The sequence below is a fragment of the Echiichthys vipera genome (assembly GCF_963691815.1).
Source record: "Echiichthys vipera genome assembly, chromosome: 18".
Lineage (NCBI taxonomy): Eukaryota > Metazoa > Chordata > Actinopteri > Perciformes > Trachinidae > Echiichthys > Echiichthys vipera.
The window spans coordinates 26412650-26472909 of NC_139843.1; the positions used below are offsets into that span (position 1 = coordinate 26412650).

The following is a 60260-nucleotide window of genomic DNA, read 5'->3' on the forward strand; positions in this document are numbered from 1 at the left end:
TATTAACTAGTGAGCTTAAGAGCTGTTGGTAGCCCGTAAAGTAAGGTATATCCTGTAGCTCCCACCTATCAACATACAGTCTATGCTCCACAAAAAAAGTGTTACTTGCGTGTCCCACGGAACACATAACCCTGCATTTCATTAGATATGTCAATGCACACACATATTTTACCGCTGGCCACCCAGTGCATTGACAAGTGGCGGGTCAATGCACTGGGGGTCCTGACAAAACAGACTTATGTGACAAGTAAGAATGAGGAGGGGTTGGTTTTTCATTACAAGCAGATATCTCTCACTCGCTATGATAGGCAGGAAACTAAAAATCAGCTACAATGAGTCACCTACAAATACTTCCGATTTCTTCCCATGAAGCTGAGATCTAAACAGGAGCCTACCTATGTTCTCCGGATCCTAAGTTCCCCTGTCACATACAAAGCGGGTAACATCAACCATTTTTTAAGAAAAGGGTCCGATGTTCCCTCCTTTTCACAGAAAGGATACTATGTTCCCTGGTCCATTATTTTTTCAGTGCCGAATTCCATGACAAATAATTCACTTCAATTCAATTAAATTTTATTTACAGTGCCAAATCATAACAAAAGTTATCTCAGGACACTTTACAGAGCAGGAATAGACCACACTCTATAACTTATTTATGATTTACATAGACCCAACAATTCCCCCGTAGAGTACGGTGGCAACAAAAACCTCCCTTATTACAGGCAGGAACGTCAGACAGACCCAGCTCTATGGAGGACGGACATCTGTCTTGACCGGTTGGGGAGGAAGAAAAGGAGAGAGAAAGAGAGAAAAGACGGAAAGGATGGACAGAGAGAGACAAAGAAGGACACAAAGACAGAGACAGACAAACTTCCAGTAACTATAATAATATCTATAGTAATGTGAATATGACTTATATGTTATGGCGGTTAATACAGCAGATTAGTAGAAACAAGCACAGCTAAGGTTATAAATTATAATAGTAGCAGGAAGCGTCATGCAGGACCATGGCAGCAGGCTACCACCACGATCAGCAGAGACCTGCGAGACAACAAAGCACATACAACTCCGGGGAAGAAGTGAATTAGTAACATGTAAATAGGCCTATGTAGACCCTAACACTACCCCCTGACCCTCACCCTCACCATATCAAATGCTGAATTAAATCAGTGAAGGCAGAGTTTATGCAACTGGGGAACATAGGACCCTGGTAACATAGGGATGACCCCGATCAAAACTATTTTTGGTTTGGTAGTTTGGTAAAATGTAGTCAGTGTATTTCTGATGACAGAGCGGTTACACACTTTATACTGTTAAAACACTTCAACAGTATACATTTACTCATGTTTGCAGTACTGTGCTGGTTGGCAAGTGTGTATTTAGACTTTGCTTTCAGGCTTTATGTTAAGCTAAGCTAATAGTCTCCTGGCTCCAGCTCCATATTTTAGGCACATACATGAAAGGGATATTGATCTTGTCATGTAACTCTGGGAAATACAGTTAGCTTCAAGGAACAGCTCAATCCTCTCCCGATTAGTGTGAAAGGTTATGCTTGATCATTGGAAAAGTAGTTTGACAAAATAATCTTAATAAATGACTTTTGCCATAGCTTTTAACACACTTTTATTGCCTTCATTGACAAATTCAAGTGGGCTTGAACTTTGTGTCTCATCTTTGAGCATATATTGGGACATATTAATATTTATTTATTAATACACATGAATTAAATTTTGTAGATAAGTTATTGTCATGTAAAGAAATATTTAATCTGAGAAAACTAAAGTCTATTCTGTGCTATTATCCACAAAACTGCAAAAATAAGAACCTCTCTAGCTCACTTGTATTCATTTGCCTACATTGGTCACTCTCACAGCAGACACACAAATCTATTGAGCTCATTTATCTTTGTATGCTCAAATTAAATTATTATTTGTGTGATGATAACTCCATTAGCAAAAATAGTTTTGATAGATGCTAGATCATGCTGGACGTGTCAGTGTCGACACGGGCATACGTGCAAGCGTCAACACTAATACACCATTCAACCGCTAGACTGTTACGATATAGTATACTGAGTTTACTGTTAAAAAAATGTGATCTGAAATTAGCTACTTCAACAACAGACATTACTACAGTGTTTACATTTTATACATACAGTAGACTGTTACTGTTCGGATCACATTCCTGCATGAACATGTGCGGTGGTGTAGTTTTAGGTGCCTTTATTGGAGAGTGTTTCCTTCAGAAAGTGCAGCTATATTCTGTTAACCAGTCTAACTGTCTGGTTATTGGTGTTAAAGCCTAAGTGTTGATGCCTACACAATATTTCTCTGTTGGCTTCGACACGTCCAGTGGTCCATCTACCAATATTTTTTCTTTGCTCCAAATGGTTCATCATGAATTCAGAAACAGTGACACAAATGTAATGCCACAGAGACACAGCTCCAGAGACAGAGTGAGAGAGAGAGAGAGAGAGTGAGAGAGAGAGAGAGAGAGAGAGAGAGAGAGAGAGAGAGAGAGAGAGAGAGAGAGAGAGAGAGAGAGACTAGGATTTTCACAGTAAGCCCTGCTTTTCTCAGCTCCTTTATGAAATGCCTCTCTGGTGTCTCTTATGGTATTTATCTGCACATTTGGAACAAGTGAAAGTGCAAGTCTTGTGAATTTCACTCATCCTTACATTTAATTCTACTTTTAGGCCATATTCAGGCTTTCATACTGGAACTAGTGTTGATTTAAAGAGGGATAAGTCATATGCCACTGTTATTTATTGTAGGTCAAACACAGATGTTCACTTATATTTCCCAGTGTGATGTAGGTGTAGGTGTCATCATCAAATGATGAAAAAATGATGACTGTGCACATGTGATGTTTCATCGTATCCCAGTGTTGCCACAGCTTTAAGCATCTTCTCACTAAGTGTTGAAATGGCACTGAAGGATGCTGTCCAAACATGAAACCATATTAGTGGCATTTTTTATTTTTCACTTCTATTGTGGATTTTATCAACAGTGTAAAGAAACAAAGTGACAAGACAGAGTGCCAATATGAGCACTGTGTATTGTCTGCACTAGAATAAAGAGTTACTCTGATACACTGCATGAGTCATTGTTCTCTTTCTGTTGGTCTCCAGTTCAGTGCTGAACAGGGCAAGGATCTGTCTCTGCACACAGTGTCTCGTCGTTTTAGACTTTTTGGAGTGAAAGCCCACTCTGCAGTGACCAAACCTCTCATCAGCAGAAAGAATAAAAAGGCTAAACTTGCCTTTGCTGAGGAGCATGTTTTATGGACAGAGGAGAACTGGTCCAGAGTGACTTCAGTGATGAGAGGACGTTCAGTATATTTGGGTCTGATGGAAACATCATGTTGGGCGTAGGACTGGGGAAAGACTGAACCCAAAGTGTGTGAAGAAGTCAGTTCCATTTGGAGGAGGAAGTGTCATGGTTTGGGGGATGTATTCTGCAGCATGAGTTGGGCCTCTTGTACAGCTACATGTCAGGGTGAATGCAAATGTTTATGTGAACCTCCTTCAGCAACATGCAATACCTCCACTGCAACTGTCTCCATCAGCTGCAAATTTCATACAAGACAATGTCCCCTGTCACACTGTAGAACAGGCTAAGCAGTTCCATAAAGCTCAGAATATTGAAACAATGTAATGTCCAGAGTCCAGATCTAAACCCCACAGAGAATCTCTGGAAAATCCTTAGTAACAAAGTAATGTCTAAGAAACCCACTACAGTTAGTGAACTGTGGAAGAGACTGAAGAAGAATGGACGCAGATCAAATAAGAGCATTGTGAGAAACTAGTGATGTGCTGTGGGTGAAGATGTATGTAAAAATAACAATATTTCAAAATGAATCAAGAATTAATACTTTGTGCTCTAATTTTGATCTGCAGTGTATATACATCACAAAACACATAGGCCCATACTGTGACTAATTATATCCACAGTTTACTCAATTAAAAATGTACATTAAATACCGGTATGTCAATAATTGCATTATAAAATGACATCCTAAAAATATGAATATATTCCTGAATGCATTTAGGTATCTCGGATCTGGTGTAGCATTTTGCTACTGATTTTATAATTGTACAATGCATCTCAATGCAATGCAACGCTATAACCCTGAATAGTTAGGAAACACTCAAATGTTCAGAGGGAGCCATTTATTGGTATTTTATTTCCTTATTGTTAATATTTATGATTGGTAACGTACTATTGTTTTATTGATTCAGCATTATGGTATTAGTTCATGAAGTTTAATGTGAAGCGTCACAAAGTGAGGTCAGCTGAGATGCAAATTACTTATTCAATTACTTATTATATTGTAATTGAAAAACAATGCATAAGTCACAATATCTATGAATGGAGTTCATACTGAAAGGGTGTTCAGAACTATATTTGGTTGTAATAATGTCTACAAGCCTGGAAACATTGCGTAGCTTATACGACAAACATGTCCATACATTTTGTAATTTTGTACCAAGTGAAGTGCATGTTGAAGTACGAGGTACTTCTAATTTTATACCTATTGTACCTTATTTTAGTGACTGTGTGGAATCAAGGTGGTCATTATTGAGTATGCATCACGCATAATATAACTGAATGCATTGTTAATTATGACATTTGAATGAAAACTGACACAGGTTTTTGGTATTATGGTCAGGTGTATGGAGCTAAAACAGTGTCAGTAAACTGAGGTATTGAAAATAGACATTTAATTAACATTTTTGGAAATGAAGAAATGTTCAACTGCAAAGTAAAACAATTCAATTACGTTTTATTTACAATGCTAAATCATAACAAAAGTTATCTCAGGACACTTTACATATAGAGTGCGCCGAGACCACACTCTATGACTTATTTATGATTTACAAAAGACCAAACAATTCCCCCATGAGCAGCAACAGCATTCTTGTGAACACAGTGGCAACGAAAACCTTCCCTTTAACAGGCAGGAACGAACAGATCCAGCTCTATGGAGGACGGACATCTTTCTGCACCGGTTGGGGAGGAAGAAAAGGAGAGAGAAAGAGAGAAAAAACAGACAGATGGACAGAGAGAGACAAGGACAGACACAAAGACAGACAGGTGGACAGAGAGACAGTCCCAGAGATGCAAACAACCACTAAAGTAACAGAAACTATAATAATATCTATAGTAATGTGAATATGACTTATGTGTTAATACAGCAGAATAGTAGAAACAAACACAGCTAAGGTGATAGAATATGACAATGATAATAATTATGGTGGTAAATATGATCAATGCTGCGTCGTGGTAATAACAGCTGTGATACATTGAGATATATTACTGATGATGTTTTTATGTTATAATTTCTAAACTAATAATAATATATATGAGTAATAGTGATAATAGCAGGAAGCGACAAAGCACAAACAACTCCGGGGAAGAAGTTGAATTAGTAACATGCATTGATGAGACATGAATGATACAAATAGAGAGGAGAGAAGCTCAGAGTATCAGGAACAGGATTGTCCCCCGGCAGAGTAGGTCTATACCAGCAGATTTAAGCAGAGCAAAATCAGCAAACAACTTTAAAAATCATGTTATGTTTTTTTATTTTGATATTTATATGCATCATGATGGGTTTTTCACTTGCAATCTTTACATTTTTTCCTGATGTCTGTCTTTTTCCTATGTCAGTTTTTATTTTTTACGATGTCAGTATTTTTACAATGTCACTGGTTTTCAGTTTCAACTTTCTGTCACTTTTTTGGTGTGGAGAGGAGGGACAAGGATGGCGCCTTTTATGGAGAACTAGCATATCATTTGCATACTGGAGAGAGAAGACCACATTCCTCTCAGATAACTAAGTAACATTAACTCAAGGACTGTACTGTACAATTGTGAGGTACTTGTACTTTACTTGAGTAATTTGATTTTATGCTACTTTATACTTCAACTCCACTACATTTATTTGGTCACTTCAGTTACTAGTTACTTTACTGATTTAGATTATTAATACAAAATATTATCAACTTTGTACTTTAAGTACATTTTGATGGTAATACTTTTACTTGTAACAGATTATTTCTACACTGTGGTATTACTACTTTTACTGAAGTAAAAGGCTGAGTACTTCCACTACTGCCTGAATGACTGGCTGGTTTCAACAAAACTAACCATTAATTTGGAAATCTGTCTGTTTGTGTGTGTGAGAGTATCATCCAATCGATTTCACACTTGGCAGGTATATTGCTGAGGACCCAGAGAAATACAGTGTTGAGTGTGGAATCGATCAGAATGAGCAGATCTCGAGAACTACACAAACAGTAATACTGGGAGCCAACCTGTTCAGAACAGGCAGTGCAGTACTCTAAAGTGTAAACTTAATGTCTAGAAGACAGTTTTTTCAGATTTTCAGGTAGGCAGATGAGCCGCCATGCAGGCATATTAACACAGTCACACGGTTGCCACTGTCCTATAGATTGGTTGCCAAATGTCTTATCTGAGTCTGTCAAAGAGCTTATGATTGTTTCTCATTAGACTTGTTTAAATTGTTTTGGGAGGGCTTAGTTTAAGCCCTTCAGCTTCCATTCCATATGTATTGATGCTCTATTATTTTAGGTTTTCTTCCATGATGTTTTCATTATGTGAACAAATAGACTGAAGGCCTGAAGACAGATGGAGGACTGAAACATTAACACAAGAAAGTAAGTGTGTTGTTGATAGTGAGAATGTCCTTTTGTTGAGGTTCTTGTGGACAATGAATGTTAACCTTCATCCCTGAAGTGTCTGTGTCTATTTGTTAACTAAAAGGCTGAATATGTAGAATCTTTATTAAAAGCTATATATGTTTTTTTTTAAATAATACACCCACGGGGCGTTTTGGGGGGTACAGAAGAAAATTATTGCTTTTCCATAAAAAATATATTTAGTCTGAAATAATATTTTAAAGTTTTGAGGGGTTTGACAATGCCTTTCTGTCCCATTCTGTTTCCATTGTAGAAGCCAATAGAAATAAAATTGGGTGTTGCTAGTTGCCAGGGTTGTCTGTTGTTGGGTGCAGCTACTGCAGGCTGGCACTGGGTGAAATGGAGTTTCAGTGAGAATGCAACGCCACAGGTCATAGTCACCCAGTGACACAGCATTACGTGACATTTTCAGGAGACTTTCATATTCAACCCAAGGCCTGGTATAACTTTATTCCATCAATGTAGCTGATAAAGAAATCAGATGAGAGTCTTCAGTCAGCTCCTGTGTTTGTGTCTCAGCACTCTGACGATGATAATGCTTCATGCAGAGGTCTCCTCTATTCATCCCAACCCCCACACAGTGCTTTCCTCCACAGCCACGGGCCACTGGCCTGAACCACTTCAGCAGCAGAGAAGTCAGAAAATTGATGCTGACGTCCCTGATGTGAACATGACCTATTTAGAAACCCTACAGAAGCCTGCAGACCTGGCAGTCTTCCTGCTACGTTGGCCCATTGCCTGCACCTGCCTACATGACATGCTTTATACACATAGTTAAAGATTTATGCTTTTCTTTTAGTTTTACATAACAATATTTATATACCTAATTTTTGCAAATTTACTTCACGAATGTCCAGTCTTTCTGCTGCACTGCTTTCCCTCTGGACGCAGTTTCTCTACACATCTGTGATTGTTTTACATTACATATTTATGCATTACTGCTAATGACTTTAATTGATTTTAGTGCTGAAATTATTAGTTTAGTGATCGATCAATCAGATGAGGAATCATTTTGTTTTACCGAAATGACAAGACTTATGGCGCATTTTAATTCAGTCACATACTGTATTTGTAATGTTTTTCCTCATTACACTGTAGCTTCTATTCATATACGGTGCACTGTATACTGCCACTTAGGACAGATACACAAAAATAGATTCAATTATTTATAAAACAAATACCAGTATATCACATCACACAATATATGAATCAGTTATAGTGTAAATCTGGCGTAAGATCACTCCGTGGTCTTTTCTATACTCGAACACATCAAAGAAGCCATCAAGACAGCTTTTTTCGTGTAAAAACTTTTAACGGCAAATTCCGGGAGAGTCGCTAACAGCCGGACGTGGCTAACACTGAGTAGCTTGGGGCAGTACAGAGAACGCCTTAAAACAGCTTTTTTAACTACTAATATTGCTCAAAATAACACCAAACCTCTGCAGTAGCATGAGAAGAGTCCTTACATGGTCCCAGCTCCTCTTGTAGTAAAGTCCATTCAAGTGGATTACCAAAGTCAATCCAAAAGGAAAGAGCCTATTGACGATTTATTCCATCAAAACATGTAAACTTTGTGGTTTGTGGCAGTTTGGTGAAATGTAAGTTCATAGATGTGAAGGGAAGGTTCTACAGGTAGAGGGTAGCATCCGACATAGCATCAGTCTCGGTGTGAGGGCATTTTTTGGTGTCCCTGTGGGTACTGTGAGCCCATGGGCACCGAAGAAGAATATTTATGCTGCCAACAGAGTGACATTTTTCACTGTGGCCTGGAATCATTAAATACTGCAACACTGTGTGGATGCTATGGAGGATTCCCCATCCCTCATCAACCTCAAGATACTAGACACTTTTTTACACAACCCCAGAATAAATTGGAAGAGGCGACAGATTCCTAAATAAATCATCAATGGGCTCCTTCCTTTGGGATTGACTTTGGTAATCCACTTGAATGGACTTTACTATGAGAGGAGCTGGTACAGGGGCCAGTAGCAGGAGCGGAGTGGGACACAAAAATCCACCGACCCACAACAGGCCCAACCCATCCCCTCCACCAGGACAGTGGGGTGTCTCTCTGTATGTGTGTGTGTGCGTTTGTGTGTGTGTGTAAAACTTGCGGTGCAGACTGTGATATGACGACACCGCCCCACTGAGGAGGAACTATGAAGAACTCAGCTAAAATGTTTTGCTAATTCACAACAATGTCAAAGCATGAGCTAACCGTTTTCCTGTCAACTCACCTGCATCACTAGTTGACACCTGGTTGTTTCAGAATAAATCCGTGATTTTTTACCATTTTGATGCACTCTCCTCCAGCATGTGCTTCTTCTTCATTCTGGCCTTTTCAGCCCCTCCTTTCTCCTTTCTCTTCTTGCCCTCCATCAGGTGTTTGAGCAAATCAAACATGCAAATTCGATTCCTTTTCCACTGTAAGAAAATCCACTACTCCAACCTTGCCCTCTTTCTTTCTGTCTGACAGCTGCTCATTCATCCCTATTCGTTCATTGGATAAACGCGGAGCGATCATTGGAGCGATACGCAGTTCCCATTTCCCATGAAGCTTTGCTCTGACCATTCTACATTAATTTATGAACAAAAAAACAAATTCAATCGTTGGCCATTTTATATTTGTGGTCATGAAAGTTATGTAACGTCTGAATAAAAATAATTAGATCAAGATAGGAGGCTAAACAAAAATCAGTAGGCTGGATTAATGAGAGTGAGTGCGACCCTGTAGCAACCATGAGTGAGATGTAGAGACACAATAAGTGTTATATATAGTGTTTGGACTCTCTACATCTATGATTTATAGAGATTTCTGAGTTTTTCACGGAAACGTGCTTGATTCTGTAGAGTTTTAACTCAATGGGCTGGTTATGAACATCACACGGCCACGAAGGGCAGTCTGCTGGCCGGTTCACTTGAGCTTATTGGCCAACGGCCGATTTGAAACAGTGGATCACAAGATATAACAAGACCATCTGTAAGACTGTGTGGGATTTTCTGGCACAGGATTAAAATGGTTTGAATCCTACTGACAGGGACTACTTTTTGTCTATAAGCAATTACACATCTGAGCGGGCAAAAATTACTTGTGGAGTTCCCCAAGGCTCCATTCTGGGGTCTCTTCTGGTTAATATCTACATGCTTCCACTGGCTCAGATCATAAAAAACAACAACATACACTCACCGGCCACTTTATTAGGCACACCGGTACTTAATAAAGTGTCAGTGTGGTCTTCTGCTGTTGTTACCTATCTGCTATAAGGTAGGTGGTGTTGTGTGTTCACAGATGCTCTCCTGCATTCCTCTGTTGGAACCAGTGCATATTTGAGTTACTGTTGCCTTTCTGTCAGCTCCAACCAGTCTGGTCATTCTCCTCTGACCTCTGGCATCAACAAGGCATTTGCGCCCACAGAACTGCCGCACACTGGATCTTTTCTCTTTTTGGGAGCATTCTCTGTAAACCCTAGAGATGGTTGTGCATGAAAACCCCAGTAGATCAGCAGTTTCTGAAATACTCAGAATATCCCGTCCGGCACCAACAACCATGCCACGTTTAAAGTCACTTAAATCACCTTTCTTCCCCATTCTGATGCTCGGTTTGAACTGCAGCACATCATCTTTACCATGTCTACATGCCTAAATGCATGTGGTTACTGCCATGTGATTGGCTGATTAGAAATTTGTGTTAACGAGCACTTGGACAAGTGCACCTAATAAAGTGGCCGGTGAGTGTATGTTACCACAGCTATGCAGACGACTCACAAATCTACATAACAATATCCCCAGGCACTGTGTCCCCAGAGTCAGACTAAACATGGGACAGGTAAGCTCTCTGTCCCCAGAGTCAGGACTAAACATTGGACAGGTCTGCTCTGTGTCCCCAGAGTTAGGACTAAACATGGGACAGGTCTGCTCTGTGTCTCCAGAGTCAGGACTAAACATGGGACAGGTCTGCTCTGTGTCCCCAGAGTCAGGACTAAACATGGGACTGGTCTGCTCCGTGTCCCCAGAGTCAGGACTAAACATGGAGAGGCAGCGTTCAGTTTTTATTCTCCACAAATCTGGGACAAACTTCTAGAAAACTGCAGGTCTGCTGCAACTCTCAGTTCTTTTAAATCAAGACTGAAGACTTTTCTATTTGCTGCTGCTTTTCAGTAAACTGCACTGTAACTTTTGTAACTGTAACAATCTTTTATGTTTTAAATGACCTTTTATGCAATTAAAATCTTTTATATGTTTTAAATTACCTTTTATGTGTTTTAAATGTATATGTTTTATGTGTTATCTCTCCCAATGCTTTAATGTTTTATGTGAAGCACTTTGAATTACCCTATACAAATAAACTTGCCTCGCTGCTATAACACCTGAGTGCAGTAACTACAAAATAAAAAATAAGTTCTGCACAGCTTGGGGCGTGAAAGTACGGATGATCGGATTGATTTGAAATCAAATCCTGCCTTAAATGTTTGATTCATTTTTTAGGAAATCATACTAATGTGTCGCTTCCAGTTCAACTTATTCATTGCCTCAAGGACACCAGCTGAGTTCAGAATTATTTACTGTATGCCAACAGTAATACTTTTAGTTTCTGATTTAGGCTCACATAAAATGCTTGAAGTTATGGCACAGTGATTATTCAGCTGAATAAAACTAAGGAGATCCTGTAACATTCTGTCTTTTGCTGCCCTCATGTGGATCATCTTTTCAACATCATCACCGTGAGATATACAGCAACTCTGCTGTATAAGGCATACACATATTAAACTGTTACAACAAAACCCAACACAACGTTTCCATAAAGTATGTACATTTATTAGAGGAAGTTGAAACACTAAGCCTAACAAAATAATACAGTTCACATTGTCAACCTGCCAAAAGACTTTAGAGGCACTTTGCATGAGGAAAGATCCAGTAAAGGTTTGAACATCCTGCTGGACAGGAATAGTTAACTGTACATGATGAGTTTAGCTCACAACTTAAGGGGAGCAGCAGGAGACTGACCTCTAGAAGGTGTCTTTATGTATAAACTCAAATGGACTTCAATAATTGCTCACTTTTCATTTTAGGCTCACAAATAAGCTGATATAGTAGTGTATCCCCATATAATCAGTGGTTTGTAATTATCACAGTGCAGAAATCATTTGTACAGTCTGAAATCCCATCAACCAAACTTTTTAAAATGACATGATGAAAACAAATAGTTCTTTGGCCTGAGAGCAGTTCAGAATAAGCAGACAAGACAGAGGAAACGGCAGGGCTTATCTTATCAAACCATGCATTTCCATCATATCTATGAACGCTGTCAAAAACAAGCAGAAGCCCTTCTGAAACTAACTGAAAAAAGTTCATTTGGTGTTTGGATCCATTTGGCTGTGATCATTTCAAGCTGTTTATATGAGGGGGTGAGCTACAAAATCAACAAGTGAGCTGACAAAGTAATAAAAACTATTTGTTACTGTTAAAATATTGATATTAAATATGGACGGATCACTCAATTGTGTCAAACCTATCCTTAGGCCATAAATCACATCCCAAAACATGAGAAACATAAGTTAAATCCCAGTTCAAGTAAAACTATAAAGAATCATTATTTTAACTTTAAGTACAGTATATTCAAGCAAAAGGGTTTGCAACACTACACTGGAATTTTTTAACAACTCGTTATGTCAGTAGATACGCTGGATGTATGTGTGTGATGGAAGCAGCTCGTCAAGCATCATGTAAACGAACAGAGCTGTAAACTCATTTTTCAGTCTATGATACAAACCTGCTCTCAGGAGGACGGTCAAAGGTTGCACTGATGACTCATGTTCATTTCATCCTAAATCCCAAATAAATTGATGAAATTCTGATTGTGTTAAAGTGTAGTTTTGTTATTAATAGTTCTGTGTCTTGATTGTGAGCTGTAATAGCCCACAGTTCATTTATTTCACGAGAGAGTAACCGTAGTAACACTAGTCAGCTGGTGAGGAACAGTTGATGGTAACTGCAGTTAGCTCTCAGGCTACCGTTTCCACCTCTTCTGCTGCTTCTTCTCCTTCGGTGAATAGTGAAATTAACCATGGCGAGTTCGAACACCACTACAAAATGGCGTACACACTATAGAATGCACTACATCTGTGATAGGGAACGCTTTCGAACACAGCTAATGGGTGTTGACTTCTTTCTTTTTTTTGTAAACTTTGACACACATTCACTTCTCTACTTCCGGTCCGTGCCTATATGTTACCCTCTTAAATCTTCCCCAATCCTTGCTAAGCTAACCTGAACAGGGCTCCAGCTCTGTTCTCAAGACAGACATGGCAATCTTCTCATTTTACTCGAGTAAGCGTATTTTCCAAAATGTTGAATAATTTATTTTGGAAGAGAACACCACCTGATGCATGAGAGCGTTGAATGCTTGTTTGGCTTCACTAGTAAGTCACAAACATGAGTGGAATGTGGCTACTTCAAGGAAATGATTTCAGGGAAGTCACCTAATGTAGAGTGAAGTGCCCTGTTTGAGTGGTTGAAAACAATGAACATTTAACAAATGCTGGTGAAAAGCAGGACCTGCCGAGGGTCAAAACTTTGAGTAACTGGCTGGCTGTTCAGAACCATTTTGAAAGTATAAAAAAATATTAGCATGGCTTGTTTAGTCACTTGCATATTGAACGGAATAAAACATTAATTCCACACTTTAATCATCATAAAATACAATCATTAAAACCTTTGAAGAAAAACATCCATGCCCTGTGGCCATGAAGTGTCAAAAGTAACATTAAATATGTACAACATAATGGCCTTGATGGAGCCAGTGAGCAGATTTATAGTACATTAATGCAATAATGGGTGAACATTGATGTCCAAACATGGGTTATGTTCAGGGCTCCTACTACACTTAAAATATCTACAGAGCATAAGAAAGAAACGTGATAGTTTCTATCAAAACACTTCTGAAAGTATTTGATATTAACAAGAAACTTTATTTTACCAATAAAGGTATGGAAATGTCTTTTAATGTGTTTTTATCTGGGGTCTCTGGGTGCACTTTTGCTATAGCAAGTTGATGTCAATAGATGCTGTTTCTAGTTTTACATAAACCCTCATCCACTCCTGTAAAGCCTAAAATCTTAAATCTGCCGTCGGATTTTGTACTTCTGGGTTGATCCAGCCAACCCTTCCTATCATAAAGACTACCTTTGTCCTTGTTCTAATCAGCACTATCGGCAGCGACACAGGTTCAATGTTTCTATTTTCTTAAGTGTTGTGGTAGTGGTCCCATGTAAAAAAAAAAATAGTTGTGTAGTTGGTGGCATAGTTACAGAGTTCAAAATTATTGGCTGCCTAGCGAGCCTTCCAGCAGCTTAAAGGGCATACTGCCTTTCTTTTCTGACAGGCTTATTGTGAAATATCTGAGGAAAGTGTTGTTAAGCTATCTTCAGTCAAACATCTAAAAAAAAGAAAAAAAGTTCAACAAAAATTAGTTACATGATTGTTTGAGACCTGGCCCTTAGTTTAATACCTGGTTTTACACTAATATGATTGAGCTAGGAAGCATTTTGACAATCAATTAATCGTCAAAACTCTGCCTCTTCCAGCTTCTAATTTGAGATGCTTTGTTGCTTTTCATTGCATTACTTGATAATAATAATAATGTGAATATCTTTGGGTTTTGGACAAATGCCAAATCTTACTCTCCAGCCCTGTGACAACACTTGACTGTAACATTTCTATGTTTGGGACATATTTTCATAGTAAGTCTCTCTTGATGTTACCATCCTGCACCAACAAAAATCTCAAAGAACGTTCATGGGACCTTTAGGATCTTGTAAACTTGAACATCCAAATGTGGATTCACAACAGGAGCACAGGTCTGAACATCTAACAACAAAAATACTGTTGCATGGAAACTGCATAGGGTGTAAAATGGGCTGATCTCCATTTCTCAAGTACTGACAGAAAGCCCTGTTGTCAATTTGCAACAATTGGCAGGTTTGTTGACAAGCACATGGTACAGGTTATATCCCTTCAATTAAAACATACAAAATGGAATAATTTGGACTAGAATTTTTTTCATCACAAGCGCGAAACAAAAAGTAATTTGTCTACAAGCTTAGTTAATCACAAGAGTTAATTTATACAAATAGTTTCCTGTCCTCGTGCAGAATAAAATAATTTACAAAAGTCCCTTAAACTGGGCCTCTGCTTATTTGTAAATGAGCAAAAATGACAAACCAGATTAATATGAAATCACCTGAGTAATTTAATCCAGCTCTACATACAACCTTTGCTGATACTGCCCCCCTCTTTAAACAAGTGCTTTTACTAAAACTCCTAATTACAGTGTACCATTTTCACAGCTCAATTTGACCTGTGCATGCGTGTTATAAATCATGCCTGCAGTACATAATATACCAGAAAATGCACCTATGAAAAGATAAACTATTATTTACTGAAGAATATGTATATACAGGAACAGAAATTGAACAAACTTATAGTGGAAGGTCATTAAAAATATACAACTTCAACCATTTGTTCCACCTTAAAAGGACAGAATAGCATCCCATTAAAAGGAGAGAGAAAACCTTTAGAACAGTTTATTCCAGTCTCTAGTTGCCTCCATGAGGTGCCTCTGGCCGTGTCCAATCCAATCTTCTTGGCTGTTGAAGAGCCGACCACAAAACCAGCAGTCAAAAACCACAGGCGCTTGACTACAACCTGACAGAGTTTTCACGACCTCATACTTTTTTTTGCTTTTTTTCCTTAACTTCAGTTTCAAGAGGAATCGCTCTCGGACAGAACTCTGAACTGGCCGAGGTCTTGGATCATTGTTGTGAGACGATGCACCTTTGGTCACGGAATTCTTCCATGGAGCACCAACCTCAGAGAGAGCTTGGATTGTTTTCTGAGACAAAGAGACCTTGGTAACAGCACCGTTGTACCTGTTAACTGCCTTCATGATACTGGCCACTTCAGGAATGTCAGCATCTGGATGATTGAGCACCACTACAGGTTGGTATCTACGAGGGCATTTGATCTGCTGAAGAGAACTGAAAGGGGCAAGCCTTAGTGTTCTTTCAACTTCTTTGGCTACAGGCGTCCATAACACAGTAGTCTCCTTCTCAGTCAGTACTTTATTTGAGAGTCTTCTAGCTTTATGCACTGTTGCTGGAAGCTCATCAAATAATGGTTTCCTGCGCCTTTTCCTTTGGCTTGGAGGCCGAATAGACCTTGGGGCAAGTATAGGTTTCTCTGCTGCACACGGTTGTGCCTTTACATTCACCTGAGAGGGTGAAATGCAAGATTCCTTGACATCTTTCAGTGCAGTATTTTGTATAGTGATCAATTTCTTTACTCCATTGGAGGAATTTGCACTGGTTTTGTTTGATGACACCAGAAAACACTGGGTCTGAGGTCTGGTGGCCAAAAACAAAGGCTGACTGCTTGAGGTGGGAGCACCACTTGAAAGAAGGCTACCAGTAGGAGAGACAAGTTTAAATATGACTTTGTTTCCAGCACTTTCAGTGGTTTGGCTACATTGAGTCCCAATCTTTGTGTCTTGGTTGTTCAATAGTAAGCCTGATTTGGATGGAGAAATGTATCGAAGTAAGAATGCCTGGCAACCTGTCTGCAGAGTGCTGGGTTTGTCTGCAGAGCTTACTGGCATGGCAAGAACTGGCCGAGAGTTTGGTGAGAGTTGTTTACTTGCCAGTCTGAAGCCAGGGGCACTGGGGGTTTGAACAAATGGAACAGATCTCTGTAACAGGTAGCAAGTTGGCTGTGCCTTTGCTGTTTTGTCTGTAGGTGTATTATGTGGTGAGCTTGAGAAGAGTACAGGACCCCTAAAACCTGGGCTGTTGATAAGGTAGCGATTTGAGGTGGTGCTAACACCTGGTTGGACAGCAGAGAGAAGTGTTGTCCCTTTTTCAGCAGCTCCTGCCTTTGGTGCTGATACACCTGTCCTCCTGCTGTTTGGAGTAAGGGTTACTCCAGTAGGGTTACTTGATCTTTCCAACCCTGGCTTCATGTAAGATACATTGATCTGAGGATTTGTAGAATTGGTTATCAGTTTGAAACTTGGAGTAGTCTTGACCTGCACCGGCATGGCAAGTCGACTCTCAGTAGTTCTCAGGAGTACTGACTGCTTACCCTCTGGCAATTGAAGAATTCGTACAGTCGTTTTTGTTTGTTTCAAAGAGTCATTGCTTGCACTTGAAGCTCCAACTTTTTCCTTATTCAATTGTTTGTTAATGATTGCATCTGAATGTTCCTCCACAAAACTGCCAAAGGAAGTTGAACTACTCTTTGTTCCTGAGGGTTTGTTAGATATAGGAATGCTCTCCTCCTCAATTTTAATAATATTAAAGTCTTGGAGCACTGACTCAGGATTTTCATCTTCAGTGGCAGGATCATCAACACTAGCTATGCACTCATCAACTTCAATGTCCCCATCAGACACCTTTTCTTGAGTTGAGTCTTCTCCATTAACACTTTCTGTGAATGGTTCTGGAGATTCTGCTAATGTCAAGCTAAACTGTGATGATTCACAGATGCTGTCTTTGTCTGCTGAATGTTCAGACATATTGTCAAAGTGTTGGGTAGTATTAGGTAAAGTGCCAAATGTTTCTTTAGAATAATTGTGAAAAGTAAATACTTCTTGGCTTGGTGAATTGTGTGTGCCATTTTCTGAGCCCATGGCACTGCGGCTACTTGAAGTGGGTGGGGATGACTCTGTTGGAGGTGCTGGATTAGTTGAAAGCTTTTTAAAATGTTGCTTGATATTTTTATGTTTAATCTCAGTTCTAACCTCACTTTTTTCTGAAATACTCTGAGAAGATTGGTCATCACTTTCAATAGTGTTAAAAGAAGAATTCCCTTTGTGTTGCTCAATGAGTTTGTCTGATTCTCTTTCAGTCATCAATAACTCATCTGCAGCTCCACAGTTTTCAATAGTTTCTTTGGGGACTTGTTTGGAAAGCAAGGTTTCCTGAGCAACTTTTGAGGGGGAACGTAAACCAGTGACCTTAACAGCACACATGGAAGTTTCGCTGATTTGTGAACTACTTTGGCAGGTTATATCAGAGTTATATGTTACAGAGACTATGTTATTATCAAACTTACGTCTCTCTGGGGATGTTATCTGACTTGGGCGACTTTGGTCGCACAAATTATCAAATTCATTTGTCATGGGATATAACGTATCTGCACAAGTTGAAGACCTAGTTAGAAAAGAATTAGTTTGATCTCCAACATCATCTCTAGGTGGGGTGGAATCGAGATTGCAAACAGAGGTTTCTTCCTCTTCAATTTTTACTTTTACTGCCATAATATCCTCTTGATCCATCTGTACACAAGATCCCCTTCTTGGTGAAAGAGCAAAACAATGTGAGGTTAGGTTCTTGCTATCAGAGCATTCCCCATTCTCATTAAAAACTTTACTTTCATCCAACACAGGATTTGGTGCTGAGGAGCCCACATCTTCAACCAGGGAATGGTTTTGATTGGATGAATCATGCTTTGCTGTTGGTATTACTTTGAGAACTAAATGTTTTTTGCCATCAACCATCTTGAATCCCATCACTTTGGTTGTACAGTTGGGGGGAAGAGAGATTTTGTTTTTAACCATCAGAACAGTCAGTCCATTAGGATTGGTGTGACTGGCAGCATCAGAACTTGCAGAGTTGTCACATTCCTGTAACATTACTGACATTGACTGCTCTGTATTATGAGAGCCTTTAGTCAAATCTCGGGTCTCGTCATAGGATATCTCTGGTTTGATTAGCCTGCCATTTTGGTTTGGTAAACTCCCAGACAGACAGTTCAGTTTTGATATCCTCTGCACCTCTTGAGATTCACCACTCTTCTTCAGCAAAAGTTTCAAGCTTGCAGATGAATTTGCTGGAGTGCTGATGTCTTCTGTAGCCTTCCATGCATTCCTTCTCTCAGCCTCTTTGTGCACAGCTGCAGTGTGTTTTTTAAGATAATCGCTTCTTGCTGCACCATATCCACAGATCTGACAAGTAAAGGGGAATGAACCTGAATGAGCCTTTATATGCTTCTGGTGACCCTCTTCGTTCAAGCTGATATGTCTGCATTTTGAACACTTCCAATGACTCTCATTATGATGATGGATGTGCTGGACAAATGTACCTGCATCCATAGTTGTAAACTCACACCAGTCACAGCTAAACTGTCCATTTAGACTGTGACACATGATGTAGTGTCTTGTAAGCAAAAGCAGAGAGTATTGAACATCATTGTTGCAAAGCTCACATGTAACCAAAGTATTCCTGTGCTGCATCCGATGGCGTTGAAGTGCAGGGAACTCGTTTGTGACAAAACCACACAGGTCACAAGGGTATGTAGGAAGGGTTCCTTTATGGGCCGCTCGAAAATGTTTAAGGAGATCATTGGGGCTATATGTGGAATCATCTTTACACACAGAACATCCAAAACTTAGAATCTTTCCAGAGAAAACAGCCCCCTGCTGAATTTTACAATGGGCTTTATTAAGGTTTTGTTTATCTTTCATGGTGGAACTCCCATGCTCCTTAATGGAAGATTCTTCAGCATTATTGAAGATCGACCCATCTGTCACTTCTCTGAAATGCTTATACACAAAGTCTTTCACCTTTTCTTTTTCATCTCCTATTATTGATATGTTGTAATTTTTGGCAGAATCATGAGGTATTAACAGGTCTTCTTCCATAGTTTTAAATCTACAGATATCTGTAAGAGAAGTAAACAAATATGTGCTTCATTAGTACAATCACAAGGATAACATTTTTATAGAGCAGAAAAATTGGAAATGTTACGATACCATTTTGTCCTCCCCCATACCGATTCCTTAACTTGCATATCAGCTAATAGCGAGTACCAAGCCTGATATCAGTGAATACATATACAGTACTACAAAAGTTTTAGGCAGGTGTGGAAAAAATACTGTAAACTAAGAATGCTTTCAAAAATGGAAGCGTTCATAGTTTATTTTCATTAATTATCAAAATGCAGTGACAGAACAGAAGATAAATCTAAATATTTGGTTTGGCTTCAAAACAGCATCAATTATTTTAGGTTCACTTGCACACAGTTTTGAATGAACTCGATTCGTAGGTTGTTCCAAACATCTTGGAGAACTAAGCACAGATCTTCTGTGGATGTAGGCTTCCTCAAATCCTTCTGTCTCTTCGTGTAATCCCAGAAAGACTGGATGACGTTGAGATCAGGGCTCTGTGGGGCCATACTTTCACTTCAGGGACTTCTTGTTCTTCTGTAGGCTGAAGATAGTTCTGAATGACATTGGCTGTATGTTTGGGGTGACTCCTCGAGACAGTAGATGGATGTACCTGGGACCCACTGGTTGCTGCCAGTTCTGAGCTGATGGCACTTCTGGACATCTTCTGATTTTGAAAGGAAATAAGCTTGATGTATTTACACGTACTGCACCAAGTTTCGTTGGCCGATCACTGCCTCTACGATCCTCAACGTTGCCCGTTTCTTTGTTCTTATTCAAAAGAGCTTCAACAGCACATCTTAAAACCCCAGTCTGCTTTGAAATCTGTGTTTGGAGAAACTTTCCTGATGCAGTAGAACTACCTTGTGTCTTGTTGATGTGCTCAGTCTTGCCATGGTGTATGACCTGTGACATGAAACAGTCTTCCACAACCTCACCTTGGTAGCAGAATTCGGCTGTTTCATTAATGGCCGTTTCAACCTCCATGTGATATTGATGATCATTAGCACCTGTTTGGTATAATTGGTTGATCATACACCTGACTATAATCCTACAAAATCCCTGGATTTGTGCAAAGTGTACCTATAAGAATTGATGCTGGTTTGAAGGCAAAGGGTAGCAACACCAAATATACATTTGATTTAGATTTTTTTTATTTGTTCGCTCACATTTCATTTTGTAATTGATAAAAAATAAACAATTAGTATTTATAATTTGAAAGCATTCTCAGTTTACAGCATTTTTTTTTTTACATCTGCCTAAACTTTTGCACAGTACTGTATATATATATATTTTTAACAACTGTATATCACTTACCTTGTATGGATGCAATGTCATTGTTGTATGGTCTAGCTCAGGTTATACATACAGAGAATGAATGCTATAAAACTTTCTATAATCATCTACATTTATGATACTGGTATGGGAACAAATCTAGGAAGAACATCAAAATGTATTATGTATGTACTACAGCGCCCCTATTCAATGGTGCATGGTAATCCCTGTTTCAGATAGATACAGAACCATTGGTCATCAGCTTGTCCACTCATACAAACTGCACAGGTTTAGATGCAATATTTAATAGTAGAGTTGGGTGGGCTTAGTGGTGGGCGATATGGCAAAAATATATCACTTTTTTTTTTTACAGTAAAATCACAATCACGATTTTATTCAATTTTTTCTACATAGATTTTTAATTATTTTGCAAGTAACTGAACAGTGCAACCAAAGTATTTCCCTGTGTTAAAACACAGCTCTAAAAGAGAAAATGTATAACAAAGCATTTAGGCCAAAGAACCTTTCGGAACATTTTTTTTAATCAGTTTGTGCAATTTTGCCAACTTATGCCAAATACAATAGACATTAACCAAAAAGCTGTCTAAAGCTCCAAGTTGCCTCTGCTGGCTGTGGTGTGGCTGGACTTCTCACGGTCTCCCTCCCAGCAGACTGTTACCGTCAGGATTCTGCCTCTTTAGGTGGTTGAAAAGGTTTGTTGTGTTATCATCTAATGTGTGCACATTGTGAGACTGTGTGTGTGTGTGTGTGTGTGTGTGTGTGTGTGGTGACAGTGTTGACAGTGGTGCCGCCTTGTAAAGCACAAAAGAAGACCGCGGTTGCACGGGAAATGGATCTGTTTTTTAAGGCTCATATTTTACAGCTTGTTGCAATCGTTCTGTGAATAAGTGTGGACAGGGCGTCAATGGGACGTTTCGTTTTTTCAGCAATGACTTCCCTCTACTCTATCAAACATGATCACGTCACTGCCTGTAGTCGGCTAGGATTGGTTGATCACCGTATCTTTAGGGTGATGCATGAGGCGGACTAGCCAATAGTGTGATTTGCCTGAGGAAAAAAAAACTGACGCGTCTGTGCAGAGAATAGAACATTAGTGGATAGAATGTTCCCTATAGACGATACTATGATCTCTCTGCTTTGGCAGATAGTCAACACGTTCTGATCCTTCACCATCCAATATCGTCATATCGCACACCCCTTGAAATAAAGACCATCCCTACTATAGATCACAAAAACTTAATAAGCTAATGGAAATTAAACAAACATTCATAAAAAAACAACATGATATGCAATTTAATTGCTTAGATGCTCTATATGGTCACTGTTTAAGTCATAAACAACTAAGAACATTGCTAATGATGTGAAATACAGCAGCACCTTATACCTCCACTAAACATTGTCCCTTTTTACAATGACCAGTGAAGCAGGTCTCTTTCAGTAAGTATATGTGGTTACTTTTTGGCATAGCTAAATTTAATAGCTTATCATGGACAAGATCTTTGTTGTTGAGAATACAGAAAAATAGTTCACTGGCAGGCTGAGTCTGAGGTTTTGCCAGAGTAATTAACCACAAATGGATAAAGGTAAATAACTTAATGGATGAGCTTAAAACAACGCTTATGGAAAGGCAAAGAAAGTTTCACTTCAAAAGTCATCTGCTCATAGAAAGTTGTTGATACAGATCTATGTGGCTGATCTGGGAAAAGGGGCTGTGCATGTACTAGCATGTTTTGTAAAAACTATGGCAGTATTTCTTTGTATTTCCAGTATTAAATCTGCAACAGCTACATGCTTGTTTTATTGAGAGATGCTTTTCTCCACAGCTGGAGAAAGAAATTTTTACCCTCACACGTAGGGAAAATGTAGTTACCTGCAGCTCAAAAAAAGACAAAATAAAGATATTGAGAAACATTTAGTCAAAACAGAATCCTTCTAGTCTGCAGTCAGTTTAGACCTATGGTTTAGATGGAAGTGACACATTACTTGGCAAGTACAGTCTGGTCACTGAATGCTCAATTACACTGTAGAGACAAATCCATCAATCAGAATACTCAATCTCTCATCCCCGCTTGTATGCAAATTAACTTCTTACATACCTGTTCCTCGCTTTTATGTTAAGCTTTTCAACACAGTGTACAAGTTTCACGGAAAAGAGAAGTTTGGAGACTACATATGCATTTGCCTTAATAAAGCCTCACACACCATGGCATTACACTCACAGCTTGCCGCTGTTTCTGAACTTCACCTCTGATCCCTTTCCTCTCTCAGACAATAACGTAATAATGTTGTGGTTGCTGTGCATCTCTGGTCTCTCTGTCTCTCTTTCCTCCCCAACCGAAATGGCTGCCCACCATAAAGCGTGTCTGTTCCGACATTCCTGCCTGTTAAAAGGAAGGTTTTCATCGCCACTTTGTGCACAAGATTGCTGGATTAATACTGTATGTAAATATTATTATTATCATCATTGAAGATCATGGGGGAATTGTTGGGTCTCTGTAAATCATAAGTCAGTGTGGTCTTTACCTACTCTATATGTAAAGTGTCTTGAGATAACTTTTGTTATGATTTGGCACTACAAATCAAATTGAATTGGTAAGGTAAGAATGAATGGTAGAAATGTATTTAATGAGCAGTTATTACCTGTACTCCTTTAGGACAACCTCAAACATTAGTGCATGTTGTGTCTGAAGAAGAGGAGCTTGTAGTGTGACCACGGTACCTGAAAAACAGAAAAATTAAAGTTACAACTTCCAGTTTTAAGCTTTACAATTTAATTGTATGTTCAACGAACTGAGTGTGCGATTTAAATATAGAAAATTGGACATGGAAAAATGCATTTGTGGAGAAAAGTAAAGAAAAATCTGCTCTACCTCACCACAGCAAACACCCAGGCAACGGATAAAAGACTCAAACACACTCACATGTGAGAATAAACTTTAATCACATCGATTGTTTACTGAACTAACCACAAATTACCAATTGACACCACTTTTATTTTTATTTTTAGTTTTGTGTTAATGTTCAATATTATGAACATGAAAATATCTTATCAACGGAAACCAGTATACACTGGCAGTAAACACAACATAAAGCCATGCTGCAGAGTGACATTTAGTCCACATCATACGTTTCACTTGGGGATTTCCTACATACAGTGTTTGTTTCACTTTAGAGATTTTTGGGATAGTAAGGCAATTGTATTGGGGAAAAAGACACACCTCATTTTGTGTTTTCCACAAAATGGTCTCACTGTGAACAGTGTGCCTTACATATTGGGGCCAATACCAAAAAACTAAAAGACAACCCTTTTCAATGTGGCATCAATTTCAACATTCTGTGGGTATAAAAAGTAATTCCAAGTTCATCACTCAAACAGCCATGAACACACGGCGTCACTTAACAGACGAGCAGCGCCTTCTGGCCATAGAACGCCTTCTGGTCGGTGGCAGGCAGTCAGATGTTGCTCGTGAACTTGGTGTGTCTCAAACAGTTGCGGCTCCTGGTCTTTCAAGGAGGGGAAGCTAATTTTTCCAGCCTACATCATAAATGTGTTTGTTTATTTATATGTAAATTCTACCCTTCGTTCCTTTTCAAGAAAATGATCTGTGACCTTGTCGTACCAACTAAGCGTCTTTTCCAGGGACTTGACCAGTGTCCTCTCAATGGCACCAGGCTACTGTGAAGTGTGACCGCCTGTGAGTGTGAGTGATCGTGATGGGGGGAGAAGCTCCGCATCTGCTGCTGCTTGTTGGTGAAAGAAACCACAGAGTGACAGAACAGAGTCGCCAAACACAATGCTAGTTGTTTTTAACAAAGACAAAGTCTCTGGGGATCGGTAAAGTCTCCGGATTAGTTCAGAACAACGGAATGAAAAACATGGAAAATGCTCTGCTGGATGTTTATTCTTCAAGATCGCTGATTCGCTCATTTAGCTGTCAATCAAAGAAGGATTCCGCCTCATCCAATCATCATGCAGAAGCCGAGCATCCGGGCCAGCCCACTGTTCCATAGACCCCCAGAGACGCTGAGCGTCCGATGGGCGGGACAAAGCCGAGCATTTATCCAATGAATGTCTAGTTTCTCTGCAGTGGAACAACCCGCTTTACGCTTCCCCATTGAAGTCAGTAGAAGCTGAGCCTTTGAATGTGTAAAGTGCTGTGACGCTGTGGGGATGAAGGAGAAGGAAGTTGTGCTGGTTACCTGTGATAAGTTGCTGATTCTGAACAAAAGATGAAGGCTTTCTAGCACGTACTTAGTCAATGAAATGTACACACAGCAGTACATTTTTTTTTGGTGACATTTTAGGGGAAGCTGAGGTGGTCTCACTGGTCTCAAAAGTGTCATTGGCAGACTTGCACCAAGACACAGAACTACTGGCAGAGTTTGTGACAGACCCAGGAGTGGAGCACTCCGACATTGTTTTGGAAAAGCCACACAGCTGTAGGCCCATTCCTGTTAATGTTTGCAGCAGGCACAAGACCATGCAACAGTGGTCTACCATCCTGTTCACTGATGAGTGTCAGGTCACCTTTCACAGAAATGATGGATGTCAGCGTTGCTGGAGAAGGCGAGCTGAGCAATACGCCGAGGTCAGCATGGTCCCCAGGGCTTGCTTTGGTGGAGGAGGTGCAACAGCCTGGGCAGGCATCACCAGTCAACGCAAAACAGATTTGGTTATTGTAGATGGCTCGATCACTGCACGTTCTTACCTCAGAGACATCATAGAACCCATCATCATTCCGCCAGCACACCCCCAATTTCTGTTCATGGATGATAATGCTCCATCACATCGTGCCAGAATTGTCACAGCTGCATTTAGGAAGTCGGAGTACCTCATATGGTATGGTAAATGGTAAATGGACTTATATAGTGCCTTTCTAGTCTTCTGACTACTCAAGACGCTTTCACGTACCATCTAATCTAACCCTTCACACCACATTCACATACTCATGCGCAGCAGGGGGGGCTATTCGGGGATCAGTGTCTTGCCCAAGAATACTTTGACATGCGGACCAGAGGAGCCTATGAGCCACAGCCACCCCTGAATGGCCAGCGGGACCAGCTGCCGCAGACACTGGATGATCGTACCCCCACCCCTACCCCCCACGCAGAACTGTGTGTAGCACTAGAGTGAAAAGCATTGCCTCAGAACAACATCATGAAATCCTGTGAGGAGCATGAGACGTTGCTGTCAAGCTGTCATTGCGGCAAATGGTAGAAACACCTGCTACCGACATTGTAAATTTTTGTTATTTGGGGCTATCCTTGTTATTGTCTACATTTTTTGGGTAATATTAAACTAATGACAATGGAGTTTCTTCTTATTCATTATTAGTAAAAAAGAGAGCTTTTACTTATTTCATTAAAATTCACACCAAATAGGAAAAGCACTCAGCACACAAGTTATTGTGAGAAGTGTATTTTCTTCCAAGTAGTGTTTCAGATTTATCCTATGTTCCAATACTCATACTACCATACTATTTAGAATGCCAGAAAAAATGTAATATGTCCCAGTACATAATTTCTCAAAAGCAGTATCCAAAATACCAGGATGTACTACTGCATCTGGGCGCATTTTTTCAGTATGCAGCCAGAATGCTTTTCTGAATCCTTGGCGCCACATATATGAACAAGAGTGTCAAAGCTCAAGAAGCAATGTCATGAAGAAGTAGTATGTCCTAATTGTGTGCCTACTACATGCACCATTATGTAGTTTACAAGGGCAGCTGCAGTATGCACTAAAAGTAAGACATACAACTTTTAGATTAGGAGCTCAATACAATATGTGCACACAAAATGTGTCAAAATATAATCATTAAAACCATGTTTGATAACCATGCTTTGAAAAACTCACAGTAAATACTGTCCAGCAACAATCAAAGATTGCAAAACAGTCTCCCAGACGCAGGCGCAATATGCAGTGTTTTTGTGTCAATGAACACATGGCAAAAGGTAGTGACAGTGCCTCAATTTAATACTGAGGCCTCTATAATAGAGCCAGACCAATATATCAGTCAGCCGATATTGGCTTATCACAGAGATATGAGTATCAGCATATGTCGTGCAACACGTGCCAATGTGAATATTCATTTTTACAGAAGATATAGGCCTAATGTAGAAAAAAAAGCTTGGGGCCAGCAATTGACTGATACTGAACAAAATTATATTCACTTAGTTATTGATTTTATTTTTACTTTTTATTTTCTCCGTGTTCATTTCCAGAAGTTGTTAACATGAAAGTTTATTTGGGGTGGGTACGAGTAGTTAATCCCAAGATCAAGGGATCACACATCAATTCCTCAAGGGCCAATCGAGTACTCGCTTTTCTAAATCTATTTTTAGAACGCATCGCATCATCCTGCAGAAATAATGATGCACAGCAATACAGCCTAACCAATAACCAATGCTTATTCTAAATTACAACATTCACAGTTAGACTAAGTATTGAGTTTTTTCACATCCATGAATTGATCACTCACGTCACATCCCTACATTCTTTAATAATGTTTTTTTTGTTTAGGAAAGCAGTAGGGATGGGCGTGAGTGATCGATTCCTAAAGTCCTAATTTCAAATGAACTCGACTGGTAAACAACGGCCCGTTTTTTTTCGTGTTCGCGTGTGTGCATGTGCAGCACCCCTTGCTTCTGTGCTTGACCCAAGACACAAACACCTTGGATTTGGAACCCTGGAACTAGCTCTTTAACTCACCAACAGAGAAGTTGTGTTACCTACCATTAGGGCTGCAACATCGAGACACCTCTTCAGGGAGGACTAGTTTGAAAATATAGATGTCAACGAGATAGAAGCTTGTTTGATGGAAGTCCACCAAACAAGCTTATAACAGTAACAGTACTGTATATTAATTATGTTTTTGAAAGGAAACAAGGTTTTGAAGTTGTGATTGTGGAAATACTGGGGTAACTGTGACTGTTTTGATTTAGAATAAGCATTAGGTGTTGGGTAGGCTGTATTGCTTGTGCGTTGAGTTCTAAAAATAGATTTTGAAAAACGAGTACTCGATCGGCCCTCGATCTTGGAATTAACTACTTGTGGCACATCCCTAGAAAGCAGCCTTCTGACTACCTTTGCAGTTATATTTGCTCAGCACAAAAATTCACTACATCAGTCAACATATCCATAATCAGTGAAATTTTCCCTCGACATCAGTCTCAAAAATCCCATATTGGACGGGTGCTATGCAAACAAGTGAATAGTGATGGAATTGTATCTATGATTTTCAATATGATTTCAATGTGTATCAGTACTTTTTGATAATTTTCAGCACATTTTAACAATAATACGGACAACCGGGATCCCCTTTCAAATATCGTATTAGACCAGACATCAAAACAGAGTTTACCCCGCCAGCTCCCTGGTACAAAGACTTGGTAATCTGAGTGAACTCATGTGAGACTACAGACACCTATTCTCTGGTGAACCAATGGAGTGGAATGGAGCATGTTAACGTTTATAAGACATGAGGAGGAGGAGGAGGAGGAGAGGATGCAAAACATACCTGACGGTGAAAGGCTATGTACAAAAAGATGGCATCGAAAATGTCTAACTGGAGGGACGACAGGATTCAGTAACTTCTCTCACTAAGGACTGACACTAAAATTATCAGACAAATTCAAAGAACAGACCAAATTTAGCTCCGTCAACGTGCTTTAACCACTCAACTCAAACTTTTTATTCATAAGCACATTTAAAACAACCTAGGGTTGACCAAAGTGCTGTAAAAATCAATAAACAATAAGAAAAATACACAAAATACAATAAATGGGTGTCTTGCTCAGCCTGAATTGAAAGCCAGTGAAAGAGGAGAGTCTTCAATAAGGTTCTTCAATAATATTATATTATCTTAAAGTTTTATTTTAATTTGGATTGAAAAAACGTATATCCATCCAGGTTTTGAAATATTTCAAGCAGTCCACCAATGGCTGCATCGTATCCTTGCTCTTGGAAAGAAGGGAGAAAATTATATATAAAAATATAATGTTTTGCTCAAATTGATCCCAAGGGCTGCAAGAACAATCAAAATAGGATAGGGCCCAAAATGGAGCCTTGAGAGACCCCACAGATGTTGTTTGAATATGCCTAGTTTGAAGATGCCTACAGACTGTTCTAACTGTGACAGAAGGGTCCTGTGATCCGGTGCCAAATGCAGCTGTCAGGTCTAGGAATACAAGGAGAGCAGAGTTACCTGCATCAACAGTTGAAATAAGATTAAAAACTCTTAGAAGGGCCGATGTCTCCTGGTGGCCGGAGCAGTGACAGGGACGTCTCCCTGCCACTCCCTTCAGCTAATAGGTGTTCCCCCTGCAGCTGTAGTTGGGGTTAGTTGTTCGTTCCCCGGCGCTTTTCCTTCCTCCTTAACCAGAGCAAAAAGCTTCCCTTCTCAGCCTCCTCTGCCAGCTCCTTGGTTGCCTTCTTCAGGCTCCCTCCTGTTACTCCTGCGTCCCTCAGAAGGCGTGTTGTTGACTGCTCCACATAGCCTCGGCATCCAACTTCCACTGGACAGATCTTTCAGCCAGCCATCCAGCACTCAGCAGCCAACTCTGAGTACTTGGCCTTTTTTTGTTCATAGGCGCCCTTGATCCCCTCCTCCGCTGGTACTGGGAGCTCAATGAGGAGCAGGGATTTTGCCTTAGAGGACCACGCCACTATGTCCGCGCGGAGCAATGTATCAGTGATCTCGACTGGGAAGCGAAGCTGCCTGTCGAGGTTGACTCATGTTCCACTCCTGGTTAGGGGAGTACGGCCTAGGTGTTTCTTTTGGCCTGGTGTCTCTTCTCCCCCTACCTTCCATGACGAAGCAGATAAAGCTGTGGTTCTCTGTAGGCGTTGCCCCTCTTCTGCCCTGTTGATGGCCCTCCAACACCTCTGCTAGCTTCCTCAGGACCAGGTCATGGCACCACTTGTAGCGTCCCTGGGAGAGCGCAATCTTACAGCCTGACAGAATGTGCTGGAGGTTTGCATTAGGGGTGTTGCAGAGTGTGCAGAATTCCTTGCTCCCAAACCACTGGTGAAGGTTCTGAGGACAGAGAAGCATGTCATATGCACGAATAAAGAAGCTGAGCCTTGCCTGCAGGATTTTCCAAAGGTCTGTCCAACTGATGTTTTGGTTGATGACTCCTTCCCATGTTGTCCAGCATCCTCGTCGGCCCTGTGACACGGCCTTGATCTTATAGTGCTCTTCCTCCAACCTTGTCACCTCTGCCACCACCATCTCCTTCCTCTCTTTGCGATTTGCCTTGGACCAAAAACCGTGGTGCTTCTTCCCACCCTAGGCCTGCCCTTCCTGCCTGGCCTCTGCCGACAATCTCTTGATGTTTCAGGCGACTGATGGCTCTCTCGACCTCAGTTTGGGCTTTCCCCTTCCGGCCTGCCGGAAACTTGATGTTTGCATTCCTTACAGCCTGGTTGGTGGGCTCTCTTGACTCGAGAACGAGCCTGGTCTTTTTCTGCTTGTAGCCCAAACTGATGGATTAGAGCGAAAGTTGGAGGGTGTTCCTTTCGAACAGGCCCGTTTTAGAGAGGCATTGTGGCAGCCCCAAACACTTTCTGATGAATGAGCTGGCCTTTCCGTCGATCTTGCTTATGATGGATGAGGGGATTTCACTCATTTCTAGCGGCCACATTACTCTATTGTAGAGTATGAACTGGTAGCAATAGACTTTGTACTTACCTGGGAGTTGACTTTGGTCGATCTTTGCCAGGCCTTCTGAGAGCTGTTTCAACATGGTTCTCCCCATCTGTTTGTCCGAAAGTACTACCGTGTACTGCTCAGAAAGGAGTGGAATTTTCTCTCCCCCTACGATGGAGGTGGTGCTGTCGGAGAGACGGGCTCCGTGATTTTGAGGGCTTGATCCTCATTCGAGCCCACGACATCCGCTCTTACATCCTTTTCAGCAGTATTGATGAACATGCTGCGGTCTGAAGGAGGCTTGTGACGTCGTCCATGTACGTCTTCAGTGGGGGTAGTCTCTTCCCAGCTGGGAGCCTGATCCCTCCGATCATTTGTCTTGAACCAATGCGGATCACTTCAAATGCTGCCACAAACAAGATGGGAGAGATGGGAGAGATGGCACAGCCCATAGCGACCCCTACCTCCAACTGCTGCCATCCGGTGGTGAAATCTTGGAGAGCAAAGCACATCTGCAGGTCGTTGAAGTAGGATGCAACCATGGTCTTGATGCATGAGGGCATGTGAAAGAGCTTTGTGGCATAGTTGATCAGCTGGTGTGGGTCTAATCCATATGCGTTTGCTAGATCGAGCCAGAGAACATGGTGGTCCGTCTTCTCCTTTTTTGCCTTCTGGATCTGGTCCCAGATCATTGTGGAGTGCTCGTCACACCCTGGGAAGCCTGGGACTCCTGTTATCTGGCAGTTGGTGTCTATGTAGCCGTTTTCGAGCAGGTAGGTGGTCATCCTTTTGGCCAGCACAGAGAAAAATATTTTTCCTTTCACATTCAACAGGGCGATGTTCCTGAACTGGCTGATGTCTTTGGAGTTCGCTTCCTTGGGAATGAAGACCGCTACAGCTCTTTGCCATTCGGATGGAATGCGTTGCTTTTTCCAGACAGTTTTCATGAGGTACTATAGCAACTCTAGCATCTGAGGGCAGTTCTTATATAGCTTGTAGGGGACTCCATTGGGGACTGGTGCTGATGACGACCTTGCCTTCCTCACGACCTGCCTAACTTCACTGAGCATCGGGGGCATGATGTTGAACTCGGTAACAGGAGGTGCAGGCCGGGGCACGTACAGTTACTGAGTTCAACATTGTACATCAGATATTTATCTATTTACCTTGTTGTAAGGGCTAGATTACACCATGATATTTGTATTAACTTTGTTGCATGTTAAAATAATTTAAACCAAAGGCAAAGTTTATTAAATTATACCTAAGGTTGCAACCAGTGGTGGAAAGTAAAAGTAGTAAAAGTACATTAACAAAGTATTGTACTTATTATTTTTTGGCAATTTTTCAAGCCTTTATTCTAAAGGACAGACATGAAATGGGGTATGGGGGGGGTCATGCAGCCAAGGGCCGCAGGTCGGAGTCAAATCCACAGCCGCTTCCTTGAGGACCTTCAGCCTCTTTACATGGGGGAGCACGCTCTAACCACTGTTCCACCCTCCGCCCCTATTTCATGCTACTTTAGAACTACTCCACTACATTTTAGAGCAATTATTGTACTTTTTATTCCACTACATTCATTTGGTCAATTTAGTTACTAGTTCCTTTACAGATTCAGATTATTAATACAAAATATTATCAACAAATGAAATCACATATAGTTATAGATTAAGCTACACAGCGGTATATAACGTAATTAAATTACCCCCACCTTTATCAGCTGCAATATTAAAGTGATATTTATATTAATCTATCAATAATTATAATCTGATAATATAATGTTCTGAAATGGACCATTACGCATAATGAGTACTTCAAGTATATTTTGAAGCTAACACTTTTGTTCTTTTACTTGTCCAACAGATTATTTCTACACTGTGGTATTACTACTTCTACTTAACCAAAAGGCTCTGAGTACTTCTTCCACTACTGGTCAGAACAAGTAACAGTCTGACTTAACTATTCACCACCATGGACAACATGGTGAAACAACTTGATGAATAATATAAATACCGATTCAAGTTCATGACCTCAGTTCATTTGAACATCTTAATCTGGAAACATTGACTTGAAAAGATCAGAAATGCCTTTGTTTGACTTCAGTGAGTGGTTATTCAACAAGTCAGTTAGTCAAAAAGATGTGTCCATGATTAAAAGATTTGTCCGTGATTCTAACCATTCGTATTCGTAAATATAAAAGTTGTACACAAAATTCTGCTGTCATACACGAGTCTGAGTATTTTTTACAGGTTAGGTTTGTTTTTATGCGAGTATGAATCTAAAAGCTGTGAGTACAACTCTTAATTTCTACGACTAATCTCCCTTGTGAACACAAATTCTGTTTGTGGGTACGAGTAGAAAAAAAGGGTTGAAATGATGTCACATGGGTCACAGGCAGGTCACAAGAGAAAGTAATCGAACCCCAAATGATGCGCCGAAGCAGAGGATGGCTGACAACAGTGCACCCACTGACACCGTCGGTACCTCAGGGGAAGCATCCTCACAGCTAAAGTCAATAACACATCCAACATTTATTTGTTTTTATTTAGTTATTTATTTCATGAAATTGTACTGTTTTAAATAACATACAGTTTATGGATGTAAATACATACTGCTTTAGCTTACAAGCTAACAACATGCCGGCCGGTGATGCTCAGTTAGTGCATGCATTAGCTACTTGAAAATAGCAGTTGGCTTAAGTTAGCTAATTAGCACTGATGAAAACAAAAACTAAATTGAGATATAATGTTGACCAAAATACGGCTTTTAACGATTTATAAATTGTGTCAATTGGCGTATAAACCTGTCCATTGTATAAGTCTGGTTTCAATTCCGCTTCGCTGACTCTGTTCTCGGTCACAAGCAGTATACAACGAAGCATAAACATTACCATGTGTATATTTGTGTATTTTCATCTGTCATAAACAAGAAATTAGGCGTTAAGGTGCGCGTTTGTGTCACGCTGCTGCAGAGACGAAAGCTGGGACACCGGGTCTGAGGCTCCATTCTACATGTTATTATTCAATTATTTAACCAGCACTATTACTCTGAAGTGGTTTGATCAAGGTAAAAAAAAAAAGAACAATAAGGAAAATATCCTTATAGTTCCTCCGTAGCCTCTTTGATTGGAGCTGCGTCCCCAGCAGCGGTCTAATAAACAGAAATAACAGACCAACATTGAGAACACTCAAAGCTGTAAACATGCAGTCATTTGCTTGAGATCAGGCGCTCAAGTGTGGTTTGCATGGGTCCAAACTGTAGTAATAGTAATAATTAATAATCATATGATAATTGATATTTGTGGTATTAACTTGCATGCTATGATTGGCATATACATCAGAAATAAGAGACCACTCCCGAAATGATCAGTTTCTCTGGTTTTACTATTTATAGGTATGTGTTTGAATAAAATGAAATACCGGTACATCTATTTTTGTTTTATTCTATCAACTACCAACAACATTTCTCCCAAAATAGAAAAAAAAAATTGGCATTTAGAGCTTTTATTGGCTAAAGACTAAACTAGCCTAAATGACAAAAATATTAAGTCTTTTCAGACCTTGAATAAGAATACCCCCAAAGCCATTTCAGTCAAAAGCAACTGGACTTGGTTATTTGTCTATGAAGACGTTTCACCTCTCATCCAAGAGGCTTCATCAGTCCATGCCTCTCAGGTGCTTGCGTTCTTCCCCTTGGGCCTGTGAGCTGGTGGGTACGTTATCAGCTCTTTGTTGCAGGGTTCTGATAACTATTATCTAAAACAGTACAATTTCATGAAATAAATAACTAACTAGAGATAAATAAATGTTGGATGTGTTAATGACTTTAGCTGTGATGATGCTTCCCCTGAGGTACCGGCGGTGTCCATGGGTGCACTGTTGTCAGCCATCCTCGGCTTGGGCGAATCATTCGGGGTTCGATTACTTTCCCCTGCGACCTGCCTGTGACGTCATTTCAACACTTTTCCTACTCATACCCACAAACAGAATTTGTGTTCACAGGGGAGACTTCGTAGTTGTAGAAATTAGAGTTGTACTCACAGCTTTTAGACTCATACTCGCATAAAAACAATCCTAACCCGAACCGTTTCTCAGACTCGTGTATGACAGCAGAATTTTGTGTACAACTTTTGTATTTACGAATACGAATGGTTAGAATCACGGACGGATCTCTCAATCATGGACACATCTTTTTGACAGCTGTATTACTCCATAAGTGCATATTTTTTTACAGTATAGTTAGCCTCCTAGTTGTTCTCAGTGACAGGCTTCGGAGTTTGTTTCGCACCAGGAGGAGAGAGTTCGCTGTGGCAACATGTGTAATGTAACATGTACGCACACGGTCGAGAACTTACTCGTTGCTTTTAAAAATCCATGAATACCAACAAAATTTTATACCTCATACAATCCTGATTAAGACTTTTTAATGGCCTTAATTATCACTTTTGATAACGTGAAATACAGCTCAATCTGTTATACTGATTTGTTTAGGTTTTGTACGACAGGCATTAAAAAAGAAAATACTAAAGAAGAGAAAATATGATAAAAATAGTAATAAATGAATAATGATCAAAACTTTCTTATGATTATATGAAATATAAAATGACTGAGTGAACAAACTTGTGCCGCAGTCATTTAAGTATACAGCGTTACGTTCATGTATTTGAACCTCACAAACTAACTTGTTCATCTTTCTAAACGAGTGAGCATTATCTCCAGTGAACAGAGAGACTGACAGTCAAAAGAGACTGAAACTCAACACCGGGATTTGTAGGGATTTGAATGCAGAATATTTCCTGTGAGCCATACTTGCTGTAGAGGCAAACATGGCTAATCACATCGGCAAAATGCAACAGGGTGTGCTCTTTACAAACATAAGAATGTTAACCAGGTGTAAACGCCTCATTTCAACAATACACTTATAAAGTATTAATGTAAAGTCAGCAGGGGACCTGCATTAGCCTTCAACTTCAGGTCTGAGTCAGCTGTCAACCCTGTGGATCTGAGATAGCCATGTTGGGGGGGAAAATGGCTGCCATGATTTTATGACTTATCTGCACCAGCTACTCCAGTCTAACACAAAGTAACTTATGCTTTATAAACGCGTTTTCTGACATGAAATCATTTAGAATAAAAACATACCTGGGAACTTGATGGAGTGATGAGATACTCTGCAAACCAAATTAAACTAAACAGGAGAAAAGCCTCCCAAACGTCTCTTTTTTCTAATAAAACTGGATTAAATAAGAGTGTAATTAAAGTGAGCAGGACTTAAGTGAACACCTGGTGTGCAGACAGGTAGGCTACTCTTGGCCCACACCATCTAGATAGGGTAGATAAAAACGAAGCTTGGAGATGAGAGGAAAAGTTGCATCGCCTCATAACTGCAATTCCACTCAGTAACGTAACACAGGGACAAGTTCAACGTGTTGCAAAAATGTGAATCTCATCTAAAGCTTACAGTTCGACACAATCTTTAAGTGTAATCTATATTTACTTCTTCGTATGACTTGCTCCACAGTCGCTTAAGTTTAGGAAACGCGAAGGAAAGCTGCATCAGTGGGAGAATTAAAGGCATTAGACAGATAGCAACAAAAGACTACAGAATGTACACCGCGATGTTTCATAGCGCTGTGGCAATTTCTATGTTGGTACATGAGAAACACGTGAGACACTTCGCGATAATGTTAGTGTCTCTTGAGTTTAATAACCAGTTATTTTACACCACAATAAAGCCCCCACCCACGCGAAGATATTTAAAGTTACAGAAATCTGTAATTTCTTACTATGAACTCGATGGAAGTTCAGGCGGCGTCCCATCAGCGTCCGGCATTACAAAAAGGAGGTTACGGTAGAAAAACACAAAGCAAAAACATTTGTCTTCCTTCTCCCCTCTCTATGTATCCACAGCGACGGCGGCCATGACAGTCCATCCGGGTCCTGATGTGCTCTTGACACTCATGTAGAAGCGGATGAATATGTATTGCTTGTCTAATACCAAACTAGTGCCGCGAAGAACACGACAACTGTCACTGAGGTGGAAATATATTCTACTTTACGAGACGCCCTTAAGAACCTGACGGTGTTTTTGTAGTATGAGCCCTACGTCATCCGTTGCCTGTGAGTGTGTGTAACTCTGTGTGCGTGCGTGTGTGGAAGAAGAAGCAATGAGCAGCAATGGCGGATATACGCCATTTCCTATTGAATGCTTTACATGTAGGATGGGATGCCTTTGTTAACCCACGAATAAGACATTTTCAACTCCAAACAGTGTCTGCTTATCATTACTCATCTCTCTCTCCCTCTGCCTAATACACACACACACACACACTTACAATATTAGAGGATGTGAAACTCACACATTGTTACATCATCACCCTACATTGTAGCAGTGTCCACTGACAGTGTTTCACAGCAGCCATATTAGTAGCGTACCCTTCAGTGAGTAATTCGATTTAAAGGTGTCAGTTGAATCTAGAATGTGTGTCTCTTGCCTCCCTCTTGCTCTCTGCATTAGCCTATATAGACCAGTGGTTCCAACCTTTTTCCTTAAGGGACCCCTTTTCTGTCATTGAATAGACTGATGGCTGCTGACATATATATAATATAAGTGGCATATTTTATGGACATTTCATATTACATTCAATGCATAATGATAAAAGTTGATAAACTGTACAATTAATTAAAATAGTGAATGCAAGAACTACAGGATGTGTAAAATGGTTGATTTGATGATTTTGTACATTACTCCTACAAGTACCTGGGTGTGGTGCTGGACAACAAACTGGAGTGGACCACAAACACACAGGCAGTCTACAAGAAGGGCCTGAGCCGGCTTTCCTCCCTGAGGAGGCTCAGGTCCTTCAATGTCTGCAACCGGATGCTTCAGATGTTTTATCTGTTGTCGCGAGCACCATCTTCTTCGCTGTGGTGTCCTGGGGTGCGGGCATCAAAGCAAAAGACGCGAACACACTGAACAAACTCATAAAGAAGACAGGGTCTGTTGTTGGCTCTAAGCTTGTAACCTTGGAGGAGGTTGTGGAGCACAGGATGCTGGCAAAACTGCTGGTGATCATGGACAATGTCTCCCATCCCCTCCATGAAACCCTGGACAAGCTTCAGAGCAGCTTCAGCAGCAGACTCATCCAACCTCGCTGCCTTAAAAAACAGCACAGGAAATCATTCCTACCTGCTGCCATCAGACTGTACAACGCTGCACAGCAACGCTGTGCAACGCTCAGGGAATAAACTCACACTACTCGAAGTGACCCATCACTGAAATGCACCTTTCTCTCTCTTGCACATTGAAATCCACATAGCATATTTGTAATATAGTGTTCATCTGTGATACTGTACTTTTATTTTATTGTTGTTTATATTTTGTATTTTATATTTTATCTTATTTTTAGTACTTCTGATTGCTCTGTACCGCTGCTACGATGACCTAATTTCCCCTCGGGGATAAAATAAGTTATCAATCTATCTATCTATTACTTTGAGTATTCAATTAAATTCAATTTTATTTATAGTGCCAAATCATAACAAAATTTATCTCAAGACACTTTACATATAGAGTAAGTAAAGACCACACTCTATGACTTATTTCTGAACAGAGTCTACAGTTATCTGGACAAGCCTGCGAGCACTGTGAGAGTCATGTTCTTTGACTTCTCCAGTGCATTCAACACCATCCGTCGGCTCTACTGGGTGAAAAGATGGCTGCGATGCAGGTGGAGGCCCCCATCGTGTCCTGGATTGTGGATTACCTGATTGGCAGACCACAGTATGTACGCTTACAGAACTGTGTGTCTGACAGGGTGGTCAGCAACACTGGGGTCCCCACAGGGGACTGTCCTCTCTCCCTTTCTCTTCACCCTCTTCACCTCGGACTTCAACTATTGTAGTCCTGCTACCTTCAGAAGTTTTCTGATGACTCAGCAATAGTTGGCTGCATCAGAAAGGGGGATGAAAGTGAAACAGGACTGTTGTGGGCAACGTTGTCACTTGGAGCGAGCTGAATCATCTGCAGCTCAACGTGACTAAAACAAGGAGCTCGTAGTGGATCTGAGGAGAGTGAAAACACCTGTGACCCCTGTCTCCATCCAGGGGGTCCCTGTGGACACTGTAGAGGAGTAGAAGTACCTGGGGGTGTACTTCAATAATAAGTCGAGCTGGACTAGAAAAGCTGAGGCTGTCTACAAAAAGGGCCAAAGTTGACTCTTCTTACTGAGGAGGCTGAGGTCCTTTTAACATCTGCCGGACGATGCTGAGGATGTTTTAGGAGTCTGTTGTGGCCAGTGCGATCTTCTTCTCTGTCACATGCTAGGGCAGTGGGCTGAAGGTCGCAGACACCAACAGACTGAACAAACTGATCAGGAGGGCCGGTGATGTTGTGGGGGAGGAGCTGGACACCCTGACGACCGTGGCAGAGAGGAGGATGCTGCTGACATTGTCCAGGCTCCGGTCTATCCTGGACAATGTCTCTCACCCTCTCTACGACACACTGTATACAATATATTGTATGCACTGTATATTGTTGTTGTTGTTAATATGTTGTTTTTTAAAGTATTTCTTATTCTGATTTATGATTTATATACACCCAACAATACCCCCATGAGCAGCGATCTTGTGAACACAGTGGCAACGAAAACCTTCCTTATAACAGACAGGAACAAACAGACCCAGCTCTGTGGAGGACGGACATCTATCTGCACCGGTTGGGGAGGAAGAAAAGGAGATATATGACTGTTGTGTTGTTTATTCTCTGTATTTTGTATTATATATACATTCAATGGATATCAAAGTATTAAGACTTGATTTATTCTGAAATACTGTTATTTTTTATTGTTCATAATTTGATAGAATATTCTAACAAAGGATATCCAGCAGTGGTATATCCTCCTATACCACTGCTGACCTAACACGTTTTTGTTAAATAACTAAGGCACTTCAAGGTGTCTTGGTTATTTAACAAAAACATGCAATTATGTTTTCTAATTTTGATCTCCAGTATATATGTGTTTTAAAACAAGTCTCTAAATTTCCTTCACACATACTTTAGGATACGAGTTTATTTTATGCAATATTCAAACCAAAAATTTCTTACTCAAAAATACATGAATTAGGCTATGTGCTTGTTCACAGAAAATTATTTGAAATGTCACATATGACATTATGTCAAGGTATTTGTCATTCTCCAGGCACAGTTAAGATATGGGCATCCTATTTCTTTCTTCTGTTTGTTTATTTGTCAGGGAACTTTGAACCCATACAGTATCCCCCAACCGGATAATTTTACCAAGCTTGTAGTTAAACTTGAACTTAGTTGAAGGAACAGCAGCACTCTATAGGATTGCAGGAGACAGGGGGAAGGGAAACAAGCACTTGTTAGAGTTAAATATAGACGAGCTGCTGATTCTCAACAGAGAAAACAGGAGGACTTATGCAGCGCTTCACCTAATCATGACTCAGTGAGCACATCCTGGACACTTCACCCCATCTGCCTGACCTCCAACTGTGGCGAGCAGACTATATAAGTATCACGCAGTTAACAGGGAAAACAAAGATCAGTGGTTGGATTCCCAGCTCCTCTGGGTGGGTGAACGTCTTTTAAATGATTAGATTGATGGATAGATGATGGGAGGGTTGCCTCTGCCATCAGTATGAATGTCTGTGTGAATGGGTGAATGTGTAGTGTAGTGTCCTTGAGGTGTCAGAAAACAATAAAGGTGCTACAAAAGTAGATGTCCATTTACCATTTATATCACAAACGCTTACATGCGATCTTAAATCACACACATGGGCAACATCATGCCGGCATTGTTTGGTTCAATGTAGAGCTGCAATGATTAGTTGACAAATCGATTAGGCGATGACTCCAACTATTTTGATAATATATTCATCTTTAGTCATTTTTCATGCAAAAATGTCATGCTGTTTTCTAAGACGGTGTATTAGGGGGTCAATATTTCGAGAAGAAATCTACAAGAAAAAAGGAACAGATTTTCTAGAAAAAAAGTCAGAAAAACGTTTTTTTTTTGTTTTTCATGTAACTACATTGTTTCAGTATCACCACAGACACTGCCCATGTCATCTATGTCTGCTACTCTGCTCTACTATCTTAGATAGTATCTGTAGGAGATAAACTTCAAGGCTTAATTAGGCTGTTTGAAGGGCAAGAGAGCTGCTGTTGAAGTGCTTGGTGCACGATCCAAAGGGAATTGAAAGTTCAGGTAAAATGTAGCATAAACAAAAGGTTTTACCTTATTAGTCAATGACAAATGTCTGTTAAACATAATGGATGTATGAAGATATATGGTCTGATGGAATCATATTGTGAGGAGACTGAATGTTCCAAACTCACACGGCTGTTATCTATACCAGTGGTCCACATGACGACTTAATATTTATAATCACGTCGGTTGGCGTCATTTAGCCTACATGAACATTATGTGAACCCAGCTGAGTGTACAATAATTGGCTTACTAATATAAACAGTTATACTACATACAGCAGCAGCGGATGAGATCAGACTGAAATATTGGTTGTTTAACTTTATTTTCCACATGACATTTCTTGCATCCAGGTACATCATATACACGTTAGATAGGTTAACCCCCTTTAGTTTGCTACCTGCAGACCACGATCACACCATCTGACGTGATTATTTTTTATTAATATTAAGTAGCCATGTGGACGGTTGGCACGAGGTTGGAACATGCAGTCTCCTCAAAATATGATTTCCTCAGACTTTAGATCTACTTATCTACATATCTACACTGGCCAGTTTTATGTTATGTTTTACAGTAATTTTTAGTTAACTCAAAAGGTGTCCTAAAACCTGCATTTTGGCTGGGGAATTCCCTTTGTAATGTCATCTGCTAGATCCACTGCACCTAACTGACAACCACTCAGATATGAGCAGTCTCTGATTCAGTATCAATAACTGCTCATGAGCTCCAATCAAACTGTGAAACTAGGCAGTGCTGATCAAATATCAACTTTACTGGTAATTATCTGTCTTTGTCTCTAAAATGTACTTACTAAGTAAGTTTTATTAGAGTAGTAGAGTTTACTTGAGAATTTACTGTGTAAGATTTACAAGGAGTTTCTGGAAATTGTTGCCTTTCGTAAATTGCTCTCTCTTCTTTCTCAATGAAGGCAGAAATGCTCTGCCATGAAGCGGATTGCTCATGTCGCTCATATGTCTTGTAGCATATAAAAACACCATCTAAACATGTTAACAAAGGTAAAAACTTGATTTTCATTCATTCACATAAAACATACATACATTAGCCTATTACTGAAAAGTGCAATCTGACGAATGAAAAAGTGCTGCCTACAGTCTCAAAGACTGTACTTTTCTCCACCTTTGGCAGTGTGTGTAATATGTTTGGATTTTTATGTATAGTTTGTGAACCTAAAAATACAACGATTTGTCGGGGGCACCTTGATGCTGCTGACACCTCTGACACAGAGCTCCAGAGAGTCAGGGATGAGAGCAGCTCACTTCATTGCTGCATTCTGATGAAATTCAAATTAATATGAGCCTTTTTTTTCATCAATTTATGGTGAAAATATTTTTATTTATGTAAGGGCAGAAACAAAATTCGGGTGGCAGGTGACAATTTAAAATATAAAAACTTTTTTATACCAGTGATCTTATTGAGACACAGAGTCTCACTGTCAAGAGAGACCTGGTAACATAATGCAATATAATACAGTAAGGTTTTAGGTATTCTGTACGACTTTCAAATATTGAGAGCCTACCGTATGTTGTCCCTGGTGAGTCAATACACATGTATGATTGATTTAGTCCTTTGTCCTCTTTTTTGTCTTTTGTTTGGGGATGTAGCCTCTTGAAAGCCACTGTACATTTAAAGTATAATATAGTTTATAGTGGAGTAAGGGCATCCTGAGAAGAGTATTAGGTCACTTTCCCCCTGTGTGTTCGATTACACAGCTTCTGTTTTTTGTTTAGCTAGTAGCTGGTCTGGTCGAGCATGCGTCAGTACATGCACAACCCTCCCTTTGGCTTCAGTATTTGACAACCTCGCAATGAGAACAAGTTGTTGAAATATTTGGTGCTCATACAGAGGTTACCCACTGATAATGCCGGCATCTTGGTCGAGGTGGATAATGTTACAATTGAGCAGAAGCCAGGTTGCCCCGATTAGTGTGAGCTAACCATGGAACTATGATCTGTTTACACTGTAGCCGTAAGTGCCCCTTTTCCTCTGTATGAGCACCATCCTCCCATGGAAGCCTGGCCTGGGTAGTGCGCAGAGCAGAATGGCAGCAATTAGCTAGTTAGTGGCAGCACTACTGCCGCCATTATGGTCCTGCCAGCTCCAGCCATGAGCAGCCATTCCCAGCCCAGACTCTGATTGTCAATCAAACTCCGGTCAGAGCCATGTGGAGGCAATCCCTGCCCAATCTGAAATGTTTTTTAATATATCAAGCACAGCACCTTTAAATGTGCATGTGGTATCAATGATACATTATTCCATTGCTTACATTTTTAAACCTCTGGGCACGTGTTCCCATATTATCACCACCAGCAGAACTCCTAAACAGCACTTAAAAGTTCCTCTTCAAACCTCACAAAGCTGCTGAGACCATAGCTGTGTTCACTCACTCACTATTCCCTATATAGTGTTTATTAAATAGTGCACTATATATGGAATAACCAAACAGGATTTGCAACACTACACTGAAATTTTCTAAAAAAAAAATTGTGTCAGTTAATATGCCGGATATATATGTGTGATGGAAGCAGGTGCATCACGCATCATGTGAACGAACAGAGCTGTAAACTCATTTTTCAGTCTATTTATGATACAAACCTGCTCTCAGGAGGACGGTCAAAGGTTGCACTGATGTTCATGTTCATTTCATCCTAAATCCCAAATAAATTGTTGAAATTGTGATTGTGTTAAAGTGTAGTTTTGTTAACAATGGTTGTGTGTCCTGATTGTGAGCTCTAATAGCCCACGGTTCATTTATTTCATGAAAGAGTAACCGTAGTAACACTAGTCAGCTGGTTGATGGTTACTGCAGTTAGCTCTCAGGCTACCGTTACCACCTCTTCTGCTGCTTCTTCTCCTCCGGTAAAACATGACGGCATTGCATTGTGGTATGCAGGAGAACAATGTAGTGTACATCCTATGTACACTCAAATTAGCTGTGTATTGTGGGTATTTTATAGTGGACTATATAGTGAATGAAATTAACCACGGGCAGTTCAAACACCACTACAAAATGGCATACACACTATAGAGTGCACTACTTCTGTGATAGGGAACGATTTCGAACACAGCTCGTCTTTTAGGTTTCTCCCTGCTCTAACACACATGATTCTAATGATGTGCTCGTAATCATCAGCTGAAGCTTGTCACAGTTTTGACGATCGTTAGAATCAGGTGTGAGAATAAGCTCAGGGCCATGCAGGTGAACACTTGTATCCTGGATAACAGGTTACCTGATCAGCCGGCCACAGTTTGTAAAGCTGTTTTAACATATGAAATCCAGACAATGTCAGGATAATAATTTCCTGAAATAGTTCAGAGTTTCTCTTTCACTCATGCAGCACACAGCAGGAGATCCTTCATGTAAGACGCATTCTCACTTATTGGAAATACTTAGTTTAATATAGATGAGGGGTTGGGCCTGGGTACGGTCTGTAGGAAGCAGAACATGACACAAATTATACGACAGTGATGGAGTCGACTCTTACCAACAGAGGTTCCTGAATCTCGTTGGTTCTCCAATCAGACATTTTCGTTGCTGTCTTTATTGTAGATCGCCTCTCTTCTTCGGCCTTAGAAGTTTGTTTTCTTCCCTGAATTCTCTGCACAATGAGCTGCTCACTTGTACTTTACACAGACCCCTGTATCCATCCAGGGGGAGGATGTCGTGGTTCACTCCTATAAAAACTTTGAAGTCCACTTTCAGTGACGCGATTGAGTAAACAGACGCATATACTCGCTTCTCCCCTAGACCCGTTAATAATAAGCCAATAAAGTAAAAGAAAAACGATAAATGAGTACCAGACTGCAGGAAAAGGCCTCTAAGGGAATGAGTTCCAGTCAGAAAACAGGCAGGAAACACATGAAAGTCGGTAAAAATGACGATGTTCTATCAGGCACCAAGCAGCTAACATTAGCCAAAGCTACACCGTTGAAATCCATGAGTGATGCTAGCGGGGAGTTAGCAATGCTGGCTGAGCTGAGGAAACTTCTACTGCTCCTGCAGGCTTGGAAGCAAAGAAACATTCGGTTACAGGAGCATACGATCTATTTTGACCATGACTACTCACCCGGCCGGCAGAGGAAAAGGAAGAAAGTCCGAGAGGTAATAAAAAAGTTAAAAGAAAAGAACACCAGGGCACAGTCCTGTGTGCCCTGGTGTTCCAGCACAGCTAAGACTCTGCCTGGATGGTGGCATAAAACTATTCCCTTCACTTGTGGAGTCACACTCAACACTGAAGGAGCTTGGCATAGCGACAGCATTGAAGGACCAGGAAATACTTGAAAAGGAGCTGGCACGAGAGGGATGGACTATACAACAGAACCGGGGGAAGAACCAACAGCTGAATCCAGCGGAGATCAGAGCCCTCTTTCAGGGTGACAACAGGGAGGCCAGAGTTGCGGGTTGTGAGTAAAGAGGAAAACACTCTCTAGACCTAGTCTAGACACTGGTCTAGACCTGTGATGAGTAATGACAAGAGACGTTTAGAGACTGGACTGGTGATGAACGAAGAGACATTTAGAGACTGGACTGGTGATGAACAAAGAGAGATTATGAGATTGGACCTGTGTTGAAGTATTAAAAAGAAAAAAGCTTTGACGGGGATGTAAAATATAAAAAATAAAAAAGAGACATAACAAAGCTGGACTTGAGATGGGGAATAAAAAGAGAGACATTCCTGCTGGGAACTATGTCTGGTACAACAAGACCGGACCAGGAAGGGGTAAAAATGGGGTTGTGAAACGAGAGGAAACGGGATCACTGTTTATCGTTACTTTCTGATTGTAAATAATTGATTCAGGCTACCTTATTATTAGGAGAAAATAGGGTGAGCATACGGGTTGGAGGGGGGTGGCAGAGGTAAGACCACTTTCGAGTAGGAGGGGTACTCAGCCATCGAGGCAATGTGAGGATACCCCGGGGATAACCTGGTGGACCGTTGCTATTGCACTTTGTGCGCTTTTCCCAGAGGGAGCTTTTTCTCTGCCCAGTGAAGATCGGGAGTGGAGACCCCCTGAATATGTTTGTAAGGTTAAGACTCTGTTCACTTCATCTCAGGGGCAAACCACTGGTTATTGGTTCACAATTGTTTTTCATGTTCAAAAAGTTCATTTTATCTCTTACTTATCAATGTTCTGTGTCTCTCGGCAAGTAAAATCTTCAAGGTAACTATTGTTTAGGATTTAGTTTTGATCACAGTGATTAAGGTACTGAAGAATTAATAATCAATGAGTGAATTATCATAAACATGTGTGAGCGTGTGTATTAGTCATGATTAATGAGAGTGTGATAATAAGATGCAATAAGTATAATCATTTAAGAATCTGATAGTGTGATTATTAGGTATGATCATTTAAAAGTGTGATAGTGTGATTATTAGTCCAGGCTCAAGCTTTTCTGCTTTCTGCAAAGCACACAAACTTTTGGCAGTCAGTTAAGGTCACAAAGACAATGAAATAGCCAGCTTGCATAAACGCAGCTGGCAACTAGTTGAGATTAGAGAATTGCCGTTCGCAAAAAAACAACCATATAAGGAGACCATAGGGGGTGGAAGATGGAGGAATCGGAAAGGCTACGTCTGAAATACAGATATGCATGCACAAGCAGACACATAAACCACGCCTTTGTAACAAGCATAAATGCTGGAGTAGTTAGAATAGATATCAGAACTTCTTTCCTCTGATCACTGGTACTGTGTTGCACACAGTTACTCTAGATAGAGAATAGAACATTTCTCCAGACGTCTGTTTCATCCGATGTCCTTCTGCTAATAAATGCCTGCTGGCGCACTAAACTGCCAATGACTCTGCTGACTCCAGAAAGCCTCCTGTAGAATTTGAATTACGCAATATATACTCTGTGAGGTCCTTCTGATTTGACTAAAGTATCACTGGGGACTAGATCCACTGACCGGATAACGAGTGTGTGTGAATAAAGAATAAATAAATACCTGTGAATAGTACTTTAACAACTATGGCAGGCCCAGGATTAGGTGGGATGAATACTGGCAGCGAGTAGTAGGACAGGCCATTTCTGGAAGGCCTACTCATAGTCAGGATAAAAAGAAACATAAGACTAGATTGACAGATTTGAAGGAATATTTAAAGACGTGTAAAGGATGGGGTGAGGGCGACCCAGAGAATATGGTTAAAATTATCCAACTAGAAGAGGAAAGAGCACGTGAAGAAGTAGTGGGAAACAGAAATAATTGACCTAGTAGGTTGTGGCATAAGAGAAAGAAGGAGGAGAAGGAATAGGAGAAGAGGGAGGAGCGAAGAGCAGATTTGCAATGGCTGGAATGGCTGCTAAAGTAGTACAGAGACAGCTGAGAAATAGGGCAGGGAAGAAAAACCCAAAGCAGGAAAACCTGAGACTGACTTAACTGACTCAGACCACTCTGACTATGACTGCAGAAGCCAGAAAAGCGACAAACACGGGCGAAAGAGAGAGGGATTTAAAAACAAACACGTAAATCTAAAAAATCAGTATGATGAGTTCTGGCTCAGAGAGGGAGGAAGAAGAGATACTATGGTCAGAATGCGGAAGCAGAGGATCAGGAACTAAGACTAGACGAGACATGAAGGAAGAAAGGAAAAGAAGGGGCGGGGAAGTGAAGGACAGGGGTGATGGTGAGGATGAGGGAGTATACATGCAGGAATTAGTAGAGTTGCAAGAATTAGTGGAAAAGAATCAAAGAGAATTAGAAGATGAGTTACGACTTCTAGCACAGCATGGAGCAGACGGACCAGTAGCGTTTAGAACCCGTGGTAAATCTCACATGATGCCTCTAGTACGCTCAAAAGGGACGGGACCACCGATATACAAACCATTTAGTTTAGCAGACACGGAACACATGAATGCACAACTACCACCACTTAGCGACGGAGCTGGAATATGGTTACAGAAATTAGCTGGTTTAACCGTAGGCACAGAGCTCACAATGAATGAATGAATTTTATTTTTGGTTATACATCAGATGTTAAATAAAATGACATAATATTTTACAATCTCAACCAAAAAAGGATTGGGCTGAAGCAACTTGCTTTTATTAGCCCACCCTAACATCACAGTTCTAACTGTTTAAACACAACATATTTACTTATGATTAAACATATATTTGATTAAAAGTATATTTACTTATACCTAAATAAATGAAATCATTTTCTTACCTTATATACATTTAATCAAATTATACATGTAAACATACATACACATACTCACAAAGCAAAAGTCAAAATCTGCAAAATCAAAATTCATATTTGCTTAAATAAGGTTGACTTTTCTCTCATGTATTCAATAATCAAAATGAATAACATTTCCCTTTTTTAATTTATTTATTCATTTTTCTCTTTTCCAATTATAATATTTATACATATGCATTAATTATTTCAAATTTCAAGGTCCTTTTAAATATCGGTCGTGTTGTAATTACTTTCAGTTTATCATTAAGGTCATTCCACATTTTTACACCAATAACGGACACGCATCTTTGTCTAATGTTAGTTCTTGCTTTTCTTGTTTCAAATCGAAGCAGTCTATGCTATTAAATTATAGCAATTGTTTCTTAATTTAAATAAAGATTGAATACCTGTTGGAAGATCTTTTTTTACAGCTCTGAATAAGATTTCATGTATTATTAGCTTGACTATATCCATAAATTTTAAAATATTAGATTTTATGAAAAGCTCCTTAGTAGAGTCACGGTATCCCACCAAAGGTGATGTGAGGGGATTAATTGGACAGAAATCGGATTAGGGACAACAGACCAATTAGATTTAGATGCAGGAAAGACTGGCAGGAGAGATCAGGAACGAATCCAGGGTCAGATCCACTGCAGGGATCAATGTTTAAAGCCGCCGTTATGATAGGAACAGATAAGGAAGTGCAGGCAAAGATGGAGGATGACCCCAGAGCAGACATAGAGCCATTACACATATGGATGAGGACACTTCAACATCACATGCGTAGAGCAGGTGAGAGAAAAGAGGCAAGCAAAACAGAGGTAGAGAATTTGAAAATACAACTGACCAAGTTACAGTTAGCAAAAGTCAAAGAGAAAGGCACAAGCCACAAACAAGCAGCTAAAGCAAAGACACAAGCACAAATGAGCCAACAACAGGGGGAGCCAGCGCCAATGGGAATCCCCAGTTCCAGTTGCCCCAGTTGCAGGCCAATTTTATACAGGACCCCCTCCCCAGGGACCATGGAACCCACCAGGACCATGGGGCCGACCACAATCACATTATAGAGGAGGAAGAGGACGAGGCTTTAATCCTCGAGGAGGTTATGGAAGGGGCAGTGGCGGATCACCGGGGGCTAGGGACAATGGGTGTTTTGTGTGTGGAGGTGATGGATATTGGGCATGAGACTGTCCGCAAAACCAGAGATGGCCACCAAGAGGGGGACCCCCTCCACAGCAGCAACAACAGCATGTGCCACCACAACCACAACTGGCCCCAGGTAACCAGTTGCCCCAAGGCACTTGGTATCCAGACCAATACTAGGGGTGCCCAGGGTCAAGGGCAAGGGGAGAGGCTGACCCCTTGCTACGGGGAGAAGTGAACGAACGAAAAGTGGGCCTGTGAATGTTCTCATTCGTCCAGGTCATCGTTATCCTCAAAGCAATTTCAGTCAAAAACAACTGGACTGGTTGTTTGTCTAGGAAGACGTTTCACCTCTCATCCAAGAGGCTTCATCAGTTCATGTACGCATCTGACCAGGCTGGGACTGGTCCAACTAACTGGTGTGGAGATCCAGGTATTTAACCTCTCACAAGGCCGATGATGTCACTGACACCCTTTGTGCTCCAAGTGCCCTGGTTTATGCTGTCCAATGCAACGAGGAATGCAAAGATCTTTACATTGGAGAAACAAAACAACCACTGCATAAACGCATGGCCCAACACAGGAGAGCTAACTCCTCAGGCCTGGACTCCGCTGTCCACTTACACCTCAAGGAGAAAGCCCACTCCTTTGATGACAGCAATGTCCAAATCTTGGACAGAGAGGACAGATGGTTTGAAAGAGGAGTAAAAGAAGCCATCTATGTAAAAGTGGAGAAACCATCGCTAAACAGAGGAGGGGGTCTGAGACACCACTTATCTCCAATTTACAATGCTGCCCTTTCATCCCTTCCCAGGAGATTCAACAATCTAACCTCAAAGGACAACTGTTCACACATGGCCCGGGTGACCCCAACGACTGTCGTTCAGACTCAATAGAGCACTAACGAAGTCGAAACCAACTGCCCACCAACGACTGTCACTCTAACGACGGGCGTGGGCACTTGGAGCACAAAGGGTGTCAATGACATCATCGGCCTTGTGAGAGGTTAAATACCTGGATCTCCACACCAGTTAGTTGGACCAGTCCCAGCCTGGTCAGATGCGTACATGAACTGATGAAGCCTCTTGGATGAGAGGTGAAACGTCTTCCTAGACAAACAACCAGTCCAGTTGTTTTTTGACTGAAATTGCTTTGGGGAGAACGAAAAGTGGACTTTTTAGTCGATACAGGAGCAACACATTCGACTCTGATACAACCTCAGTTCGGTCAACAGCTCTCCAAATATTCCATAGACCTTGTGGGATTTGGAGGACAGCCAATGGCACTCCCTTTCACAAAACCCCTCCCCACTAAAATAGCTGGTTACCAGTTTCATCAAAGCTATGTATATTCGCCACAATGCCCAATCTCACTGCTAGGAAGAGATGTCCTAGTTAGATTGAAAGCATCTATCCTATGTGTCCCACAGGGGGTGCAAGTACATTTCCCTAATGGGGTAAAAATAGAGACAATTACTTCAAGATGTAAGAATGGACAATGGATCCTAGGGGAAGATCCGGATCAGCAGCAACAGTCGGCCAACGTTTACTGGGCTCAATTGAAAGAGGACCCAGACCCGCCAAATACAAATATTTTGAAACTGTATCAACAATGGAAACCGTGGATTCGCTCAGTGCACCCATATGAACCGGTCCCTGACGTTCCCCACTGTACTCTTCTCTGTGACCGCACCCAAACGGAAGAAGTGTATGAGGAAAGATTTAGGGAAGTGGAGGGTTCCCCTTGGACACTGACTTCGGACTGTATATATGTATCAAAGAAAGGAGTAGTAGCACAAGTCCTGCTCACTGCAGAACAGGCAGAGTGGTACAACATGGGTGACACTGCAGCACCCCATATTAGCCTCCCAGTCATATTCCTCGATCCCTGTCGGGGTCGCGGGGGGCTGGAGCCGATCCCAGCTGACATCGGGCGTGAGGCGGGGTTCACCCTGGACAGGACGCCAGTCTATCGCAGGGCACATAGAGACAAACAGAGACAGACAACCATTCACACCTACGTGCGATTTTAGAGTCGTCAATTAACCTAACAAGTGCATGTCTTTGGACAGTGGGAGGAAACCAGAGAACCCGGAGAAAACCCATGCATGGGGGAGAGCAAACCTAAACTAAGTTATAATTAATTTGTAAGTCTTGTTCTTTATCTTTTACATTCAACCTGGAAAACTATGCAGCCAATTATACTTGTTATAGTGTACCATGCTCCTGGTCCGTACTCTGAATTTCTATCTGAATTCTCAGAGTTTCTGTCAAATTTAGTCCTTAAATCTGATAAAGTTAGCATTTTAGGAGATTTTAATGTTCATGTGGACGTTGATAATAATAGCCTTAGTATTGCGTTTATTTCTCTATCAGGGCGCACTCACTGTCCTTCCCCACCGGGCCAAAACAGGTTTTTCAGTAAGAGCCTAGCTCGTTTAACCAGTGTGAGTGCAACCGCTCCGCGTCTAGCTGCAGCCAGTTGGCCGTCCACAGCCCGTTTGAGAGAGGTGGGCTTTTGTAGAGCGTGTTTGCACATGTACGAGCACGACCGTGCGCACGTGTACGAGCATGACGCCTCAACGGCTCTCACGTCATTTTATGTGCGCCTGTTTGGACAAAGAAAAAAAAAAGACGGACCGTGCACGGACATTTAACAACAACAACAATGGTGGCGAAAGTTTCACGTTGGTGTGATGTGGAGATGGAGTGTTTACTGCAGATTTGGGCGGATGAAAATATGTAAAAACAGTCGGACAAGACGCACAAAAACCAGGTGTATGGAAAGATTTGTAAAGAAAGCGACGCATCGCGATGACGTCAATCAATGCGTGTGACGTGTTACGGCGTGATGACGTATGGACAGGCAAGAAGCATTCGCAGAGGCCCAGGTCGTGTGAATACAAACGGGCTGGCCAGCGGGGGGAGAGAGTGGGGGACACAAGTACCCTAAAGCCCGGGGCGCGGTGCGGAAAGACAGTGTGAGTGCGCCCTTAGATTCGATTGGTTTTAGTCAATTCAATTCAATCAATTCAATTCAGTTTTATTTATAGTGCCAAATCATAACAAAAGTTATCTCAGGACACTTTACAAACTAGGTATAGACCACACTCTATGACTTATTTATGATTTACATAGACCTAACAATTCCCCCGTAGAGTACGGTGGCAATGAAAACCTTCCCTATTACAGACAGTAACGTCGGACAGACCCAGCTCTGTGGAGGAGGGCCATCTGTCTTGACCGGTTGGAGAGGAAGAAAAGGAGAGAGAAAGAGAAAAAAGACAGACAGATGGACAGAGGTAGACAAAGATAGACACAAAGACTGAGACAGAAACACTTCCAGTAACTATAATAATATCTATAGTAATGTGAATATGGCTTATATGTTATGGCAGTTAATATAGCAGAATAGTAGAAACAAGCACAGCATTGATGAGACATGAATGATACAGACAGAGAGGAGAGAAGCTCAGAGTATCTGGAAAAGTATAATCCCCCGGCAGACTAGGCCTATAGCAGCATCATTAAGCAGAACAAAATCAGCTTAAAAATAACAACATTGCTAAGGGCTCGTAAGTCTTTAAGTTTTAAGTTTACTCCTAAATATGGGGACAGTGTCTGTATTCCGAATAACACTTGGGAGTTGGTTCCACAGGAGAGGAGCTTGGTAGCTGAAGGCTCTGCCTCCCATTCTACTTTTGGAGACTGTAGGAACGACAAGTAGCCGTGCATTCTCAGAGTGCAGCGATCTAGTCCGGTAATACGGTACTATGAGCTCTTTAAGATACGACGGAGCCTGACCAAAAAGAGCTTTGTAGGAAAGGAAAAGGATTTTAAATTCTATTCTACAGGTAGCCAGTGCAAAGAGGCTAATACAGGAGAAATATGTTCTCTTCGATTTGTTTTAGTTAGTACACGAGCTGCAGCATTTTGGACCAACTGGAGACTGTTAACAAACTTATTGGAGTAGCCTGATAATAAGGAGTTGCAGTAGTCCAGCCTAGAAGTAACAAATGCATGGACTAGTTTTTCTGCATCTTTCTGAGACACAATGTTCCTAATTTTCGCAATATTACGCAGGTGAAAACATGCATTCCTTGTCGTTAGTTTTATGTGAGAATCGAAGGACATATCCTGATCAAAAATAACACCCAGATTCCTTACTGTGGTGCTGGAGGACAACACAACATCATCCAGAGAAACTATATCTTTAGCTATTGAGTTTCAGAGGCCTTCGGGGCCAAGTACAATGACTTCCATTTTATGGATAATGACTTATTATTTTATGAGTTTAACGTCAGAAAATTGCAGGTCATCCAGCTTTTTATTTCCTTAATGCACATTTGAAGTTTATCTAACTGATCGGTTTCTTCTGGTTTGATCGACAAATATAATTGTGTATCATCAGCATAACAATGAAAGTTTATGGAGTGCTTCCTTATAATATTTCCTAAAGGAAGCATATATCAGACCAATTTTTTAATAACTTTTGAATTCATATTACAGGACTACTCACCTCTGGGAAAAAGTTTCTACACTAGATGTTTATCTGATAGTGCTGTAACTAAATGTAAGGAAGCGATTCCATCTGCATTTAATTTAATGCCTAATCCTAATATTCTAGATTCGTTAGTTTAGCTGAAATTGATCACCTTGTTGACAGTGTTGCAGGCTCACTACGAACAACACTCTACTCTGTTGGTCCTTTAAAAAAAGAAGATAATGAAACAGAGGAAGTTAGCTCCATGGTATAACTCACAAACCCGTGAATTAAAACAAATATCGCGTAAAGTAAAGTAAGTGGCGTTCTACTAAATTGGAGGAATCGCCCTTAGTTTGGCAAGAAAGTCTAAAAACATATAGCATTGGTGTCAAAGTCAAGGCCTGCGGGCCGAATGTGGCCCGCCATGTCATTTTATGTGGCCCGCCTGCCTAACCTTGACCAACAAGCAAAAAAACCCCAAAAGAACCAAAAAAAAACGTGTCTGACAAACCAATCCCACAACAGACAAAATGGTTTTCCTTCTCTTATTCACGCTGCTTGCGTTCCCTTCTCTGACTCTGCCTCGATCAGGTTTTCACAAGCGCAGGGAGGCACGCACACACACACACACACACGACGCAGAAAGACAACAGCCGGTTTTCCCAAACCATGGCGCAGCAGCGCTGTGGTGGTGCACTGCAGGCGCGTAACGTGGCTTTGGCCACGGGTCAGCAACGGCCCAGCTTTGTTCTCATTGCCCAGCCTATTGTAATGCAAAGCGGGGGGCGATCTGGCTCGAATCAACAACATCAGATAGCTAAATTTCCCCGAACCCTTGCGGTCGTTGCGGTATCACGGCAACTCGCGGGGTCTTGCCCCCCCGAGATTTTCATCCACGCTACGCGTTTGCATTCGTGCCGCTGCTTTAGGAAAACCGCCCTGCCGCGAGCCTTTGATGTGAGCAGCACATGCTCTCATCGCGGCACGCAGGCAGGCAAGCAGGCACGCACGCACGCACACACACACACACACACACACACACGCACACACAGAGAGTCATGTGTACCTGGTCTGTCTATCGCTCCCTGTCACTTGACCGATTTCAGCAGGAAAAAGTGTGGCACAAGTTGCTGGCTGCTGGCTTGTAAAAAAAACTACATTTCCCCACAATGCATGCCTACCGGTATAATGTTTCTCGCGATTGACGGCATCAGCCACTAGGCTGCAGTGTCTCCACATCAATGCGAACTGGTGGAATTGAGAAATACAAATACATCCTCCCAAAATGTCCAAGAAGAGAAAAGTTGCAGATGGAAGGCTATTTCAAGAAAGGTGGGAAGGCGAATACATGTTTGTGCTTCAAGGAGAAAGGCCTGTATGTCTTGTGTGTTACGAGGCAGTGTCAGTTGTCAAAGAGTACAATCTACGCTGGCATTTTGACACCAAACACGGAGCTAAGTATGCCACAGCTACCCATCAAGAAAAACAACAAATTGCCCAAGAATTAAAAGGCAAACTGCGAGCGCAGCAGAATGTGTTCACGAAAGCCATAGCCAAAAATAATGGGGCAGTGAAGCTAGCTTTATTGTGGCTAAAGACATCGCCCAGTGTTCAAAGCCTTTTTCAGAGGGAGAGTTTTTGAAGAGGTGCATTGTGAAAGTGTGTGAGCAAGTGTGCCCCGACCAGGTACAGGCTTTTAAATATGTCAGTTTATCAAGAAACACCATCGCGGACCGAGTTAAGGAAATAGCAGGAAATCTTTCAACACAGCTGGCCGAAGAGACACGTAGCTACATAGCTTTTTCATTAGCTGTTGATGAAAGCACAGATATCACGGATACAGCGCAGTTATCAATTTTTATCAGAGGCGTGAAGTCGGACCTCACTGTCACTGAGGAGCTGTTGGATGTGGCTGCTTTGCATGGGACCACAACGGGACAGGACATTTTTGATGCGGTGGAGAAGTCTGTGAGTAAAAATGGATTGCCCTGGGAAAACTTGGTGGGATTAACTACAGATGGTGCACCTGCAATGTGTGGAGGAAACAGGGGCTTAGTTGGAATAATGAAGGGGAAAATGCATTTCAATAATGAATGTAAACAAAAAAACCTAATTAGAATATAATAAAATTTAATGTAACCAAGAAGAAGAATAGTTAAACTGTGTGCAATTTAATGATTGTGCTTGCATTTTGTTTTGTGTCTGTTATTTTCAGAACATGACCAATGGATGGTGGAGACGGGATCCACTTGGTGTGTTCAGGGACAGGCATCTACTCATCGACAAGAATTGACAGTGCCAATATATAAGCTGGGGAACCTAAAAACGTGACCAATAACTGGTTGTGAACTGAGACTTTCTTTCTTGTTGGGACATCTGATGACAAGACTCACCAATCTCATTTTCCTACAATTGATTTATTTTTTCTGTGCTTGAGATGACAAGTGTGATCACACATGTGCATCAACAGGAAAAGTTGCTTGTAAGACTTATTTCACTTGCAACTTGTTAGTCTTGAGCTGTAAGTTTTTACTTATTTTTATTCGTGGCAATGTATTTAGTGCACCACATGCAAGGCTGTGTGCAGCCATTTTTATTTTATTTTTGTAAAATGCTACATCACACATGTTGTTAGCAGCTCACAATTGTTGGTTTTACACTAGTTATGCCCCCTCTCAAGTAATAAATTCAATGTCATTTAACATTAAGGAGTAGTTACATTTATTTTACATTAGCTTACATTTAGTTACATTCATAAGTTACATCTGGCCCTTTGAGGGCAGCCATTATGATGATGTGGCCCCTGGTGAAAACCAGTTTGACACCCCTGACATATAGGAAGGCCCTCCTACTTATCTTTAATAGAGGAGCATAAGAACACTCCTAGATTTCTTTTCAGCACTATAGCAAGGCTGACAGAGAGCCACAGCTCTACTGAGCCATGTATTCCTATAACCCTCAGTAGTAACAACTTCATGACCTTCTTTAATGACAAAATTATAACTATCAGAGACAAAATCAATTCACTTGGCACCAATTTTTCTTCAAATCCAGGAACCTTAGAAACAACTGTACGACCTGATATATTCTTGGACTGCTTTTCTACAGTTGACCTTAACAAATTAACCTCTACTATTTAAGCATCAAAGCTTTCTACTTGTCTCCTAGACTCTATTCCAACTAGGTTACTTAAAGAAGTGTTGCCTTTAGTTAACACTCCTGTATTAGATATGATAAACATGTCTTTATCAGCAGGTTATGTACCACAGTCTTTTAAAGTAGCTGTAATTAAACCTCTTCTTAAAATGCCCAGTCTTGATCCTGAGGTACTAGCCAACCATAGACCTATATCTAACCTTCCTTTTCTCTCAAAGATCCTTGAGAAATTAGTCACCAAGCTGTGTAACTTTTTACATAATAATGAGTTATTTGAGGACTTCCAGTCAGGATTTAGAGCAAATCATAGCACATCATTCAGCATAGTCTGACGTTCCTGCCAGGTTTTTGTTGCCACCGTACTCTACGGGGGAATTGTTGGGTCTATGTAAATCTTGAATAAGTCATAGAGTGTGGTCTATACCTACTCTGTAAAGTGTAAGTGATTTGGCATAATGAATAAAATTGAATTGAATTGAATTGAACATAAGAAGATTAGAAAGGAGTGGGTGTCTTTGTCATTGATCACTCGGTTTTACTTCAGAGAACGCGTACGAAGACAAAAAGGGCTGCTACATTCTGGTCGTTGGTACAAACGGAGGTGTTAGGATATCCTTTTTGAACATTTACGAGCCAAATAAAGATGACAACAGCTTCTTTAGAGAAATAACAGCGCTTCTAACTACTCACTCCGAAGGATTTATCATAGGGAGGGGATTTTAATTGTGTGTTGAACCAAAAATTTGATAAAAACCCATTTGAACAGGGACCCAAACCACAGAAAACCAAAGTACTCGGCAATATGATTGAGGAAATGGGGCTGGTAGATATATGCCGTCAAAAACACCCCAAGGAGTGTGATTACACTTTTTTTTCAAAGGTCCACAAAGGCTACTCCAGAATAGATTTTTTCTGTGTTAAAAAGAGATGCACATAAAGTTATAGACTGCTACATTGAACCCATAACAATATCAGATCAGGGTCCAGTGGTTATGTCAATAAATTTAGTGGAACAAAAACAACCTAAACAGTGGAGAATTAATGTTTCGCTTCGGAATCACCCAGAGATGGTTCAAGGTATAAAAAAGGTTTGGGACGAATATATAGAATGTAATGATAGTGGGGAAGTTTCGGTATCGACCTTATGGGAAGCGGGAAAAGCTGTACTGAGGGGGAAGACAATTGCTCTGTCATCCAAAGTTAAAAAAGATTGTGAAAAGGAACAAGGAGAATTAGAAAAACGCATACAGGAGTTGGAAAAGGAGCATAAAAAGACAAACGAAGAGAACACTTTGAAATCTCTTAACCAGCATAGGCAAACATTAAATGATTTATTGACACATAAGGCTGAGGGTGCATTACGTTTTGCCAACCAAAAATATTATGAATCGGGAAACAGGGCCAGCCGGCTATTAGCATTTCAACTGCGCAAGGCACAGGTAGATCGCCCAGTGGCCAAGTTAGTAAATCCTGTCTCTAAAAAAGCACTGTCCCACCCTAAAGACATAGCTAAAGCATTTCTGTTTATTATAAGCAACTTTATGACTCAGTGGAGGCAGACGATAAAACAGAAAGGGTTAAAAACGTATTAAGAAAAACATTAAATTACCCAAATTAACTGAGAATGATTCCAAGACAATGAGGGATACAATTACTAAAAGGGAAATTATGGACACCATAAAAAATTTAAAGAACAATAAGGCGCCAGGAGTAGATGGATACCAAGGTGAATTTTACAAACATTTTCAAAGTGAGGTTACGGCCCTTTTACAAAGAGTATTTAATTATCACAAAGAACGACCCCCCCAAGATCTTGGTCTGAAGCGATTATTTCTATAATTCCCAAAAAAGGTAAAGATCCTACAAACTGTTCAACTTACAAACCAATCAGTCTGCTCTGCTGTGATGTGAAAATTTTAACCACAAGCTGGTTAACGAACGAATTCAGAAGTGTATACATACAATAATTAAACCAGATCAAACAGGGTTTATACCAGGTTGACATGGGATAAATAACATTAGGAGAACCCTAAACTTGATCTCAGTGGCGAAACAGGTTATTTTGTATATCACTGACCCCTTGAATTCAATTCCAGTGCTTTTGTCCTGTTTATGGGAATTTGGGCGTAATGGAAATCCAACCAGGCCTGCTTCCCTGCTCTGTTGAATTTTTCTCTTCTATTTCTCTGATACTCCCTATTTATTTTTCTTAACTCCTCCGCTGATAGATTATTTCTAGCCATATACTTGCCTTGTCTGCAGTATAGAAGTTACAATATAAGTTAGCATGTGTGGTAATAATTTGCATCATGCTAATTAACAGGTTTCAGCCCATAATGATGCCAAGCAGAAGTTTTGCATTGCATACTGAGTTTTAGGAGCACTTTTCACCTGATGGAGTTGACAAAATGACATGCTTTTTCCATCTTAATCATGCATTCTACACTGGGGCCATTTTGCTTTTCCTCATTAGCTGAATTTCTCTATCTAAACTAAAATACCAACATGCATTCCACAATTCTTAACTAAGACGATCATGCTCAGACGACAGTACTGACACATTAAAGCTGTGACTATAGTCATATCAACAGTGTTTGCTGAAAATATAACAAAAATTGTGAACTTATGAGATCATGTGTTGTACTGCTGCATCCAGCAAGAGCAGTGAGTCAGAGTCAGTGGTTCGATCCCTGGCTCATCCGATCCGCATGTCAAAGTGCCCTTGGGCAAGACACTGAACCCCAAATTGCTCCCTGTGCATTTATTACTTTCAGTTCATCTGGCCTGTAGACAAGCACTGGTGAAGATCTGTCCCTTTGACTTCAAAGCAGCTGTTGGAGAAAATACATTTCTGGGAGACGCAATGTTGGCTTATGTCTATTTTTCTAATCCATTTTTCAGTCACTGGTCTTGTAGATTTTAGGTAGATCTGGTTCCCCTTCCCCCCCACTGCTCTCAAAGTTCTGCTGCTGGAATGCAGGAGGGGGTTTTATGACCCGGAGACTGCAGGAGATGCCTCTGACTTTCCCTCCTTTTCCATGCATTTAATTATTTGCCTTTCTGTCACACATAGATCATTTCACACCTTCTTTACTATGTATGTAACTAATATGTGCCTATGTATGGAGAGGAAAAAGCTCCTCATTCTAAAAATGTCAAAGTGGAATGCTTTTTTCCATTTATCTGCTGTAAAATTAGGAGGACCTGCTAGAGTGTCAGAATAATTTTAATTTCCCCATTTGAAACCCCATTTAATTATTGACTCACCACAATATGCGTTCATTTTCAATGGGCTTCAGAATCAGAATCAGAAAACCTTTAATGTCCCGCAGACGGGGAAATACTTTTGTCACAGCAGCAACAGAATATTACAAAATAAGTTAAAAAAAAAGCAAAAATAAGCAATAAAGTTAAAATTTAAAAAGGGAAGAAATAGAAATAGACATATATACATATTCACATGATATAGTGCCATTGTTCTTTTTTTGTTTGTTTGTTTTGTAATAATATAATATGGAGTGAATAAATATGAGTAAATATTACCAAATAGTGTAAAAACTGAAGTGACCATAGTACAGGCATATTGCACAGTGCAGGGTAAAGGATGAGGTCAATAGTCTATTGGGAGCAGTGCTGATTGTAAAGTCTGACAGTAGCAGGAAGGAA

At 40.7% G+C, this 60260-nt stretch overlaps 1 protein-coding gene across 1 annotated transcript; it reads right to left on the reverse strand.

The window, feature by feature from the left end:
• Positions 1–11615: 11615 nt before the first annotated feature.
• LOC310961037 (zinc finger protein 518A) lies at positions 11616–36303 on the reverse strand. Its single transcript, XM_083932959.1, has 3 exons — positions 36168–36303; positions 23379–23457; positions 11616–19438 (listed from the first exon to the last, which is right to left on the reverse strand). The coding sequence occupies exon 3, from the start codon at positions 19416–19418 to the stop codon at positions 15297–15299; it is 4122 nt and encodes a 1373-aa protein (XP_083789085.1). The 5' UTR covers positions 19419–19438; positions 23379–23457; positions 36168–36303; the 3' UTR covers positions 11616–15296.
• Positions 36304–60260: the final 23957 nt, after the last annotated feature.

What these genes read in the sequence shown, in the direction of transcription:
- LOC310961037 (XM_083932959.1), bottom strand. Translation starts at nt 19,418, where the DNA reads ATGGAAGAAGACCTGTTAATACCTCATGATTCTGCCAAAAATTACAAC.